Source organism: Pinus tabuliformis, chromosome 3_1 (genome assembly GCF_031772625.1).
Source record: "Pinus tabuliformis cultivar Carrire ecotype Pingquan chromosome 3_1, CPIR1, whole genome shotgun sequence".
NCBI classification, from domain to species: domain Eukaryota; kingdom Viridiplantae; phylum Streptophyta; class Pinopsida; order Pinales; family Pinaceae; genus Pinus; species Pinus tabuliformis.
This window is the reverse complement of record NC_142301.1, coordinates 973,724,172-973,796,260: the sequence shown is the minus strand read 5'-3', so window position 1 is coordinate 973,796,260 and position 72,089 is coordinate 973,724,172. Positions and strand designations below refer to the sequence as shown.

General features: G+C 36.1%; 1 pseudogene; it reads left to right on the top strand.

Annotated features, from left to right (window-relative positions):
* The first annotated feature begins 19,476 nt into the window (after positions 1 to 19,476).
* Positions 19,477 to 44,070, top strand: LOC149191083 (kinesin-like protein KIN-12G; annotated as a pseudogene).
* The last annotated feature ends 28,019 nt before the right edge of the window (positions 44,071 to 72,089 follow it).

Sequence of the window (72,089 nt, the reverse complement as noted above, 5' to 3'; positions counted from 1 at the left end):
CAAATAAGATGGTGGAAGAGGTTGCAGTGTAAAATATTATGAGCTTGATTACAAACTTTGGTTATTGCGTATTGTTAAGCAGCTGAACTAATGCTTATGCCCGACATTCTGATTACTATAGTCCCTGGCCATTGCCAGATGGCAAGGACTAATAACAAGAAATATAGATTCCTCCAAAATATGTATATCATTAATACTAACTATTAATTTTTGTTCTAAGATTTTGAGAGTAAATATATTGAAATGGGAATACAAATAATATCTTATGTTTTTTTTCCAAATTTTCTTGGTTTTCAAAAACATACTTTTTCCTGTCAACGTTTTATTGAAGTAATGAAAGTGGTTAAGAATATCCTAATAGGATTAGGGAAGGCACATTGGGCTGCTATAGGTCTTCTTGTTCTAGCGAATATATTGGAGAGATTTGAAACAGTGTATGCAAACCAACATGAGTGTTTGTCACTTTTAGAGGAAATGAGTAATTTGGCCCATCATGTTAAAGGTATTAAAGAATGAAATGGATTGAGAAAAGGATGGTGGATTCAACAAAGAAAAAAAACAAAAATGACCAGGAAGGAGTCCTCATATGTTGTAGTCAAATCAAGTCTTCAAGGTTTTGTAGGTGAGTATGTATGCAGAATGTTTGAAGTGATTTCTATATGTCTATATCCATGGAAGGCCCTTTTTCATTTTTTATGTTATGACCCTGATAAATACACATGTAAAAATGAAATGAATTTCTAAATGGAATTTCACAGGCAATTTTTTCTTAACATCTATGAATAAGGAAGAGCTCGCTAAATTTTAACAAAAGTTGCAAAAAATGTATAGGTACATAGAAAATAAAATGTTTATATGTATTTTGGATGCCATTGAGTGTGTGAATGTGCATCTGCCACTTAAAGAACGAGAGTAATCATACTCAGAGTACGCAGGTATATTGTGATAATCTTGGTATTTTTTTTTCTTGAAATAATAAAATATTAGTCATGCGTCAAGGTTTGTAAGAGTTTGTGGTATGCTCTATGTATCATTTGGAATTGAATATCAACTAGAAGCTTGTCATTGAACTTTTAGAGTGGGAAAGCCAAAAAAATGCACTAACAGTTTTGGGGTATGGCTTTGGGGGAATGGGAAAAACCACTCTGGTTGATATAATGTTTGCACAACTTTACATAGAAGGCTATAAATATTCCATGGTTTTATTGTTTGAAGAAATAAACTCTACTCCAAATATAATATAGTTGCAAAATTGTATATCAAAATATTTGATGTTGGGTAGTAGAGAGGAAGATCATAGCTGAGTCCTAGATAATATTCATACATTTAAAGTTGGGCAAGAAGAAGTTGGTCACATGTTAGAGAAATAAGTACCTTTCATTTACATTGACAATGTTTTGGGACAAGAGCACATAAATCTATATTTATTTTTTTGGTTTTAAATGTGATCGGCACAGTTAAATGAAGGGTTGATTAAGGAAGTCCAGGTTTGACGAAGCCTTCTATATTCTTGGTGACAACTTTTTGTAGATGGACAAATATTAAATATTTCTTTAAAAAATGGCCTTGATCTAGACACAACTGAAAAATAAAAAGGAAAAAAGGAAAATAATCGATAAAAATAACTACCTCATTGAATATTTTTGTAAATTTGAACTAGAACCTCATAGAATTAGATGGAGACAAGTCATAATTCTTAGATAGCTAGCACGTATATTATTGAGCTTCTAAACTATTAAGAACACTTTGAGTCTGAGGATATTGACCTCTACAAGTTGGCCCAAATGGAGTATAAAATAACGTGATGAAGAGAGGCACATTAATTATGCAAGTTTATATGATGGTCTCTCTTCTTCTACCCACATTGCAACAATCGACAACCATAGCCAAAATCACATGGCAAGACAACGAGATTGATGGGAGAAATGAGTAAGGCTAAGAGAACTGATCAAACCTTGAATTGGAACATTTTTCCAATAATTTTGATAGAGAAACATTTACAACTATTTCATACTCCCTCATTGAAGCCACCAAAAATAATCTTTGAATGGTTTAATACTATATATTTGAATGGAGGTTAGCATCTATGACCATGTCTTTTTAGTTTTTGACTAGTTATTTAAGGTAATTATTTTCTAAATACTGTTACTTGATAGTGATGGGATCTTAAGTTCAAAATTTATGCTATCTCTTTATGGGAGATATATTTATATGCAAAATTAAATTAACTATAATTGTCGATGGAAAGTGGGCAGGTATTTGAAGTTCCATTTATAGAGATAAAAAATTTAATGTTTTCGAGTGACAAAAGAAAGAAATTACTTAGAGTTTGAGACCTTGATATAAATTAGTGAGTATTTGAGACTTGGAAATTATTTATTACTTGGAGTATTGGTGAGTATAGAAATTATTTATTACTTGGAGTATTGGTGAGTATAGAAATTATTTATTATTCTTATGAAGTATTGTTTTTGTCTCTATTTTTTTATGACATCAATGAGTATGATGTAGGCAAAGCAATCTCCTATAACACGTTCATTCTATCTGTTGCCTTTTTTTCATGAAAGTTCTTTATCTCCTCGTCCAATAAGTCCGGTTCAAGTGGATTAAAGGGGAATAATTATGAGGATGGTACCTTGTACTCATTCATTTTCAAGCCTCATATAAAATTTGGCCGTTCTTCTTTCCTATCACCTATAGGAGGTCTAGTAGCACTCTTCTTCCTCCTTATTTAAGCATGTCCTTTTTTATGTTTTCTATTGAATGCACATATTGCGAAAAGCTACAAAATAAGATGCACTACTTACACTCTTTGATATTTGATGGAAAATAGTAACTAGAATTTTAAAGGTTATTTTTTTTGTAATTTTACAAACAATAGCACCTTGACAACATCTTTGCATTGATGTTTTATCTACTCGATGTTTTATGCTATAGGTTTTGGCCTTTTATCCTCCTAATTCATTATGCTATAAAATTTGGATTTTTATCTTTGCAATGATTTATGCTATAGGGTTTTCTCTTTTTATCAAAGGAAAACATTGTGGAGAAACCCACAAGATTCTTCTCCACATTCTTGAATGGTATCCCTAGCAAACTTGTTGGCTTAGACTAGTGTGCTTCACCTAAGGGGATTCAAACAAGGCACTTTTCATGAAACTAGACAAATTCTCAACATCAACAAGTTGAGCTAACCCCTTGTGGTAGGCTATGGAATTTTATCCTCTCCATGATTTTAAGACCATTTCTAGATGTGTTGACTTCTCTTACATAAAAAAAGATCAATTAGACACAATTTCTTACATGCTTTGACTTGTCGACTCTCCATGATCAAATCCTTTGGCTACCCTCTAGCATGGGCAGTTGACCAAAGTGAATTTATAGGCATCCCTTTGCTTAAGAAAAATATTTATGAAATTGTTAATGGCCACGTTGTAGAGGACTTGTTTCTCACAATTATGGACGATGAAGAATTATTCCAAAATATGCTAAAAAAATTGGATCTTTTTTGTGAGCTTTTGGATCCAAAATTCGATGGGTTAAAAGTTATTTCTATTGGAAAACCCATGTGAACTATTGAGTTGCTAGAGAACTCGTGCTAAGATTTGATAAAACCAAGGAAAATTTCAATTTTTTGGGTGTTATACTTACTCTTTCAATCTTGCATCATTGTGCTTTGGAAATAGATATTGTAAATTGATAGAAAAAAATGTAGGCGATTGAGCAAGAAAATGCCACTAGAAGTTTGACAAGGCTTACACCATAAAGCTATAAATCACATGCACATTGTTGTTAATGTTTTCCCCCACTAAAAATTGGTTTTGGAATTCTTATAAAAATACTCCCATCCTTCTAATAGGTGATGCTTGATGCGGAGAAGTGTGTTCATAGAGTTGTTTGGATCAACTATTTCTCCCCAAGAGAGGCCATTCTAGGAATTATTGATCCTAAAGCTCATAGAGGGAAGATAGATGGAGTTATAGAGGAAGATTTTAGCTCTTTGTGCTAAATAGATCATCATATATATAGAGAGGTCAAAGTGGTTGAGAAGATCCTCCTATGTAATTGTGTAATTGCAACAATACCATATAGCAAAAGGTGTTAGAGAGGCCTCTGTTTTTAGGAAGAGATGCTTGCATCAACATCGATTGAAGTGTGGACATTGGAATCATTTGTAGTGTAGAACATTTAGAAATATTGAGGAATTTTCAAGCCATACTTAAGCTTGGAGGGTCATTAATTCATTACATGGCTCTATTTCAATGAGCACACTCTTTGGTGGCCATTGATGCTTGTATGGAATTCTGAATTTTTTTGCATGCATCCTTTGGTTGTTACCACTCACCTTGTCAAAATGAGGATTATGATAGTCAAGGACTTATATACTACTTGCAGCAAAAGTATTTGGGTAGAGGTGTCTTGGAAATAACTTAAAGACCAATTCAATCAAGCAATGTGGATAAAATTGTTTTGATGGAAGGATTAGAAGTGGAATCATTCCAAACCCTTCTAGAAGTATAACCTTTCTAATGCTTACCAATGGTTGATGGGAACTTTGTAGATTTATGTCAAGATGAAAAATCATATGGAATTAAATATATTCTCTTGAATTGACACTACATATTTAAAGTTTTTCAGAGCCCCCCATTAAATTAAAAAAATCGTGTTTATATGATCTTTAGTTTATTGGTGTGGAATTAGTTATTTATCCCACCTTGGTGTCCCCACAATTAATTTATTTTTGGTGACATGGAAACAATTAAGAATATTATTTGGTATTATAAAAGGATAAATCTAGGTTGATATGAAGCCAAATCTCTATATGGCAACTTATGTTGGACCAAATCCATGGGCTCACCGAAATTGAAGAACCTTAAGTAAAAGTTCAAATTTTTCTAGGTTGTGCCTTATTACCTACCATTTCATTGGTTACTATAAAAGGGTAATCATGGTTTCAATGCTTGAGGATTAAGTTATTACCAAGTTCGAGGTTCGTCATTGCACAAAGCTCTTCTTTTGAGATTCAGTGTCCTCTGTGAATTATGCATTCTTGCATTCATTGAATGCACATAATTGCAAGTATTTATTATGAAAATACACCAAAAACCCTCATGTGAGTCATTGGAAACGAATATTATGCACTCATTACAGATTGATAATGGCAGACCTCATAATTTTGACTATATATGGAGGATTTTATGGATTTAGGAGAGGTGTACTATTCTAAGACCTGATCATGGCATGGTTTGATATTGCCTTATACCATTTTCATTGAAACAATTGGTTCAAGTAGCACTAGATGCACAACTTCATCCAATGACATGTGATTAAGTTGGATTAAATTGTCTCACACCATCCCTTTTATTAAAAGAAATTCTTGAAAGCTTATGGTCTTTTTGCATCTAGCATACCTAATCACCTTAGTACTTTCACCTTTTGAAGGCAACCTTATTATTCATTTTCCATCTAGATAATGGGAGACATAAGCTCCCTTTTTCTTTTGTAGCTTCACATTTATGAATTAATATAGAATTTATAACTTCTAATTTATGACTTTAGTATGTCATGTATCTGGTTTAGTTTCCTCACACTTTCATCATGATTCAAATCCAAATCCAGCTCCACAAACAACAACACAATCGTTGTCTTCACGTAGTAGTTTTATGACCACCCAAGGTTACCCCACAAGATTGGGGGTAACATCTGGCTCGAACTTGGAGACAAGTGTTTGTCTTAGGAGCACTTGAGAACCCCAAAATCTCATCCTTACCACAATATTTCTAAAGTGAAATTTGTGATCTAGTGTAGCCACCTCAAGCTATAAAGGAGGAAATTATGTCTTTTTACTATGTTATATTATCATACATAATAGGTTAAAGTCGAAGTTTACATGCTTTCAGGGTGTAACTTTGTTTAATATTGTATTAAAAAAACTAATTAAAGCACCTTTTCACCAAAAATATTTTCAAGTTTGTATTTTCCTAAGTTTCCACATATATTTTCTCCAACAAGCCTTACATACCCTTTTGATAGTAATGATTCTACATTATAGGTATACATATGGTTGCTTTCTTTTGATGAATCAAATAAAATGAAACCTACATATTCCCACAAAATAGTTTATCTTTCGCTGATTGTACAAGGCTTACGTGTACAATAGTATCTATCTTTCTTCATGTTTGGTTCATTGATATGAAATTCACACATAGATATAGATTAGGTTCATATTTTCTTTTGAGTAGAATCATCAACCTTGATAGTTATTCATGAGACCGTGCAAATAGGAACACCATTTATGCTTTTGTTAGTGTCACTAATGGCATGTTTGCTTAGCATGGTAGAAAATATTTCAATAATTGGTTGTCCTAACAGCTTAAATAAAAAAAAATTCTAACAGTCTACAACAACATTGTAATGTCTTTAGCAACAAAGGGGCCTACTTCAGCCCTTGATGCTCATTTCCCTTTTAGTTTTAAATTTTGGTTATGTTGGAGAATTCTAGGAGAAACAAAGAAGGCATCTCTATTTGGATGTTTAAAAATTGTGCAAATTCATATTCTAGGAAACCAGAGTTTTTTTTTCCAACTTTGGTTCATGGTTGCTAAGTGGACACTACATCCATGAGTAATAATCTATGCAGATCCACCCAAAGGGATCTACCCATCAGCGTATCTATTCGGGCCTAACCTGAAGGGCATCGAGGAGATTTGAACCTATGACCTCCTAATTGGAAAGGTACTTAGAAACGAAAACTCGACTAATTGATCTATCCCTTGGGGATGGAAACTAGAGATGTTATTATCAAATTCATAATCAATTTCAACATAACCATTTTCCATTTTGTGCCCAAAATAATGACCAAGGTCCTCCAAATTGAAGGCTTCTTCCTCATCCTTGTTGCTTGTTCATTTTGGGTGTTCTCCTACCATAGAAACCACTTTATGTTCTTAATATTTGTTGATGAAATTGCCAAGGCAATCTCTATTTTCATTGCAACAATATTTTTATGTTGAATTTTCAAATAACAACAATTTTCTCCATGTGGTTTTTGTTCTGAAAAAACACATTTCAGGTCACCATCCATTATAACCTCTTGGTCAATGGACTACTATGCTCCAATCAACTCTAAGTGCATATTGTGTGTCATCTAGGAGAGGGGATCTCACTGCATCTGGTTCTACATGTTTTTCATTGTCATTGTCAACCCCCATATTAATATTTCCACCATGACTTTAATCATCCATATCATAACAAGTGTCTTCATCATTGTCGTGGAATTCTTTTTTTCTTTACTTCTTAATTCATAGAAATTTCCCTCAAGTGTATTAATTTTGAGGCCCTTGGGCAATTCATCATTTGTCTCTTTGTTTGTTGCTTTCTTCTCTCTACCCACATCATTTTTCTTCCTCGTTGTCTAGCATGGAGATTTTTTATTGGAACTCTTGTTACCAATAGGAAGGGGGAGGATAGATTTATCCCCGGAGCGAAGAACATGCCTTGGTCCAAATTTTGGGGATGAGTTTTTCTTTAGGAACGGGAATTTTTGGGAATGCATTTATTTTCATTAAAATATGGAAGGGCTAAGCATACAACCAAACAAGAACACTAATGTTAAATGTGCATGTTGATTTGCCATCTTTTCAATAGGGCATGAGGAAATTTTTTTTTTATTCTAATTGGTTTTCATTATTTTTTGAATTTTCACTCCTTGAAGGAGTGAATTAAATCTAGCCACCAATTTGTAAAATCAAGCCAAAATAGAATCAAGTCGTTATTTCTTTGCATGTGGTTTTGACCAATACAAAAGGTACTGGTCCATGTACACAGGGGCACACCTGCTTATATTTTTTTTATTACAATATGCGTATGATATGATTAGTTTTTCCCAACATACTATGTTCATGTTTTTTGTTGGATTAAAATCCTTCAATTTTTTTTTGATTTCCTTAGAGAATTTTCATATCCCTTATCTACAGTTTCAAAATGTTAGGGTGGGATGAAAAATTATTGGTAAACACATTTTTTTGTTTGCCTCCATAAAAGTGAGTGGCTAGGATATATTTTCAATCATTTGGTTAGATTGCTATTAGAATCCACATGATATTCTAGTTTTGGTTGAACTGGTGTTCATTTTTAGTAGTCACATGTACAATCACTATCTATGGGATTTGTGTTCCAAAGTAAAATTATGCACCATTACTCAAAGGGTTGCAATACAATATACTTTTACAACACAAATTTAGATAGAAGTATGCCTGATGATGGGGATCCAACTTTTGACATGTGTATGATTCACAGCTTCCATTTGACATAATTGCTCTATCTTTCCATTACATGGAAGCTTGTATTATCTTTCTTGTAAATTTTGTATTGTCATTTTTGTTCATGCTCAAAAAAAGATCCATTTACTTGAAAGAATTAGAGAACTACAAATTTTACTCTATAAACCTTAAACATAGGTGAGAAGAGGAAAAATGTATGCATTGAGAGTGTCTAATTATTTTTTTAAAATTCCTTATTCTAGCATGATTTTGATCGGCTAAATCTCATCTATAAATCTACAAGTCTGTAAGGATAACATGGATCATTGCTAGGGATCACTTTTTCCACTCGAATGAAATGAGTGCTAGGCATATGGTTTCCCCATGTCTTCTTTATTACATGTAAAACTCATACATTTGTCCCTAAATATGGTCTTTAGTAACTCTAATACTAGTAATTAATTGGGACATCTCTACGTGGATGATAATTTTGATGGTAATCTATCATATATGAAGGTATAATTGGTGGATTTGTGTTTTTATTGTCAAAGCTACAATATTCTAATAATGAAATCCAGTATGTCACGCCAAGTCTTTGTTGGGAAAATTAACATAATTAATTGAACAATTTTCCAATTATGAATGTATTGTTAAGTTACATATCATCATATTGTAATATGGCACATTATTAGAAGATTCGATTGGATCTGATGATCTAGGGACAATTCTATGTATTTGGTGAATTAACTCTTCATATGATGCTCGCAAGGCTAAAGGACCATTGGTGAGTTAGTTTCTAGAAAGGAAAATAATGAATTGAGGAATACCTTTTCTAGATAATTGTCTGAAGTGACCTGTCAATCTAAGTGTTGCATGCATGGGTAACAAAAATGCACATGTTTGTCTGGCTTATGTTTTCCACTAAGAATTAAATGGAAGCAATTAGATCATCTCGAATGAATTTTCAAGAGCTATTAAGTTGTAATGTAGAAAAATATTATTGAGGAACTACATTTTAAAGTTTATTTTGATAATTTCATAAGCCTGATTAACAATCTATGAGGTTATGCATACCCTTCAAAGGTTATTTTCATTATCATAGATCTATCTTAACCCTAGATATATCAAGAACAGGGCCATTGATCCATGCCAAAATGTAAAAAAAAGTGGACAACGTTTCCATGCTTGCTTACTTCTTGAGATGATCTTTGTTCTTTGACTTCTCTTCTTCTCTTATGCTTCCTTGATCCACAATAGAAGATGAGATCTTATAGATTTTTATCTTGACTACTTTTTTATTTCCTTTTTCCTTTTTAGGGGTGTAAGTTCCTTCTTGATATTATATATTAATCCTGTGCATGATAAACAATACACGTCTCACTATTTTTCCTTTAATAGGGAAACCAGACAATTGTTTTGGTCCATGAGAAAATAGCTTCCACAATATTTTTGTAGTTGAAGTTTGATCTATTTAATTTTTTATGCTAAAGTAAACTAAATAACTTCTAGACTGTTGTCATAATCAGAGTGTATTCTATTTATCATTGCTATACTAGTCTATATATCATTTATACTGTGAAATAAAAGTATATCAAAAAAGAAAATACTGTGCATAACTCATCATATATTGTGACCTCATTGGCCTTCTTTGGTTTCTCTTCTTCTCTAGAATTTGTGAGCCTTATATTAGCAACTTATTTTGTGTGTTGAGTGACGTTGTTGTCCAACTTATGCACCTGTAGCTGTATGGCATCTATAGATAGAAAAATATCTTGTTGTGGTTTGCTTCTTTCAACTATGACCTTCCCCATGATTGTGTTTATTTTTCAATATATGTCAATTGCTTGCACATATCTGTTAAGAAATTCCTTTTCTACTTCCTATATATGTAATACATTTCCAATGACCTCATCATCCTATAAAAATATCTACTTTGGTCTCATTTGGATGTTTATCTCTAATCTAATTGAGCATGATTACCTAGACTTTGGTACAAATTATCATTATCAATCTATGCAGTGCATGCCCAAACTTGAACCTGCTCATTTTTGTGTCTCCTAACCACTTAATGTCATTTATTAAGGGATTACGGTCATGCATATTTAGTCTCAGGGTAGTCTAGATGGTACCCCATCTGGGGATAGCTTTATCTTGAATTTGAGATGGTATTTGTCTAGTGTTGCTTAGGTAGCATAGAGATTGTTGTTGGGTCAGGAAAAAGGTATGTTTTCTCTTTGTAAACAGCTTTATTTAGCATTTATCATCACACAATTATGTTTTTTTATGGATCAAAGTAAAGGAAATAATAGCTAAAGTTGGGTAAAAGAACTTGGTAACAAATTAGATAAATCTAGCATAGAAACTGACTTTTTGCTATCTTTATATGTAGAAGACGTGGATTGAACAATAGTTTTTCAATCGACAAAGTAGCATTGGGACGGAAAAGGAAAAAGATAGCATTTGAGGCAGGCAAGGCAACAAAATACTAGGCAGACTGATGTTATTTCATGACCGAATCAGATTACGTATAGTGAAATCGTCAGGATCCCCTGATCCCGAGGATTCACTTTTATCTATTTATTTTGTAAATGTAATATATAAGGCCGAAGGGCAAAACTGCACATAGTTCATTATTTCATAACTTGTAATTATTATTTTCAGACATATAATATTGTTACCTTTGTGATGCTGTAACCATGCTACTTATTTTAATGAAGAAGGATTGCGTTTGATCCATACCTATATTCTAAGTATTTCTTAGCAGAGACTTCTGGTGATTTTGGACCCAGTCAAGAGAAGTTCTACTACTTTCTTGTGTTACAATATTTTCTGTTTAGTCATTACTGATTGTTACTTTTTAGTTAGTATCATCTCACTTATTGTGAAGATTGACGATTCCAATTCATATTGATGTTCATTTAGATTCAGAATTAGCTGTGTGATATATCTGAGTAACGCTTTGATTGGATTGGTTATGTTAGTTTTAGTAGTAGATTGTTGTCCATTATGAGTTATGTTATCATAGATCTTAGAGATAGCATTGATCAATTTCCATAATTTTCTTACATAAGTCATTTGTTGTTTAGATATTATTTATCATTACATGCTCGTTCACTGTTCAATTATTATTTGTCATTCAATTGAGATTGCTGTTCAATTAGATTTGATGTTCAATTAAAAGTTGCTATAGATTATCATTTTTGTGCAGTTGTTATAGTTCTCTTTGTTGATTGAGTGAGTTAGTTTTAATTCTATTCGAAGATTGCCAAGCGTGATTCTTTGCATTTGCATTTAGATTCATTTGATTTCGGAACAAGTTAAATAGAGTTGCATAGTGTGTTAAGATTCCTTTCAAGAGTTATTTCTTCCATAGTTATTTCTTTTAGAATTGTTTGGAGTGAGTTGAAGAAATAGTTATTAGTGATTGCAACGATTTATCATTAGATAACCTCTCAATTCACTGCACATATAGTGTTGACACTCTTGAGATAAAAAGACTCACCTTGGGTTGAAAATTAATGTAGGAATTAAGATTTCCTGTAAAAAGACATATTAGTGCATCGATATTTTGGTGCCGTTGTCGGGGAAAGTGTTTCAAAGTGATTTCCTTTTTATGTTGCTGTGAAAGAATTGGGTTTTAAAAACGAAAAGTAAGAAACTGCGTACCTAGAAAATAAAGTCCTTTCTTACCAGCCCGTTTTTTAGCAAAAGCTTAGAGGTTATATAGGAATTGATTTTTATGAATGACTAGGAATAGAAAGATAGAAAAAGAGTAGAACCCCCCACCTAAATCCACAAAACCCAAAGGATTGGTGAACCTTGGGAGAACGACCTTTATAGACGAAATCGTGAGAAAAGCAGAGTCTCAAGCATCAGTAGGATTTCGGGCAGTAACTGGAAAAAGTCCTACTGTAATCCCTCAAGCAGTAGGCTCACCATCTGCAGCTTATGCTGAGATTCAAAGCCAAATTGGAGGATCTGAACAGAGTCTTCAAGCTATAGCAAGTTTACATTCTGATCCTCTCCAAGAGGGAAAATAATGTAACTTAAGAGAAGGAGAAGGAGAAACCAATGGAACTGCTAAGGCAGAACCACAGTTGTTTGAACAAGGGTCTCCTATGATCCCAGACCTAGGCAGTGCTGCAAAGCCAACTCAGGTTGCTAATCCCCCGCTTACTAAAAAAGAACCCCCTGAAATCCCTGATGTTTATTGGCACATCTTTGATCAAATGGAAAACCAACCACCTCAAGATCAAACCTCAACATTGGAATATCCCATAATTGATCAAGTGGCCAATGCCCCCATGAAGGCTATTCCTCTACAGAGCATCCCAACTTTTCATGGGATGATCACAGAGGATCTTGACGCCTTCTTGCTTGAGTTTGATGTCCTATATAGAGGATATGACTACACCACTGACCTCCAAAAGCTAAAACTGTTCCCTTCTACTCTGAAAGGAGAAGCCTTAAGATGGTTCATGGGTCTGGGTGGATGAACTATTAATTCTTGGGACGATATGAAAACCTCCTTCCTCACAAGATACCAGGACTTTTGCAAGACTAGGGAGCTAAAAGATGAAATATTTAAGATGACTGCAAAAGATAATGAAACTCTAGAAGAGTATGTCGAATGGTTTAATTATAATTTGTAGAGATCTCCACACACCACCTTACCTAAAGAAGTCCTAAGAGCTATCTTAATTAAAGGGATGAAAGAGGAATGGTTAGAAACTCTAAATTTAATGGGGAAAGGAGATATTTCTTAGGAAGATTATGATGAAATCATCCGCTTATGTATCAGGTGTTCGCGAGGAAGCACACGCATAGGAGCAGGAAGCTGAGATCCCATGAGCAGGGGAAGCAAACCACATAGTGGAGGCGTAACACAAATGGAGATCGGAAACCTCCTAGAAGATTTCAAAACAGACATCCTAGGCACCCTCATGACGCAACTGGACATCTTACAGGCTAAATAAAAGAAAGCCTTAGCATAAAAACTTGGCCATCTTCTGTCCATGTTGTCGAAAGAAGCATAGACAACAGGAGTGTACATTAGACATGGTCCAGACATGCACATTTTGTACCAAAGATCACACCATTGAACAATGTCCATCACTGTCGGGGCTAAAAGCATTATTCAAGGAAGCAGAAGAAGAAATAGAGTCAATGTATCTGATGAACCAACATCGACATTGGAAGGATAAACCTCATGGTATGTCATAAGACGCATCCCTGTTCTTTCCTTCTTCATAGTTTAATTAGCAATAGAACCTTGGGGCAGCATGGCAAGGCCAATCACCTTACCCAAATCAGCAAACCCCGCCATTCCATATGGTATCTTGGCCAACTCAATCCTTTCCAAGTAATGGCTGGCCAAATTCTCCTTTTACTCCTTTTTGGCAGGGAAATCCCTATTGATCCTAGTGGCATGCCTCCACCTCTCAAAATCTGAACTAGTCTCCAAATTGGCAGTGACCACTAGGGATATCCAATGCACCTATGGGGACAGTTCCTCAGCCTCAACCTGCATTATAAAATCCATATCAATTACAGCAAAATCCTCAACCTCTTCTATGCCCTCAATTCCCAGCTCAACCAAATCTGAATCCTAATAATTGACCAGTCCAATTGGTACAAATATCGAAAGCTTAGATTATGAGATTGAGAAAAAAGAATGTAATGAACTCAGATTGAGGTCAAGGCATATCATCATCCCTGGGGAAAACGGAGATCATCCATCAATTGAAATTGAAACCCCAGCTGTACATATACCACCACCTGTAATTAATATTGAATTAAACCAAGGGGAAGAGAGAGATCAGCGTGAATACACTGAAAAACTTACAGTCACTTCTCCCCCGTTCCCCAAAAGGTTAACGATACCCAAACCTACTGTTTACCCAGATTTTGATCTTGTAGGGGAACTAAAAAGTCTTTGTATTAAAATTCCTCTCCTCAAGGTCATTCAAGATATTCCCATCTATGCTAAAACAATCAAAGAGCTATGTGTAAAGAAGCCTGTGAGGAAAGAAAAAACTTCACCCACCATTCATGTTGTGATGCAGGAGCATTGAATCAAAACTATCATTGTATTTTAGTAGACATAGGGGGTCTTGTGTTTTCAAGGAAGTTGGATTCCTATACATGTAATTATTAATGTTTTGAGTAGTTAAAGTAGGAATTAATTAGATAAGTGAGAGGATATTTGTAAATGCTCTCAAGTGTAGGAGAACATGAGTGGTTAATGATGATGAGAGAGTTGGAAATCAATTGTAACTCTTATAGGTCTCATGATTCGAGGAACTAGAGAGGACTCTTAGGGATAAGTAGGAGTTAAAAGTGGATTTAGAGAATATTGAGGAGTTAGTTCAGTAGATTAAGGATCTAAAATAGAATTAGTTCAATAGAACCTTTTTGTATAAAGATAAGCCTAAAAGGCGAGAACAACCTAGTCAGTAGTTAGTCAGTAGCTAGAGGGTAGCTACTGAGTCAGTCAGTCAGATTGTAAGCCTACAGTCAAGAGGAGAAGAAAGGCCACTGATATAGAAGATCAGTGGAGAAGGAATTCTATATGTGAATACATGTTTATTAATACAAACAACTCAACTCTGAGTTATGTGTGTGTTGGAATGGGTTAGTTTTAATCTGTGTGTGAATTAGAGATTCTGTATCATATATATATGCAGGTGGAGTCCAGTAGAATTAGAGGTGAGATATAGAGAAAGAAGAACGATATGAAGAATCCTAATGGATCGTTTGAATCCATTCGAATGATCATAGTTAAGATTCTAGAGTTGCTGTGTTAAAAACTCGCAGAGTTAAGCTCAGGAGGGAGTCGCGTAGCAGAATAGTGGAAGGAATAGAAACCCTAAAGAAAACCAAAACCACAGAAGAACATTAAAGAATTGGTGTAAAAACCCAAGTGAAGAGAAGAGCGAAGAAGTGAAGTGTTGATGCACAGTAGACATTGGATCTAGAAGATCAATGGACGAGATTTGTTCGTGATGGATGGCCAGGATTAAGTCGCATAAGATAGAGTTAAGAAATGAATGATAAAGATTCAATCTAAGTACTAGCGGAAGGAGGAAGACGAGAACTGATCTGGATCATCAGATCTATAGATGGCATGATCGGATGGATATCAAGTTGGAAAAAGTGCGGAAGTTAATCCCGAAACTGGACCCGAACTTCTATAGATCGAGTGTTTATAATTCTCATCGGGTCTGAAAAAATGTTAAACATTGCATAAGTGTTCCACCCGATATCATTGTAGACCGTCGGATGAAGCGGGTATTGATCGATAGTTATAAAGTGTCGGCAAGTCTGTTGATTAGGAATACGTACAGCCGTCGGATCGAGAGTAAGATCGAGAGTGGAGATTGAAGCGATAAATAAATTGGGAAAGGCGGACCCAAAGAGGTTATAGGCGTAGTTTGATTTTATTTGAAGTTCGGTTATAATCACATATCGCATGTGAGAGGCGATGGAGGCACATGATGGTTTAATGCGATATTGCGATAACTGTTTATATGGTGAATGAAATCAACGGTGGGGAAGGCAGTCACATATCGCAAGTTAAGGGTTTTGAAGGCATGTTCTAACGGTGGAGAAAGATCGCGATTGTGATAAAGGGAAGCATTGGGTAATGTGCGAAGACCGAGGAAAAGGCAAAAAAGGTATGGTTTACATGTGTTGTGGAATATTTCTATTATATAAACATTATAATAGAAATAAAGTGCCGATAGGAAGTTATGGGTAAGTCCGTGAATAACCATAGTTATAGAGTGGGGTTGGTTATATATGTGCGGGCTTAAGGATTGATGAAAGTTTAATGAAGGGTTGAGTTATAAAGTCCCGATAGAAAGATTGATGAAAGGTTAGACTATAGAAAGTCTAATGTAATGTTTCCACATGTAACAAAGGAAAGGGACCTTAAACCTTAGCTGATGGAGCTTTGACGAGTCAAGTCATTGATATTCCTGGGACAAATGAGAATATGCATTTTATATGCATACTGTTGGTATAGCGGGGGGGTAGACCCTGCGTCAAAGTGGTATCAGAGCTAGTTAAAGCTCTTTTTAATTAAAGTAGGATTGTGCAGAATACAGGTGTGACTGCAAAAGAAAGAGGTGATTAGGTTATTTGAATATGATAAGAGAAGGCATGAGATAAGATGAGAGTAAGTGATACTCTTAAGAAGAGATTGCAGAAGCATAAAGAAAACACAATGATGTTTTTTTTCTTGAGGAGAATGGAGATTCACTCAAATGTGAAGAATGGATGGAAACTGCTTGTGAATCCATGTAGTGACAGTGAACCTGAAGAATCCAATTGAAGGTTGGACAGAGAGGATAAGAGTGTTATTAGAAAGAAGCTGAGAAGCCAGCTTTTGAAATCTTGGGAATGATCTTTGGTTTGAATAACATTGATACACAGATGACAAAAAAGGAAGGTGAGAAGATTGTAGCAACCTAGAACAAGGAGTGCTCAATTGGTTCAAGAGGAAAGAACCAGAGAAATGCTAAAAGACTGAGCTCAGAGGAGAGAAGCTTAGTGTAGCATATGTAGCAAGAAGGAGACTTGTTACTTCAGAGGTATGGTTGCAACTCACAAAGGAAATTCCACAAGGATGTGGGTAGAATTGCTAAGGGATGAAGAAAGCTGGTAAGAGTTTTTGAGTGAAAGAAGTGGTGGTCAGATCCTAGTATTTCATTTGTAATTGAAGTACAAGAGGATAGTTGTGTTCTTAAAAGGTGTAGATGAGTTGAAGCCTAAAAGGATCAGAGAGAAGTGCTCAAAGAGGTTCCAGAGAATATAGAACCAAGTGCTTGCCAAAAGACCAAGTACAAAGGAAAGCTTGGTGAGGTAAGTGGTAACAGGGAAGACTTGTTGTTACAGAGGCTTTAATGTAGCTCATAGTAAGTGAGTGAGGAACTCATGAAGATGGAGAAGAAGATGACTACTGATAGTCATAACAGAGATGACAAAGGTTCTAAGGAATACCACAACAAAAGAAAAGTGAGGAAACAAGATGCCAAGGCAAATGGAAAGAGGATGAGTCAAGAGGAACGTGACAAGGAGATTGCAAAGTTAAAATAACAACTTGATGCATTGAGAAGGATATTGGAGGAAAGCCAAAGACAAGGTTGGGCCTTGAGGAAAAAGGAAGTGAAGTGGTCTAAGTTACAGAGAAGACTACAATAGAGGAAAGTGAAGAGTCTGGTGGAAGAACTTAGAGAGGTTGAGTTGGAAATGCAAGAGTCAATTTGTAAACCAGAACAGGGTGAAATTCTGGGTGAAGATGAAGAATGGAGATCTGTGGAAGATCTTATGAATCATATGAAGGATTCAGAACAACATGGAGATATGATGACTAAAGCATCAAGTGATACCACAAGGTCTTATGTCTTTAAAACTGATAGTTTGTGCATGATTGCAGGTATTGCAGAAAAAGAGAAACCTTTTGAAGATATCTTCAAAATAGATGAAGATCTAGAAGTAAAAGGTGACAAAGAAAACTTCTTAGAAGAAGAAGAATTTGACTGGATACAGCAGGAAGAGTCTATGGATGAGTCTGTGGAAGCTGTCATAGAGATGGAAGATCAAGATCTTATTCTGATGAAGAATGAAGGAATATTGTCTCAAAGAGGTAATATAATGAATTTGATTAATGTTATTGATGAAGAACAAATGTAGGAGAATATAAATGCAGATGATGAGACAAGGATAGCTTTGGAAGAAGGGTTATAGAAGGACAACAAGACAAAATGTATTGAAGAAGAAGGACATCTACTGAAAGATGTTAATAAAGAAGAAGTCTATGCAAAAGATTTAGCAAAGGGAGAAAGGACATCTCATGAATTTTCAATAACAAAGGAAGGTATGGAAAGTTGTGTGAAATTTCCAAATTCGACTCCAATTGAAATTATTGAGTTATATGGAAAATTAGAATTTCAAAGAAGGGAGTTGGAAAAGCAGAGGATACATATTCAGGATAGATTTCTGAAAAAGGAAGACAAAGAAATTGTCATGAATGACAATCATAAGGAAAAGGAGATGAAAATGGAAGTTCAGCAAATTGACATTACAAAAGGAGGAGTTCATTACTGTGAACCAGAGCAGAGAGATATCATTGAAGAAGATAGTATGGAGGAGAGACTAGTTGACAGTCTCATGATTTCTTTTGAGAATTCAAATCATCATACTGATGTGCTGACAAAGGAGGAGAAATCAGAGCAGCATATTGATGTGTTACCAAAGGAAGAAGCAACACTGAGGCCTTTTGTTTTTTATTTTAATAATTGTTTTTTGAGTGCAGGTTTAGTTGCAGATGCTAGAGAAAATTTGGCATAGATGAGCAGCCAAATAAAAATGAAAGAGGAAGATTCTGTGGAAGTATTTAATCTATGGAACAGAGATGTCAGATTACTAGAGAGAATGCTGGAAAATTAGGATTCAATGTAGAAAGAGATAATCATGAAAGAGGGTAAGGATGAAAGGGTGGTAGTAATAATCTAAAAACTTCAAAGAGAAGATAATAAACAACAATTTGAGGAGTTAGTGGATAGCAGCAATAACCTGAAGTAGAGAGAAAGAGGTAGCAGTAAATGGCAGAATATGGACCAGCCCAAGGATATGCTAGAGATGGAGATTGAAGAGTTATGGCAGTTAATGATGAAGCAATCAATATGGAGGAGGTTGATATTAGCAGGAAGAATGATCAATCAGAACTTGAAACTGATTGACAAGGAGAAGAAGATGAAACAGAAGACAGGTGACATACAACAACAACAAAGGTGCAAATCATTCAGACAACTACAAACCAAAGTTTGGGACCCAGGAGGTTTCCTAACAACACATGAAGACACATGATCAGGAGATCATGAATGTTTTCTACTTTGGGAGTCTGATGTAGGAGCATTGACCCGAAACTATCATTGTATTTTAGTAGACATAGAGGGTCTTATTTTTTAAAGGAAGTTGGATTCCTGTGTGGGAGCTGCCTTTCCACATATCCATGGATGCATCAGATGTAGCTATAGGCACTGTCCTCAGCCAAGACGAGGACAGGAAACCTTATTCTATATATTATATTAGCAAAAATCTCACTTTTGCAGAACTTAATTATATAGTAACAAAAAAATAATTCTTAGCTGTTATTTATGCAATAAACAAGTTTAGACATTATATAATGGGCTACCAAGTCTTCTGTATAATGATCACTCTACCATTCGATATCTATAAACCTATCACAAATGGTCGAGTGACATGGTGGCTATTGCTTTTACGGGAGTTCGACATTAGTATTAAGTATCGTCCGGGGAAGGAAAAACCTGTTGCCAATTTTCTATCTCGAATCTCGAAGGTGAATGATCCACTGGCAGTAGACAACCAATTTCCAGATGAAAATATAATTGTCGTAGCAGTCAAGATGCCATGGTACGCAGATGTGGCAAATTATCTGACTCTAGGGAAGCTACCTAGGCATTTGACGACGAGAGAGAGGGAACAAATCATTCAACGCAGTGATCGATTCTCTTGGATAGGTGGATATCTTTTTCACACAGTGGACGACAGGTATATACGCAGATGCATTCAAGAGGATGAGATTTATGACATCCTGAAAGCTTGCCATGATGAGCCTTGTAGGGGACACTTCGCAGATCGTAGGACATGGCATAAGGTATTACAGATGGGCTATTATTGGCCCACTATTTTTAAGGATGCTAAGAAATATGCCCAGGCTTGTGATAGCTGCCAAAGGATGGGCAGGCCTAGCCAATCTGATGAATTCTTCTGCAACCCCAATTAGTCATAGAACCCTTTGAGAGATGGGCATTGGACTTTGTTGGCCCATTCCATCCGCCATCCAATCAGAAGGCCTACATACTGGTTGCCATGGATTATGTGACGAAATGGGTGGAAACAGTATATTTACCAAGAGCCATAGAGGAAGTTGTGATTAACTTCCTTTTTGTGCTATTTGTGTGGTATGGTTTACCGCGAGAAGTGATCATAGATGGGGGACAATAATTCGTAGGAATCAATATTAATGCCGCTCTCAAAAACCATCATATTATGCACAGGACCACTTTCCTGTATCACTCATCGAATGGGTAGGTACAAAGCACCAATAAGGTCATTGAAGCGATTCTAACCAAGACAGTCTCAACATACTAGCGAGACTGGGCCGCTAGACTGCTAGAGGCCTTGTGGGCCTATCGCACGACTTGGAGGAATACTACTGGATACTCTTCGTATCAACTCGTGTTCAGAAAAGAACCTATTTTTCTGATCAAATTCAAAATAAAGACTCTAAAAATAGCCAAGGAAGTGGGGCTGGATCTAATAGAAGCCCAAAATAAGCGACTTCAACAGATCAATGAAATAAATGACGCTCGACTACTCGCTTTGCAACAGATCACAATTATTCAACAACAAAGGGAAAAGTGGCACGACAACCTTATCAAGAGGAAGATGTTTCAAAAAGGGGATTGGGCACTCCTTTACGACTCCAGATTCCAGGATTTTCTGGGAAAATTGCAAACAAGATGGCTCAACCCTTATGAGGTTCAAGAAGTGCATAGAAATGGTACTCTTACCTTGACTACCATTGATGGATCTGGCCATTATTTTAAGGTGAACGGGCATCGATTGCATCTTTAGCACAAACTGATCACCAAGGAGTCTTTTTGCGAGCAAGTATATGATGACCCGTCCATGCAAATATTAGCTACAGGGAGTGATGACCGAGAAACTTTTCTTTCAAAAAATTGAGATTTATTTAAATAGTAAATAATGTATATATTCTCTTTGATTGATTGCAATTTAGATTAAGCATCACCATGTAAATATGAGGGGTTTTTGAGTGCTTGATAAGTGTTATTCAATTGATTGAACGGTTTTTTTTTCAATCGATTGAACAACACTTTTACATTTTTTTTACGATTCTTGCTGCTCAAACAATTGAACAACACTTTTACGTCTTTGGTTTTTGCTGTCCAAATGATTGAACAATTTTTGTTCAATTGATTGAAAATCACTTTTAAGTTTTTGCGATCTTTGTTATTCAAATGATTGAATAAATTGTTGTTCAATCGAGTGAACAACACTTCTACATTTTTTTGCGATTTTGTTGTTCAAACGATTGAACGATTGTTGTTCAATTGATTGAACAACACTTTTGCGTGTTTTTATTTTAATTTTTGCTGTTCAAATGATTGAACGATTTTTGTCTAATCGAGTGAACAATACTTTTACGTTTTTGTGATATTTGTTGTTCAAACGATTGAGCAAATTGTTGTTCAATCAATTGAACAACACTTTTACATTTTTGTGATTTTTGTTGTTCAAACAATTGAATGATTGTTGTTCAATCGATTGAACAACACTTTTGCTGTTTCTCTTTTAATTTTTGCTATTCGAATGATTGAACGATTGTTGTTAAATCGAGTGAACAAAACTTTTACGTTTTTTCTTTTTTGATGTTCAAACGATTGAACAAATTGTTGTTCAATTGATTGAACAACACTTTTACATTTTTTGTGATTTTTGTTGTTCAAACGATTGAATGATTGTTGTTCAATCGATTGAACAACACTTTTGCGTGTTTTTCTTTTAATTTTTGTTGTTCAATCGATTGAACAATTGTTATTCAATCCATTGAACCACACCTTTGGTCTTTTTAAATAGGACAAACTATGAATTCTTTAATTATTGATCATTGTGCCATCTTTCTTTTTTCTTTTATGTTTTGAATAAACACCATTTGAATGGATTTGTGCCTAATATAAGAAAAAACAGTAATGATAATATCATTATGACCTATGAAGCCTTTTGATGGTTATCTTCATTCAACAACTGATACAGTGTATCTTTATAATGATTGGTTGAACATCTCTTTTTTGGACACATCATAAAATGATTCACTATTTTCAAACCATGCTGGCTTATTTTTATACAGGCAAATGGATAAATCCAGTTGATACGATGATATGGGGATAAGATTATAAACCTTCATTAGCATCTTTTTACTTCTTACACCACCCCTGACTCTTAAGGAGCAAATGAGCCTCCCTCTTGTTACAATAAAAATTTCAAAAGAAAAAATGGAAATAATGAATTATGAAAATGCATCAAACATTCTCTTAAAGAGGATAGGGGGTCTTATCTTGAGCCAGCCTACCATGATCATAAGGATGTAATGGGGGACATTCCAATTTGGCCACCAAACCAAGGTAATGACCTTCTTGATGATTAAAATTGTCAGAAGGACAGGGGGTCTCATCACAAGCTAGCCTGATCACTTGTTATATCCTGGTGAATGGCACTATGGTCATCTGGTCACCATGCTAGCATAGTGGTCTCTTTATGACAAGAAAAGAAGAACCATATACATACTAAAAGGAGGACTCTGGCTCATTTGTGGGGTTAAAAAGTAACCCCGTCGAGGCTATGAATGCCTGTTGGCAGTGGAAGCTCTGCTTGTGGTATTGGAGTATCATCTTACACTGCCAAATGATTTCTATCTATTACCACCTATGGATTTGTTTCCAACGGGAATTTCCCATTTGAATAGCATTCTTACAAGCTGATATGCATTGTAACTTATGTTATATATTCATCATATTTTAATTGTCCAATCATTTTATGACAGTCATTAATACATACTGTCGATTATTCCTTTGTTATTAATACCACTTACAGTGAAAATATTTTGTCATAATGAATTAAAATCTCTGTTTTAATTTTTTCTTTTTTCTTGGCCATTTCACATCTAATGACGTGTATTGCTTTAATTGCCTTACCGATTAACACGCCATTTTTTTTGGATTGGTTTCCGACATTTATGAATTGTCAATGATTTCACTTTGTTTTCACATGCTTGAAGGACGTGGATGCCCTTTTCTCGTCAGAGGGGGGATGGCCTGCGTATGAATGGCATGAGTGGCAATTATGGATAATTGTGTGATAATCATTTGAATTAACTTCCAGGTAAGGACTGCATGATGATTATGAATGCATAATAATTAGAAAGTATTTCTGATTGGGGAAAGGATGACAACCATTATGGTTGGCATGCAGACTCATGATCCGGTGTTAAGTGTGGTTGACGGGACAAATGACTTAACTAAATATGACATTAATTCTCAAAACATCATCATTTCTCTGTTAATTTCTTTAACGTTCTCTGCTGCTGTTCTGAATTGCAGAAGTGTAAAACAATTGCATACAAGTGAACTAGTCACAGGTACAACAACCATGGGAGGAAGAGCTATCTAAAATGATCCCTTAATACTTAAGGTATTAGATGAGGCTCAGGAAATTCTCGAGTGCATAGGATGGCTGCAATATCTGAATAAATTGCAGGGATTTCACAAAGAAATGACACTCGAATTCTTGCAGAACTTGCAGAATGGTAGCACCATAGTCAAAGGCAGGGAGATAATAGTTTCTGAAGCAGTCATAGCTGAAGTCACTGGACTTCTGGCTGAGGGAACCAAATGGACAGAAAATCACGTCCTTCTGCACAATGCGGTTGTGGTGTTCCAGGACCTGATGAGCAGTTAGCCTGAACAGGGAAAGGGATTCACCCTTTAGCGTTAAGACAACCTTGGCATGAGTTGGCAGTCATTGTGCAATGGTATATCACATGCGATGGTCGCCAGGATGTGGTAAAGCCCCATCAACTCAAATTGTTAGCCATCCTAAAACATAAAATTTTAGTTAATTTGTTGTTTTATTTGAATTTTCTATTGCATGATGTCACTCGACGAGTTAGGAAAGCTAAGGACCCACGCGATATCATCTGTCATCATGGAATAATTAAATTTCTTATCATACATGGACTGGCCCAACAGTAGTTAACCTGGGACAATATTGTAAATCCTACTTTGGCCCCACCTCCAAAAAACACAGCAACAGAGTAGCAAGGGCCAAGAACCCCAGGTCCGAGAAGGACACTAAAAAGAAATAATTCCTCTGTGCCCTTGAATCCAACAAAACGTAGGCGCTCTATGCGGGTTAGAGCCCAACAACATATCCCAATTCAAACAAATGAGGCTGGACCATCCCGCACACCACCTCCAAGTCCACAAAATTCCCCTTTGCAAGACTATGAGGAGGAAGTAGCTAGGGTATTGGAGAACATGGGGATATTTGGCGAGGGTAGAGAACAATCCGAGAATGTTGAAGAACATAATTGTACCCCCAACTAGTCTGCCTCTATTGACAGCCCTGGTCATGAGAAAACCCTACCATTTACTGATATTGTGGAGGAACAGAGGGAACCAATCCCTTTTGTGGAAAAACCCCTTGAAGCCAAGGTGCATGAAGAGGAAGTCATTAGAGAAGAAAATCAGATAGCAGATACTGGTCCACTAGACCCCCAACTGAAGAAAATCCTATAGATGAAACCCTGGGAGATGTAAATCAACCAGGAAATACTATTCTTTCTAAGTCCCCTCAGGAAAAGTCCTACCCAGAAGAAAATCTGGAGAATGACAATTGTTCAGGAGACACCATTGTATTGGGATCTCCTAAAAGAGAAATCCATGACAAAGAGGAGCTAGAAGGTGAAGCTCCATCAGGAGATATAGTTCTAGTTGGAACCCTCCCTGATGATGACACAATACCACCTATATAGGAACCAGAGGACAATCAAGTCAACCCACCACCGGTTGGAAGTCCTAGAATAAAGAATTCCTACAAGGATAGGCTCAGAAAAATGCTTAAGAAGTATAGAAAACAAAAGCGAATAATTGGGAATCTAAGGTAGTGGTCAAAAGAAGCCATTAGAGCCAGGAATTTGAAAGTAGAAAAATAAACCAAAGGAACACAGACAAAACATTGCTCTGGAAAGGATGCTGAAACCCAAACTGATGATCTTTTGACCTGTCCAAAGGAAACTCAGACAAAGCCATGTCTTGTAGAAGACACTAAAATGCAGACTGAAGACCCTTGTGTTCTCCCACAGGAGACCCAAACAGACTACCCTACCGAGAATATTGATGTTCAAATAGATGTTGAGGAGGACATTCAAATTGGTCATTGCATGATTCAAGAGGCAGCTAAAGCTACTGTTTAGACCGATCCCATGGAGATCTAGGATGGAGAAACCCAAACAGAGGAGACACTTATATTCCCCTAGTAAGGGAGGAATTTATTAGCAGACTGCAATATGAACTACTAAGGTTCAATAGGAATTAGCCCAACAAAATGAGGAGGTAGTGCCCCTAAAGATACATCAAGAGTTAAAGAAAAAGTTTGAGGCACTTATAGTGACTGACGATGAGACCTTGCTTAGTACAAGGCTAAATAGAAAAAGGTTGAGAAAGCACGAGACAAATTACAAAAGGCTAAAGAGCAGTTGGAAACTGTCTGCTCTCTTTATTCAAACACCCTGTCATGCAGAGCCCCTGCTACAAATTATGCCTTATTCCTCCTGGAGAGATACCTCCTGCTGAAAGTCAAAGCTGTTAAGGCTGGGAAGTCTATGGAAATCAAGACTACCCTGGATTTTGTCAAGTGCTTCAGAGAGCAGAAAAAGCAGGTACATCGCCTCTCTGTGAACTTTATATGCACAATTTCTTTTTGGAAGATGACAGAGACAACAACCTTGGCCCCTTTATAGGGGATGTACAACTCTAGGCATTTCTCTCTTTTGCCACTAATCAACTCAAGTGGACCAAGGCTCACAACAATTTTAGGAATCATGAAGAAGGAATCGACCTATGGGTGAGAGGGGAACCAACCAAAATCTTGCATCTCTTGGTTAGACACAAGCAATTCATGAAGCGGGATGGTGTTGTGGGCCAACTGGGGCCATTTCACATGGATATTTTACAAGCTGGAAAGGAGTACTTCCAAGAGATTAATGAGGAAGCCTTGTCTGCAGCCAGACAAAGGTGGGAGGTCTCCAGCATTATTGTTATAAATTGAGAACCATTTGGATACAAGAACCTTAAAGTTGCCTCCTCTCATTTCTACAAGTACAGTAACATGGTCTTAACCACGGGGCCTGAATGGATAGGATGTTGGTATATGACTCCAATCATATGATATCCTCCATAGAAGTATCACTGTGACTACACCTTAAAGGATCAAGATGTTACCCAGGGTTTTGCTATACTAAAGAAGAAAAATGGCTTCAAAAATTATAAGGAGGAGGTATATCTTGCCTATTCCCTAACTCAACTACACATCAACTATTTAATTGCATGAGGACATGCAACAAGGTAAGCTGGGGAGTATGTTGGGTTAGGAAAAAGGTATGTTTTCTCTTCATAAATAGATTTATTCAACATTTATCATCACATGATTATCTTTGTTTATGGATCAAAGTAAAGGAAATAACAACTAAAGTTGGGTAAAAGCACTTGGTAACAAATTAGATAAATATAGCATGAGAAATTGACTTTTTGCTATCTTTATATGTAGAAGATGCGAATTGAACAATAGTTGTTCAATCGACAGAGCAGCATCAGGCTGTAAAAGGAAAAAGACAGCGTCTGAGGCAGGCAAGGCAGTGAAAGACCAAGAAGACTGATGTTATTTCATGATAGAATCAGATTATGTATAACGAAATCCTCAGGATCCCCTAATCCTAAGGATTCACTTTTATCTATTTATTTTCTAAATGTAATATATAAGGTTGAAAGGAAAAACTGCACAGAGTTCAGAATTTCATAACTTGTAATTGTTCTTTTGAGACATATAATACTGTTACCTCAGTGATGCTGTAACCCTGTTGCTTATTTTAATGAAGAAATACTACATTTGTTCATACCTATATTCTGAGTATTTCTTAGCAGAGACTTCTTGTGACTCTGGGCATAGTCAAGAGAAGTTCTATTTCTTTCTTGTGTTATAATCTTTTCTATTTAGTCTTTACTAATTATTATTGTTAAGTTAGTATCATTTTGCTTATTGTGAAGATTGATGATTCTGATTCATATTGTTGTTCATTTAGATTCAGAAATAGCTGTGTGATATATCTGAGTAATGCTTTGATTGGATTGGTTATGTTAGTTTCAGTAGTATATTGTTGTCCATTCTGAGTTATATTATCATAGATCTTAGAGATAGCATTGATCAATTTCCATAATTTTCTTACATAAGTAATTTTCTGTTTAGATATTAGTTATCATTATATGCTCATTCGCTATTCTATTATTATTTGTCATTCAATTGAGATTGTTGTTCAATTAGGATTTGTCGTTTAATTAGATTTATTGTTCAATTCAGATTTGCTATAGATTATCATTGTTGTGCAGTTGTTACAGTTCTCTTTGCTGATTGAGTGAGTTAGTTTTAATTCTATTTGAAGATTTTCAAGCATGATTCTTTGTAATTGCATTTAGTTTAATTTGATTTTGGAACAAGTTAAATAGAGTTGCATAGTGTGTTAAGAGTCCTTTCAAGAGTTATTTCTTCCATAGTTATTTCTTTCAGAATTGTTTGGAGTGAGTTGAAGAAATAGTTATTAGTGATTGCAATGATTTATCATTAGATAACCTTTGAATTCACTGCACATATAGTGCTAACACTCTTGAGATAAAAAGACTTACCTTGGGTTGACGATTAATGTAGGAATTAAGATTTCCTATAAAAAGACATCTTAGTGGTTTCTCAATTTGGTCCTTTTAGGACATCTTAGCTTTCGAATTACAACTGGAGCCATTGGGGCATCTCAATGTCTGACTCAATTTTGGAGCTAATATATTGAGGAATTGGAGGGTCCCTGTCATGGCCTTCGGAGGTCTTAGGTGCACCATTTTGATAACTAGGTTTTCACTAAACCATGGAGGCAAAGACAATGAAAGGACATCTAGATACACTATGTCTTTGTCCTTTCCCAATTTTTTTATAATGGCTCTCCATTACTATTTTTAGTTATGAAGGAGTTTGGATGATGTGATTAGATGGGCATATGCAATGAGCCTTAAGGATGAGAGATAAAACAAATCCAATCTTTACGTTGTTGCTGAAATAAGGGAATGAAATTTCCACTCTTTCCTTCTTAATGAAATGGTTGGTTTGAAATGTTCTTTTTTCAAGTGAGTTTCAATAAGATCCCAGGGATCCCTCTGGAACCCAAACTTGGCACCCAAACTTGCCTTGAAGATATACATGCTATTGTTATCATAAGAAGTTTTAGATAGTGTGTTCCTTTGTTATTTGAAGGTTTATCTATAATATTATTGTTGTTTGATGTGTCTTCTACCTCATTTATCTCCCCTTACAACAATTTATCGACTTGGAGCCTTATGGGTTGGAGTTTCAAAGGATCCATCTACCCATTAGGCATGAATTTAAAGTAATGTTATTACCTTCAGGACACAAGGATTTGAGCATTGAATATATTTACATTTTTGTACTTGAATTATTCGAAATGTACTAATTTCTTGTTGGTTCCACCTCATCTTTGAATATACCTACCAGCATGTCACCTGTAGAAATATGGATCTTCCTTTTCCAATCCTCTTTGTCTGATATAGTAGTTACTTTCAAATTGTAGGAGTCCTTTCCCTTAGTTTGAATATCCATATTTCTTAACCAATTTGCGGTTTAATTATTTGATCTACACAGGTGATGGAATATGAATTCCTCGAAATCTTGAAAACATGATTTTCCTTGGGGTATTACATTCTCCATCCTGTAGTTTCTAATATTAGCTTTCACGCAAAACAGATTGATTGGAATTTGAAAATGATGTTCTACAATTAAATTCTTGCTCCTTGAAAGGTGTTGTCCATTCACTAGTACATAACAAGGTGTTTTGACACATAAGTTTGAGTTGAAATTTTTATTTCATCTCAACTTTCCATTTTCTACTTTTCATTTATTTTAATTAATATTTTTTCTCTTGGGAAACATAATAGGGTTTTTTCTATAATAAATAGAATGAGCCAAATGATGGTTCCTTATTATTACATTTCACTACCCTCATTTTTCTTCGATAAATGAATTTGTCTCTCATAGATCAATCAACGGTAGAATATTGGGTCACCCTATATTTGGATTCCCATCTGGGGGCCATAATAAGCCCTTCTCTAGACAATACCATAAATAATTCGTCACGACACAATAATTTTAAGCTCATGCAAGAATGCAAGGTTGTGCTAGAAAATATTTCAGTCACACAACAGCTTGTCGATCAGTAAGAACAATAAATGGAAGCCACTTTCCGGGTAATGAGAACAATAGATAGTAATTCGTTTCATCACAATTGTAGTTGATGAGCTCATTTCCTTCAACATAAATAATACTGAAATCCTTAATTGTGGCTTGTGATTCAGGTTTCCTAAAAATGGTGGAACCTACCCTTGATTGCATAAAGAAATTCATAACATATTGTCACATCAGGGGTGAGGTTGATGCAGCTAGTAGCCTTGTGAGAAAGCTTTTGTTTCAACTCATGGAATCGGTCTACAAGTTCCACATTTTGGGAGATGTGGATATCAAATTCCTAGTTCTCAAAACCCCAATTTCCAGGGTTAAATCTACGAGCTTAAGAATTCATGGAGATTTTAGGTTGCATGTCATGTGAACTTGGTTAATCAATCCACCACTAAGGCCTCTCTTACAAAAAATCTCATCATATTTTTTTGCCGCATGGAGGTTGATTCGTCAATCATCTTCTTGCACCCCATTGTTGCAGCTGACCTCATGGATGCCACAGAGAAATCCAATTCTGATGTTAATAATACCCTCTTTTTATAGAATTTTATTTCTAAAGTCACGCAGGATAACAATGTGGTTTTGAATCATTCTCCGCTGAAATTAATTGGGGGCAATGAGGGTGAATTTGATCTCAAAATATGAAATTAGTAAGAAAATGATTGTTTCAATTATGTAGACTACGAGGAAATTAGGTTGGTATACAAATTAAGGGTGGTCCATTTAATTACCTTCTATAGAGGATGGGAACAATCCACGAGGGCTTCACTCAATGAACCTTTGACATCGCATGTGTGTTCATGGCATACTAAAAAATACCCTTAATGTGACAACATATTGGAAAATACCTCTAAAAATCACCTTATTTAACCCCCTAACAATACAAACCTAATACACCTCCTACTTTCACTATAGTAGGTATCCATTTTTTCATTAACATTTTTTATACCCCTTTATTTTTATATCCATAGTATAGTGACATGATGCCTCTCTTATGACCCCACATGCATGCTACAATGCACCCTTATTATTTTTATATACATTTTAGATGTATATTAGTTCTCCCACAATGCAATTACTCAAACCACACTCAAGCACATCTCGCTATGATTTGTGTCATTTAATGGTCTAAGGCACACAAAGATCAACCATGTTTTAGGAATATTGATTATGTGCATGTATATAAAATGACATATGATGAAAAATCAATTGATAAATATTTATGAATACATTTTCACCAAATAAGGTGTTCATGCACAAGTCTAGACCCTCTAGATGCAAGACCACTATCTACAACCAAGGTTGGGGCCCCAAATCTCAAATCCATATAAAGCGATGGGTTATACCCCCATCACTTAATTAATCATTCACTCACTGGGAACTTATTACAACCTATTTGGGTCTTTGGAGAGGAATAAAGAGAGAAACCTCCTTGTGTGTTATTGCAATGCATATCTAAGAATCTTGCTATACACATGCATTCATGGTGAATTATGATGGACATGAACAACCACCCTTATTTATAAGTAATGACCTTTCTTTTTGTAGTATTTACAAATAAAAGGTAATAGACAAGAGAAATTTTCTATTTTTTTTGGCAAATGTTATATATACAGACTATGGTATACGAACACTAAATTAGATGAAAGATTTTCTAGTCTCTATAATGATGTGATCTGCTCCTTTGTAAATTCTCAATAAGATAATTCTTTTCTTTTATTTACCAAACAAATTTTTTTTGATGAGGTCCAAGTTGCTATGTCAAATAATCGTGTTGTATTCATAAGCATGTGTGCTTGATTAAGTATTATATTTTATGTTGTGATTTTCCTAGTTCACATATAAACTAATGCAAAAGCTCTAACACGTATTGAATGTGCAGTCACACTCCAACAACATATGAAAATGAGAAATATAACAAACTCTGATGACAAATGGGATTCACATAGAGAATAATCTATTGGAAGTTACACTCAACCTTCAATTATTACACTCCCTTATTCAATCCTCTAGCATGGATTATTCTGTATTCAATGTGAAAGCTTGCTCTAATGTTGATTTGTAGATGATGTGACTATGTCCTATTCATCTCATAAACATGGAAACTTTCATGGAATTAATGAAAAATAAGTGTTCTCTGTCAAGTTAATTTCAAGGCTTCTTTTATGACAAGGATGAATGAGTGGCTCTATTTGGTCAAGACTAGTTGCGAGAACATATAAAGGAATATACAGAACAAGTCAACACTATGTTTCACAACAAGTCAATAAAGGGAATATACTTGTTGTGAATAATGGGTATCCCTCTCCCTCTCCGCCTCTCTCCCTCTCCCCCTCTCTCCCTCTCTCTCTCTCTCTATCCACTCTCTCTCTCCCCATTGTCTCTCTCCCTCCCCCCTCTCTCTAATATTTCTCTCTCTCACTCCCTCCCCCCTCTCTCTAATATCTCTCTCTCTCACTTCCTCCCCCCCTCTTTCTCCCTTTACTCTATCTCTCCCTCTCCCCCTCCCACCATCTCTTTTTCCATCTCTTTGCATCTATATATTTTTGTATTTTTCTCTTTCTCTCCTCTTAATCTCTCACCCCCCCCCCTTATCCCTCCTTCACAAAAACTCACTCCCCCAAGGCTTTGTCCCTCCCTTCCCCCTCAATCTCTTTATCCATGTTCCGTCCCCCCTCTCTACCCCCTCACTCTCTCTTCTCTTTTTCTTTCTCTCTCCCCCCCCCATAAATCTTCCCCCCTCTCATTTTATCTCATGCACATTCTCCCTCACCCACTGTCCCTCTCCCTCCTCCACTCTCTCTCCCCCACTCCCTGCCTCTCTTTCCCGACTCTCCCCCTCTCATTCACTCTCCTTCTCTCCCTTTTCCAAATATCCTCCCTCACACCCAACTCTTTACCTCTCTTTATTTCTACCTCTCTTTCTATCCCCTCCTCGCTCTCTCTATCTCCTTCTCCCCAAATCTCTCTTTCACTCCCCCACCTCTCTCCATCTATTCTCCTCTATACCCTCCTCTCTCTCTCTCTCTCTCTACTTTCCACCTCTCTCTCTTCCTAATATCACCCTTCTCGCCTCCCCCCTAGTCATCTTTCACACTGAACCCCTCAATATCCCTCTCTCCCCCTTATCTCTCTCTCTCTCCCTCCTCTCCTCTTATATAATCCTCCCACCCCACTCCAAATAAAACCAAAATAAAATTCAATTGTCATTATCATCTCATGTAACAAATAAAAATATCTCATCACTCAAAAATACACACAGACACACACACACATATTTATATATGAACAAAACTACACATTAAGAACATATAAATATCAACACCATATGCTTTAAGAAACTTATTGATTTCATTTAACATGCAAAATAAATCATCATTATCATCATAATATCATCTAACAAACACAATTCATATAATCTAATAAACAAAAATACAATAATATTATCTAATTAAAAAAACATATTATCATGTCCTAGGGGGCAACTCAATTGGTGATCTAAGTAATGTGAAATTTGTGAAAATTGAGAGATCCAAGGTTCAAATCCCCCATGACCTAGTTTACGGAGAGGTTCCTTATTGTCATATCATCTAATAAATACAAAATAAAAATCATTATTATCATTTAACAAACCCAACATGTTAAAAAAAAAATCATTATATTATTTATCAAACAACATTTTATCATTTAAAAATACATCATATTATCATCTTCATTATTAATCAAACAAACACAATCATGATATCATGTCACAAATGATTAAAAACACATTACATTATAATATTATTTTTATTAATATCTATTTATATATAAAGAAAATTATATATATAAGAAAGTAATGAGTAAACCAATAATATGCCCATATATTTTATAACAGTATTTTTAAAAATATAGGTTGTATTTCATAACATTACTTTTAAAAATGTTGAGGTTTACATATCTAATTCCGCTTTTAAACTAATATAAAAATATAAAAATTTATATTATAATCATGTATTATATAAATTATAATATTATATTATTGTTGTTAAAAAAAATTCGTTATTTTTATATAACATTTTTATTATTTTCCAATCAAATAAGCAGATAGAAATAAGTGCAAAATATATATATATATATATATATATATATATATATATATATATATATATATATCAATTCTCATTCATTTCCTTAAAATTACAACATTATATCTTATATATTGTGATATTTACATTAATAATATTTTCAAAATTTAAAATTTATATAATAAAAAAGTTATTAAAAAATTTAAAACTATATTTCCTTCCCATTCTAACATTACATTTCATACTTTATTATTTGGGCATTGATCAATATTTTAAATATATATATATATATATATATATATATATATATATATATATATATAAAAGCACATTCCATGAGATTTTAATCACACTCCATGATATATCATGTCAAGGCAGGGAAATAGAGGAAGAGCTAGAGCATTGGCAAGAATATGATATCAAGGCAAGGAAACAGAGGAAGAGTTACAACATTGGCCAAGAATATAATATTGATATCATATCATGTGGAAAATCACAAGAAGCTAGTGATATGCAGCTCATTCGAGATAAAATTGGAGGATTCAAAGAATTCAAGCTTCATTTTGTTGAACTTAAACTCTGCGAGTTTTGTTTTCAGTTTTTTCTTTTTTAGAAGTCCTAAATTTTGGGGAAATTCAAGGGACTGGTATTTTCTCATATTCTACTACGATTATTCTGTAATCATCTCTTGTAAAAGAATATTTTGAATCTTATCTCTTTGGGATTGAGTTATATGGGTCTGAATAATATGAGTCCAACAATTTCTGACCTAAAACAGGGATAATCGAACTTGTACAGTCCTATTTGAACATCGAACTATAAGGTTTGAATCTATCAGAAGAGATGAACATAAGGTAGTTTAGATACTCTAACCGTTGCAGAATTTATTTGAGCATCGAACTATAGGGTTTGATGTTAAGCTCCATTAATTTAACACAAAAGCTACCTTGATTTATGGAGTTGCAGCTTTTCTTAACTTATGGAAACCAACTGCAGTAGTTTCCTTAAGTTAAGAAAATCAACTGCAATTACTAAATTAATAATTGGGAGCTACTAAAGTGGTCCATTACTTTGATCTCATCTCTACCTTGATTTGTGGCTTTTCTAACACATAGCATTTAGAAGCTTGATGGAAGCTTAGCTATAGGTTCATCTGTTTGGTCCCCAAGCTCCTATCTCAACCCCCTTCAGTTCTACACCATCTAGCTGAGATAGCAGAGCTCGGAAGTGCCTTCAGAAGTTTGTGTTCTTTTGCTTGGACAGAAGCTGGAGTGCTGAAAGAGAAGCTTGTGGACTGTGGCCTGCATCAATACATCACCAATGGCTGGAGGTAACTCGTATCCCTGGGCAACAAGGTTTAATGATTCTTTGAGTTTATTCCGCATGCAGAATCATTGTTAAAATTGTAGAATGTCTAACAGTTGGTATCGGAGCAAAATTTTACCTCTGTCTTGGTGTGAGATTTACTTATAAATAATGGCTTCAAGAGTACCCTGTTTTGCTTCACATTTTTCGGTTCGTAATTTCGTTTCTAGATCGAAATTTTGACAAGGCTTGCTATATTTTCATTTTCTCGATTTTATTGGCGGCGACCATTAGTGTATTATATGGATGGGTTTTTCATATAATTTTGATTTTGTCCCCTTCTCTGGATAATCAATGTCGGAATTTATTGGTGGCTTTCGTATCGTTATTGTCCATGGGGTTATAAGGGTTGTTTTCCGAGTCTGTTTGTTCGTGGCCATGGAGATTGTAGAGAATTCTGCTTCATCCACGGAAGAAGATACCCCAAGTCTGTTAGACCGTCTGGACTCGGGCTTGGCAGGCTGAATATTCAGTTACCTGGATGAGCCTATGGATCTTGCTCGCCTTACTGCAGTTTCCCATTCCTGCCACCGATTTGGTTAGTAATCTAGATTTATCTCCACTTCTATTGGTTTCCAGCCAATATCACATGGTCGTCTCCATGCTGGGCTAGCTTTCATTCGAACCCTCTGGGGTTTTCTGAGGGTTAGCAAAGGAGATAGGGTTTTGGCCTGGATTTCCAATCGCTTATCCCATGGGATGGATTCGGGCCGTGGATTTCCAGACGGTTAAGCTAGGAGGAAGGGTTTTAGCTGCGGATTTCCGAAGCTTTTCAGCATGCTAGAAAGAGTTTGGGCGTTGTTATGCCCTTTGGGGATTCAAGTCGCGGATTTTCAAGGCGTATGAGATAAAATTTCCCAGATCCCTTATAAAAGCTGTTATTAAATTCGTTTAAAGCTTTTCCATCTAGGGAGTGTTGTGTCTACACCATTTCTCATCGCTGTTCTCGCTGTCATCGCTGTGCTATCCCAGGTGGCATGTGAACGTTAGGCCCTTGATAATCATGAAAGCCATTGATTTTTTATGTGGAAATTCCTATGTTTTTTGCTGCAACCAAGATCGGAGTTAGGGCATAAAGTTTTTTAATTTGCATTTGGTAAACCCGCTTCTGAATGGACGTTTTGGAAAAGTATCGGTTGGGCTTCAGAAAATAAACTTTTCTTTTGTTAGTCCTGAAGCCTCGGTGCATTTGTATATATTAAGTTTCATGGGTGAACATAAATGTAAAGTAGATTGAGAGGTTTCTGCTGGGCCATTGCATCCATGGCCTCTCGCCTGGTAAACCCATCAACCATGAACATTCTTTATGCCCATCCTTCACCCCTTGTTCCGCATCTCTGCGGCAGCTGTGGTTGCCATTTCGCAACTATGTCTTCGTCAGGCCTTCATTCCATACCAATCTCTTACTGTCAAGTCCTTCGAAACGGACAATGAATTTGGCAAACATTTTGAGAATGATTCAGAACCTCAAGCTGCTAGAGCCCTCAAAAGAGAAGGCGATGGAAGAGATAATTCAGTACCCCTACTGTTAGTGGATAGCTTCGTTGTATTTCAGCTTATCTTTTTTAGGAGAGCGAAGTGTTTAATAAATTGCATTGTATGGTGTGTTTAATAAGCCTTGTGTTCATTAATGTGTCCGCAGTTGCATTTGTCATTGCAATCATCTCACTAATCCGGAGTCTTGTAATTTGTCTGCTGCATTTAGTGTCAAACATTTGCTTTCTCTGAAGTATCATATTCACGTCTACTATGTGTCGGCCAACTACATTCAAACAATTCGGCACTTAATGTAACTTTTGAAGGGTCGGTCATGGCCATAGCAATCGGCTACATACAAATAACCATAACTCGTGTGATAAAATATGGTTGGTATTGCCTCAATGAAAATTTCTACACTTTTGTATCTATTGCCATCATAAATTTGCAGTTGGGTGGGGATTCCTTCGACTGCTTGGTGTAAGGTGTATTGAATATGCAGATTTATCCAAACCCATCTAAACCTGGGTTTAATATGACATGCACCTCGAGGGCAAAAGGTTACATGATGTGTATTGTTTTCTAGTGGGAGCTATGAACCCCAAGGCGCTTTAATATGGTATATATTTTGATTATGTTTTATGGTTTGGTTATAATTTATATAGTTAATTTGGATAACTATATAAAATCAACAATGCAAAATGCAAAGTAAGTTTTATAATTGATTACATATTTACATTAAACTTACGTTTATGAACATTAAAGAGAAATAAGAAATGGTTTATTTCTCATTTGGGCATTCAGTTTATGAACATTGAAGAGAAATAAGAAATGGTTTATTTCTCATTTGGGCATTCAGTTTATGAACATTGAAGAGAAATAAGAAATGGTTTATTTCTCATTTGGGCATTCAGTTTTGATTCTATGTTGATTTCGCATGAAGTTCAGATTTAGCGTTGTTGAAAATTAATTTTGTGAGTCAATCTCCGGGTTAAGTTTATAAATTGAACAATCAATTTTTAATCATACTGACTGCTTTAACCTGCTTTTGAATTGCTGGAGAATTATTACAGTTATATGGAGTTTATTAAAATGTCATTTTGACTTACTCCTTTCAGTAAACATTAATTTTCTCTCTGGTTAAGTTAATGTCTAGTGATCCATGTAATTTTAATTAATTAAAGAGTAGCCACAGCATCTTTAATTAAATAAAATTATATATTGATTGGCAAGATCACATAAAGATTATTTAGACATTAAATTGTAATTAATTACACTGAATATAATAAATTTTATCCCACAGGAATTTTTATTATATTTATGTGATTAATTAGGATAAAATTTCATAACCTACCCACAGGAGTTATGAATTAATAAGTTTTATCATAAAGTTGTATTGAATCTGTTTGAATTGAAAATTTAGCCCACAGGCAATTTTCATGTCATTTGATTCAATTCTTTTTTTTTAGCATGTTTTACATTGGTAAAACATGAAAGTTCATAAAGTTTTATTGAATCTGCTTGAATTGAAAATTTAGCCCACAGGCAATTTTCATGTCATTTGATTCAATTCTTTTTAGCATGTTTTACATTGGTAAAACATGAAAGTTCATAAAGTTTTATTGAATCTATTTGAATTGAAAATTTAGCCCACAGGCAATTTTCATGTCATTTGATTCAATTCTTTTAAGCATGTTTTACATTGGTAAAACATGAAAGTTCATAAAGTTTTATTGAATCTATTTGAATTGAAAATTTAGCCCACAGGCAATTTTCATGTCATTTGATTCAATTCTTTTTAGCATGTTTTACATTGGTAAAACATGAAAGTTCATAAAAGTTTTATTGAATCTGCTTGAATTGAAAATTTAGCCCACAGGCAATTTTCATGTCATTTGATTCAATTCTTTTTAGCATGTTTTACATTGGTAAAACATGAAAGTTTATAAAAGTTTTATTGAATCTGCTTGAATTGAAAATTTAGCCCACAGGCAATTTTCATGTCATCTGATTCAATTCTTTTTACCATGTTTTACATTGGTAAAACATGAAAGTTTATTAAGCCTCAACATAAGCATGTGATTCTTTATTTTGATGCAGTAGTACAACCTGCAAATTGCTCTGAAATTCGTTCTGACATTCCCGAACTTGAGGAAGTAATCTCGTTTGGTTGTTGTGAATCTGATATGGTTAATGTTAATATTAACACATGGTGGATTGATTCTGGATCAACAATTCACATTTCGAATTCCTTGCAAAGGTTTGCAAAACCAAAGGAAGCCAGTGGGAAGTGAGCAAAGCATCTTATCAGGAAACAAGATGGGCTCGCATGTGGAAGCTATAGGAACATGTTATTTAACTTTAAATGGTGGTTTTGTTTTGGAGTTAGAAAAGACCTGTTATGTTCCAAGTTTTTCTAGAAACTTGATTTCAGTTTCAAGGCTTGTACCTTTTGGATATTCCTTAAACTTTTCAGAAAAATCTTTCAGTCTATTCTATAAATCTGATTATGTTGGGAATGGTATTTGGTCTAATGGTCTTTACTGCATTAATCTACAAAACAATGTCACATATGATTCAATGCATGTTCACACTGGTACTAAAAGATGATGATTAATAACACTTCTTCATTAATGATTGATAACACTTCTTCATGAGCAATTGGTTTGCAAGCTCAAGGAGTCATTGTATGGTTTAAAACAAGCATCCCACCAATGGTATTTGAAATTCCATAGTGTAATTTCTTCTTTTGGTTTTGTAGAAAACATTATGGATCAATGTATATACCTGAAGGTTAGTGGGAGTAAAATTTGTTTTCTTGTTTTATATGTGGATGACCTTTTGCTAGCAACCAATGATAAGGGTTTGCTACATGAGGTGAGACAATTCCTCTCTAAAAGTTTTGATATGAATGATATGGGTGAGGCATCTTATGTCATTGGCATTAAGATCCATAGAGACAGATTTCGAGGCAACTTGGGTCTGTCACAGGGAACCTATATTAATAAAATTTTAGAGAGATTCAGGATGAAGGATTGTTCACCAAGTGTAGCTCCCATTGGGAATGTTGGGACGATGTCAGAATGATCCAGGTTTAGACCACTGGAGAGCTGCAAAGAAAGTAATGAGGTACCTTTAAGGAACCAAAGACTACATGCTTATGTATATCCTGTTTGAGGCTGCTTTACATGGTGTATGGCTTAAGAATTTCATTTCTGGGCTTAGAATTATGGATTCTATATCTAAGCCATTGAGAATATATTGTGATAATTCAGCTGCTGGTTTTATGGCTAAAAAAGTGGGAGTCGAAATAAACACATCGACATTAAGTATTTAGCTATAAGGGAACATGTTAAAGAAAATAAAGTGGTCATTGAGCACGTCAGCACTGAGTTAATGATCGCTGATCCTTTGACTAAGGGCATGCCACCATTTAAATTCAAGGATCATGTATTGAATATGGGACTTGGTTCCATTATGCAGTTTATCATTGTATGGACAATGTTAATGAAATTCTTAATTATTGTGATGCTTTTTCTCATATTTATGTGCACCTTAAGTTGATTTGAGAAAATTCATTTAAGAAGGACCAAGAATAAACATAGGGTTTATTCATTAAGATATTGTTGCCACATAAATTATAATAAGAATAAATACATAGTAATACATGGAAGATAATACTCGTCATTAGAGGACTTATCGCCATGATTCATGTATCTATTACTTAATACAGATTATCAATGGTTTTTAAGTTGAGACATTAAGTTTGGAAGTATGGACCAAGTGGGAGAATGTTAAGCTCCATTAATTTAACACAAAAGCTACCTTGATTTATGGAGTTGCAGCTTTTCTTAACTTATGGAAACCAACTGCAGTAGTTTCCTTAAGTTAAGAAAATCAACTGCAATTACTAAATTAATAATTGGGAGCTACTAAAGTGGTCCATTACTTTGATCTCATCTCTACCTTGATTTGTGGTTTTTCTAACACATAGCATTTAGAAGCTTGATGGAAGCTTAGCTATAGGTTCATCTGTTTGGTCCCCAAGCTCCTATCTCAACCCCCTTCAGTTCTACACCATCTAGCTGAGATAGCAGAGCTTGGAAGTGCCTTCAGAAGTTTGTGTTCTTTTTCTTGGACAGAAGCTGGAGTGCTGAAAGAGAAGCTTGTGGACTGTGGCCTGCATCAATACATCACCAATGGCTGGAGGTAACTCGTATCCCTGGGCAATAAGGTTTAATGATTCTTTGAGTTTATTCCGCATGCAGAATCATTGTTAAAATTGTAGAATGTCTAACATTTGAATCTGTCAGAAGAGATGAACATAGGGTAGTTTGGATACTGTAACCATTGCAAAATCAATATTTACAAGAGGGGAAATTTTTTGAAACTATGTCAGTGGAAGTGGTGGTAGTGGGTTGAACCATTCGTCCTAGGGTTTTGCTGATATCACTTCAGGGGAAATCTTGTTTTACTTCTTGATTAATGAATCAGAATGAGGAAAGTTGCTTCTCCTCTGCGTATACCTTTAAGGAACTCAATGAAAAAATATTTCCAAAGTGCAATAATAAAAATAACAATGTTGATGCTAATCTTTCCAAGAATTAAGTGCCAACGATCACTCTTTGTCTACTTTGCGGCCTCCATTATGTCCCATTCGAGATCATCCTATACAAAACCAGAGCAAGATCTGTGTACTCCTAAAACAAGTTTTTTGGCAAAGATTTTCGTGTCTGGACAAGTCCAAGTTTCAAATTAGTTTTCCAAAAATACTTGCAAAGAATCTAATTTTGGCACGTTTAAGAATAATCTACAGAATATCTCAATTGGATTTTCAAATAACAAAAAAAGGTTTTGGATGGCACGAGTCAAGAACTCAATTTTCAACTACCACAGTTGTGGATTTTTCCCAATTTTCTTCTACAGGCTTGGTGAAATATCCGTCCCAAGGAAAAATTCAAGAGATGAGCCATTTCTCTAACCCTCCACTTTCTAGAGCTGGAAATCTTGAAAACGTCTCTGGTTGTACCCCAAATGGTGTAACTAAATCTCTAAAAACCAACCAGTGTGTCAATGCAAGCACTGGGAATCTCCCGATGGTGCCTTTTACAGAAACCCAGAATGTTTCTCATGTAAAAGGTTTGGAATTAGACTCAAAGAAAAATTTTGTGCAACATCATTTTGAGCTTCAAGAGGATCCATATTTCTGGGATGACCATAATTTTCAGGTTGTTATTTGTATTCAAAGTCTTATTAGCATTGAAGTTGTTTCTCAAGGTCATTCTAGATGTGTGAAACAAGACAATGGCCACACTATTACATGGTTGGGGCACCCAGAGTCTCATTTTACATTTGACCTTGTAGCTAGGGAAAATATATCATAGGAAAAACTTTTGAAACTAGATATATTTCTCATGGTTGAGAGCTACATGGGAGGATACAACAACAATATCTTTGCATATGGTCAGGTTGGGAGTGGGAAAACACATACCATGCTTGGTGATATTGAGGACGCAAAGAAAAAAGTGAGTGCAAACCGTGGAATGATGCCTCATGCTTTTCTGCATATGTTTGTAAGGATCCATATGGAAGAAGAAGCTCTAAAAGAAGAAAAATTGAAATTTATTTACAAGTCTTCATTTCTATAAATATACAATGAGAAAGTTGCAAATCTCCTAGAACCATCATCAACAAATTTGCAGATGAGGGAAGCTACCAAGAAAGGAGTGTATGTTGAAAATATTTCAGAAGTTGAGGTGAATGGTGTTATTCGACTACTCCTGCAGGGAGTGACCAAAATGAAAGTCATAGCAACAAATTGGAACCGTGCTAGTAGCTTCTCGCATAGTGTATTTACTTGTATAATTGAAAGTAAGTGGGAGAGTCAGTCAGTGACTCATCATAGATTTGGACACCTAAATCTAGTTGATTTGGTAGGTTCAGAGAGATAAAAGAGTTTAGGTGCTAAGGGTGAGCACTTGAAAGAGGCCTCAAACATCAACAAATCACTCTCATCTCTCAGGCTCTTAATCATGAATCTTGTAAATATTGCCAATGGGGAACTACAACATGTACCATATCGTGACTCCAAACTTACATTTCTTCTCTCTTGGTGGAAACTCTAAAATTACTATCATTGCCAATGTCAACCCTTCTAATTGTTGTGCAATAGAGACACTTAGAACTTTGAAATTTTCACAACGAGCAAAGTTTATTTGGAATAATGCATCTATAAATGAAGATGCTACAAGAGATGTTATAACTTTGATGATGCAAATTCAATAGTTGAAGGAATAAGTTAGTCATGTGTGTGGCCAACTCAAAGAAGTGTCGCCCACTCAAGAAGAGGACTATGGAAGAATGTCCCTACTGAGCTCTTTAGGACCATATGCATGGGATATGAAAGCTCTAGTAGGCCCACTACTCGTTCATAAGAAGGCTCTTCACAAAATGGATTTGGAATATGCACTTGCAAAAGCCCTAAAAATAGAGGAATATTTAGAAACAACAATGAAAGCAATGCCTACTAAAAATGAAAAACTAAAACTTTTGGTTAAACAACGTGAGGAAGATGCACAATGTGGAAAGATGATGCTTTGTTTTCGAGAAGAAAAAATTAAGAGACTAGAGGTAGTTGCTTCTGACAAGATGTCTGTAGAAGCACACCTTTTAGAAGAGAAGAATGTGTTAATGGAGGAGCTACAAATTCTAAAGAACAGTCTCGATCACAATCTTGAGGTGATGAGGTTTGCAATGGAAAATATAAGGTTGATGGAATAGTTGAGAAGGTACCAAGAATCTTATGAGGGTGTAGAGCTAGATAAAATTTTGAAACAAATAGTTGTATAACATGATCATTTGCTCGAAGTTTTGGACTGGAAGCTCATGCATGAGCAGGACCTGAACCTTGTGAACCAAAAGGAATCATCAGAAGCATAGTTTTCTTCCATTAGTGAGGAGAATGAATTGTTTTGCAGAAAAGTTGATTTATACTGAAGGGAAGTAGAAGCTCTTCATAATAACTTGTGCTTCTACCTAGAAGCCAAAGAAAATTTGGAAAGGCACATTGATGATTTGATGATTCATTTTGATAAGATGAAGCTTTCAGATGTTGATGGAGCATTCCAATTGAAATATGCAATGCATGCTCCAGAGTTGAAAGAGAAGACATCCTTGAGAGATGGTTTATCAATGGAAAGGGAGCTTAAAGATTTAGTTGAAGAAATTAGTGAAACCAATCAACATGAAGCAGAAGCTTGGGGAACTTCCATTTCTTTGGCTAAGGATGTTGATGATTTATGCAAAAAAATAAAGGATCCAATTAAAGATAATGAAATATTGATTATAATGTATGAGAAATCCATGTAATAAATGATGAAATAAGGAAACTTAAGGAAGATGCACATGAAATGAATGAAAAGTCTCAAGAATTGGTTCATTTTTTTAGGAATCAAGTTGAGGAACTTGAGAAGGAAATTAAAGAAAGGAATCATAATTTTTTAAGAAAGGGAGACATGTCTGCAAAGGATTATTGCCCAAATATTTGACCAAATGGAACAAGCGCTATGAATGTTGAAGTAGAACATATAGTTTTTCATCTTATAAAAGAGATTTCAAAACTTCTAGTAAAATTGCAAGACACATAAGAAGAGAATGAAAGGTTGCTTAAGCTATATGAAAGAGGAATGCGATAAAGAGATGACAAAGAAGAATGTGGTTGAATTTTTGAGGTAAGAGAATTTGTAGAGAGCATGTGCCGGAAATGTAAGATGGAACGGGGGGAAATGCAAGAGATCAGGAAATCTTAATTCAATGGCATGAAGAATATATTCAAGGCAGTGTTGACGCTACATTATTACATGAACATGCTACTAGTATCAATGGGGATGGAAAAGAAGAAGCGGAGGTGTTCTATATGAGAATGGGGGTTGACGAGTGTCAAATGAAATTAAAGGAGATAATTGAAGAGAATGAAACATTACTTGACATCTATTAGTAGGAAATGCAAGAAAAGGATGGCATTAGGAAACTATGGCAAGACATTGTATAAAATAAGGCTTGCATTGAATTGAATGCAACTATTAGGGGCATTATAGAATCTCAAGAATTGAGAAATGAGATTGAAAAACTATAAATGAGGATTGTTCCTGAAAAGGATTCCGATGAACTGGGGATAGAGTTGGAAGATGGTAAAAGATATCTAAAATTTGGCATGAAAGATGATGGGCATCAGGAGGAGACAAGGGGAACACTAGGAGCATCGAATAATGGAAATATGCCACAAACAAAATTTGTGTTTGCCTCCTATAATGTTAAGTTACAGCATCCATAGCAGGCCTTAGAACTTTGGTAACAATAAATGATTAATGAGATTCAAAATCTTCAAACAGATCTCACAAGGATGTCTCAAGTGAATGGAAAATTAGTTAAGATGCATGAGAAATCTATAATTGAGAGAAATGTATTAGTGACGTTGTGGATATAGATCTTTTGAAAGGAGATATATGCCTTAACATTTCCAGAACTCTTCGTATTGTATCAGGGATCCCCCTTTGTTCTTTTATCACAAAATAAACTAAAGGTCTTGAGGAAATGAAACAACAAGGAGGAAAAAAGACATTCATATTTCTGAAAGTCATCATGGTATATTTTTTACCCACAAGGGAAGTGTAGTGGGTGTTTATGAATAGTTTGACTTTTGGAAAAATGTGGATGAAAATTTAGACTTCAATAGAATCTTTAGCTTGTTGACAAAGTAGGCGTTGTACTACACTTGAAATGAAGGAAATGGAAGGTGAATATGAGAAACTACTAGTAATGTATGAGGAAACTGCAAATGATGATGATAAAATTAGGAAAATATTGTAGAAAACTAATCAAGAATTAGAAAATTCCATACAAGAGAGGACACTTTTCTCCAGGGAGATAGAGGATCTCAAGTCCAAGCTAAAGAACCTGATAGACAATAGTGAAGATATGGTCCAGGGGAATGAGAAAGTTGTTCAACAAGTGGATGCATTAAACATAAGCAAGGACTCATCAAATAATGTTGATGCTCATTTTGCAATAAACCAATTTGATGAACTTCAGTCATTGACAAATGAAAATGAGTTAGGCACAAATGTAAGGAAATCAAGGGAAATAATCATAATGGAACTTTTTGTAGGAAATATAGGGATGTTTGATGCACTTCTTCCTAACTTTCATGCATGGATTAGAGAGAAGCTTAAAGCCTTGAAATAATATGAACAACATATGAAAAATTTATTTGAAGAGATGGATGTCAATCTTGGCAAATATGGATTATCAATGGATAGCCTTGACATTATTAGAAAGAAGTTTGAAATTTATCTGGATTTAATTCAAGGATAGGTTATGGAGCTTCTCTTTAGCATTGCAGTAAATGAGAAAAATCTCCAGGATATGCAGTTAGAGCTTCAACGTCTAGAAATGAGACTTCAAGGATCTGACGATAGTAAAGAAGACTTAGTCCATCTCTCAAGTGATGAAAGATACAAATGGGATGAAAATGGTTCTAAACTGTTGAGGGACAAAGATCTAATTTTCAATCAGGAGAAAATGCTTTAACTTGAAATAAATTTAGTAAGATCCAAGCTAGTTTTTTCACAAGAGGATAAAAAAGATTGCTTGAGTAGTTTACAACTTGGGATTGATAGAGATATCCCACCATGAGATGGAGTATTTTAGAAAGGAATCAAACTCTCTAAAACAATAAATTTCTCATAAAAAATAGGAGATTGACACAATAGAAAAGTGTGCCAATCAAATGCAGTCAAAGAAAGTTTGGGTCTATTACAAATTCAATGCTCTTGAGACATTGTTGCTTGATTTTTCTGCATCTGAAGAGTACTGGAAATATCGGGAATTAGGGGAAAATGAAAAAGTAGAAACATTTGGTCCTCTTGTGAGGGAAAATATGGAGGAAATGTCTCTTCTGTAAACTGATAAGAAGGCACTAGAAACGGTGTTAAAGAAAACTATGGAGATTGAGACAATTACACAAGATGAGGTATTTGATTACCAAGAATTGAGATTTCCATGGAAGAAAGGATCATATCCAAATTGGAGATTACAAGATTTAAGATTAAATTTATAAATTACTAGTCAAGCCATGTTAGGCTAGTGCAAGCTCAAATATGAACATCCTAATTTAGAAACACAGACTATAGTTTAACATTTCAGGGACATCAAAATGAAATAGTAAGGACAATAAGGGAGCACTGCCAATTTTTTACTTTGACTTTTTAAAGCCAAAATATTGGGTCGTGAGAGCATTATTTTGGATTTTTCAGATTGACCATTACTAGGTCTCATGTTGTCATGATTTGTGGCATTATTGGTGTAAGACAGAGAATAATGCTAAGCATGGGATTAGTAAAATGAGCTTAACTATTATTGGCTCATAGTAAAGGATGTGACCTAATTACTTAATGTCTAATTTGGAAATATGACATCAATACATTTTAGTGGATTTTAGATAAAACCTTGAGGTTGGAGGATTCACAGTACAACTTCAAAATTAAATCTCAGATATGTTTCAGTACAACTTCAAAATTAAATATCAGATATGTTTACTAATTGTAATTCCTAGAATATTCCCCAATGAGGTACTATGGCTGATTGAATAAATTTTTTTGGAATACATTCAGGATGACTAGGAATATCTAATAGTCAAATATAGGTTGAAGGAGTCAGAGGAATAAACATGAGTGATTATTTCTATAGACTCATCAGATCTATTGGGAGGTTTTCTACTAATAAAGATGCATTTAATCAACAAAATGTGAATGAATTGTTTAAGTGGAGGGAGCAAAAAACTGATTGTTCATAGATAGTTGGAGCAATGGGATGGATGTAAATGTGAGGAGGATAGTCTATAGCCCAACCTTTCCTGGAAATCTAATTTATGGAGACTTATATGGAAAAATAAAGAAATTCCATTAGGCGCTGACGAATCTATGATGAGTGGGAAATGTTATGTATTTGCCTTTAATGTTTATTGAAAATTTGATTTAGGAAGACAACTCTAGAAAGAGATCTCAGGAATGTTGGAATAATTGAGAAAAATTCCTAGAGTCAGTTACAAGCAGATATGGTCACAAAACTAAAGTCAATTTGTAGTTTAATATTAATTTTGAAAGGTGTTAATCTAAAAGATTTATGGAGACCTTCACCTAGTTTCAAGGTAATTGAAGTTTCTTCAAATTTATTCGAATGGAAAATAATAAACACCATGTAGTAAGCCAATGATTGGTTCATTGTCTTTACATCTAGCTCATTGGATGAGACTAAAGTGATACTAAATTAACATAATATAAAGCAGTAAGTCAATGACTTACTTACTACAGTGTCCTTTTTGAGTTACTCTCTTATCAAATTATCCTTTTCTAGAGGGTAGATAATGGAATTTTATAAAATAAAAAATGGACAAAGATATGCAAATTTTATCTATGCATATTGTTGATGTCATATATGTTATCCTATTAGTGATTTGCGCTTTTTTGCGTGGGTATTTCCTTTTACATAACATCCAACAAAGGTTTTTCCAAGTGAGGCTATGTAGTTTAAATCCTTTTGTTCACCTCAGAATTCCACCATTGGTGTATGACCTCAAACAAATAGAGAGGAGAGGTGGTTGATGGAGGGTTGTGTAATTCTTCCTACTTTCTTTTGTACTTGTGACAACTGATTAACTGGGTAGAGCAATCAATACTGATAAGGGGTTTTTTAATTCTTCCTACTTTCTTTTGAACTTGGGACAAGTGGTTAATTGGGCAAAGCTATAAATACTAATACCAGTGAATATCTCTCATTATGCTCAAGATAATAGTGAAACAAATATGTTTCCATGAGTTATTAATAAGCATTTCACATAGAAATGGAGCCTAAGTCCCCATGTGTAAGGATGAACATAAATTATCATGGTGACTATCAAATCATGCATGTCCATGAACCTTATGAACTGTCCATTATGTTGTCCCCTGTTATGAACTTGATTAACCATCCATTATTGAATCAAACATGATAAATCAACACAGAAGGAACATCTATATCATATAACACAAACAACCATAAAGAATGGATTATATCAACGAGACAATAAACTAAGACTACATGCCAATTAAAATAAATAGAAATTTCACTGATGGCATGGAAAAACTACAGTTAATAAACTTGTGCTTCCACATGAAAGTGATGATGTCAAGCAAACACAATAACTATTGGACACCCACTGCTTAGAACGAGTTAATAATGGGAATATACAACAACATATAATTATGAAAATGAAAACCTTAGCCTCTTTTAAGTTCACTATTCATAGTGATTCAGTTGAGGACCCATACGTAGATTTGTATGATGGCATCCTAAGTAGTATGGTTAGGTCTTCTTTAGGACCGATCACTGGAAACGTGTAAAAGTGAAAGTAGCACCTTTTGTTGGGTTGTGTTATATTCTTTCCACGACTAACCTACATAGTGAACCAGGGGGTTAGAGGGGGGGTAGAGCCCCCCCTTCATTGCGTCGATTGCGCAGTGGGGGGGCAGCAGCCCCCCCTGTCTGGGGGGTTTGAGGGGGGCGGGGGCAGTGCCCTGGGAAAATTTTTTTTGGACCCTATATTAGGTTGGACAAACCTACCTATGGTTTTCGGTCCATGGTTTTGGACGTGATGGTTTTCGGTCCATGGTATTGGATGCTTCGGCATGTATAAATATGTATTGTAACATTGAAAGGAACATAATCAAAAACCAAGCTGGTAGTCTCGGTTCTGGGATCCAGGGGAAAATCTTTGTGTATATGTGTTTTATGTGTTGTTCTCTCGCATTGTTTATTTTTTGTGTTTTAGAATTCGTATGCAGGTAATTTCTGTACGAGGATCAAACCTACATTTGGTATCAGAGTTGTTTTAGCTTCAAGGGGACGCCTTTGTTGCTGAGGGGTTTCGCTCGGGCCTGTGGTAGACCCTATTCAGTGAGAGATCTACGGGATCGGTTCTGGTGGTGAAAGAAGATGGCGAGCAGTGGAAAGATAGAGATCGAGAAATTTAATGGTCAGAGTTTTGAGTTGTGGAAACTAAAGATGGAGGATCTGTTGGTGGATAAAGATTAGTGGATCACAGTAGATCCAGGTACTAAACCAATGGGAGTGTCTGATGAAGAATGGAAGAAGTTGGATCGGAAGGCTAAGAGCACAATACAATTGTGTGTCTCAGATTCAATATTTTTGAATGTATCAGGGGAAGCTATGGCGAAGGCTTTGTGGGAGAAGTTAGGGACTTTGTACCAATCTAAGTCTCTGGTGAATAAAATGTTCCTATAGAAAAAGCTGTATAACCTGAGGATGAAAGATGGAGACTCAGTGACAGAGCATCTGAACGTATTTAATATAGTGGTAAGTCAGTTATTATCTGTTGATATGAAAATTTCAGATGAAGATAAGTGCATCAGTTTGTTGTGTTCTCTACCAGATTCATGGGATAGTCTGGTTATTGCAATAGGTAGCAATGCAAATGCCTTGCAGTTTGATGAAATAGTCTCATCCTTGCTAACGGAGGAGATGAGACAGAAAAATTTGGAGAGCCAAAATGGTGATTCCTTGTCTGTACGAGGACGGTCCTAGAACAGAAACAAAAGTAAGTCATTGAGTGGGAGATCTAAATCTAGAGGGAGATCAAAATCTCCATGAAAACCTGTAAAGGTGGTGTGCTGGAAATGCGGAAAGGAAGGGCACTACAAAAGGGACTATAAATCTAAAGCTCCTGACAAAGGAAAGGGATCTGATGATGCTTCTTCTGCAGAGGCAAAAACCACCTCAGATGGAGGTGGGGATGTGTACTTGGCTTCTTCAAGTACACATGTAGATCATGAGGCATGGTTGATTGAATTAGGGGCATCATTTCACTTCACTCCCCATAGAGAGTGGTTCTGCGAGTATGATAGATATGATGGTGGTGATGTCTTCTTAGGGGATGATAGGAAGGCTAGAATCGTTGGTTGCGGAAAAGTAAAGTTGAGGTTGCAAGGTGGAAGGGTTAGAACACTTCTGGGTGTTCAGCGTATTCCTGCATTAGCCAAAAATCTGATTTCTGTAACAAGCTGGATGATGCAGGTTTAAAAACAGTGTTCGAGAAGGATACCTACAAGATGGTTCGAGGAGCACTCGTATTGATGCGGGGAGTTTGGAGTGGAACTCTGTACAAGCTACAAGGTAGCACTGCTGTTGATGGGTGCAACAATTCTGTGGTTCCTGAAAGTGGAGCAGAAAATTTAGTGGTCTTTGGAGAAAAGACCATGTTGTGGCATCAAAGGCTTGGACATATTGGAGAGAAGGGCCTTTGAATACTTCATGGTAAAGGTATGGTAGAAGGTATGAGTAATAGCTCTCTAGATTTTGATTTTTCTGAAAATTGTGTATATGGAAAGTAGAATCGGGTTAGTTTCCCCTCTAGTGGTAAGAGGGCAAAACAGATATTAGAGCTTGTGCATAGTGATGTGTTTGGACCTGTGAAGGTTCCATCACTGGGTAACTCTGTGTACTATGTATCATTTATAGATGACTTCTCAAGGAATACATGGATATATTTCCTTAGGAAGAAATATGAAGTCTTTGATAATTTTAAAGAATTTAAGGCTCTGGTGGAAAACCAGACAGAGAAGAAGATAAAGGTGCTGAGGACAGATAACGGTGGAGAGTTTTGCAGTAAGGAATTTGAAGAATTTTGTAAGAAGTGTGGTATAGCACGGTAGAAGACTACTCCATATACACCTCAGCAAAATATAGTTGCAGAAAGAATGAATAAGACGTTGATGGAAAGGGCAAGAAGCATGCTCAGTGGTGCCGAGTTAGGACATGAATTCTAGGCAGAGGTAGTGGAGACAGCATGTTACCTAGTCAACAGATCACCTTCATCAGCGTTGGAGGATAAGAATCCACAAGAGGTATGGACTGGTAAGAAACCCTCTCTTTCACATCTGAGGGTATTTGGATGTGATGCGTATGTACATGTTCCAAAGGAGAAACGACCAAGTCGGATAGTAAATCTGAAAAGTGCATCTTTATTGGGTATAAGGATGGTTTAAAGGGTTATAAGCTTTGTAACCCAGCAACAAGGAAGGTTGTGTAAAGCCGAGATGTGGTGTTCAGAGAAATGAAAGATGTTATTAAACATGAAGTCCAACCAAAGGAACCTGAGAAGATAGAGTTTGAGCTAAAGGAGGAAGAATCAGACTCTACAGTAGAGGAGGAATCAAAATATGAAGAGCCACAAACTCTGGGTGTAAGAAGATCAGTTCGAGAAAGAAGGCAGCCAGAAAGGTATAGTCCATATTCTTTTTGTTCTAATTTTGCTGTATATATTATTGATGATGATCCCAGAATTGTGAAGGAAGCAGTAGATTCAGAGGATGGAAAACTCTGGAAAGAGGCCATGGTTGATGAAATGACACCTTTGCACAAAAATGAGGCTTGGGATATGGTGGAGTTGTTGGCTGGAAGGAAACCCACTGGCAACAAATGGGTGTTCAAGAAGAAGACAAATGCAGAAGGAAAGGTGGAGAAATACAAAGCTCGGCTGGTAGCAAAAGGTTATTCCCAGGTGCTAGGAATTGATTTTAGTGATATTTTTTCTCCTGTGCCAAGGTAACTTATATTAGATTACTTTTATCTATTGTTGCTGCTTTTGATTTTGAGGTAGAACAAATGGATGTGAAGACAACATTTCTTCACGGGGATCTGGAAGAGGAGATCTTCATGAAGCAACCTGAAGGCTTTGCAGTGAAGGGTAAGAAATAACTGGTATGCAAGTTAAAGAAGTCTCTGTATGGGTTAAAAAAGTCACCAAGGATGTGGTATTAGAAATTTGATACATTTATACGAGGACTTGGCTTCATCAGAAGCAAAGTAGATCACTGTGTGTATTTTAAATTAATTGGTGACCATGTTATTTACCTAGTCTTGTATCTGGATGATATGTTGCTGGTTGGAGATGACAAAAAACTTATCCAGGACTTGAAGACCCAATTGTCCTCCAAATTCAACATGAAAGATCTTGGTGCTGCCAACTACATTTTGGGCATGGAAATTAAAATAGATCGGGCAAAGAGGAAGCTCTGGTTAAACTAGAGGAAGTATGTCGAGACAATACTGCAGAGGTTTAATATGCAGGATAGTAAACTGGTGAAGGTTGCTATTCTTGTAGGTGTAAAGTTATCTGCTGAACAGTGTCCCAAGACACAAGAAGAGGAAGAGGATATGTCCTGTGTTCCATATGCAAGTGTAGTTGGTAGCCTGATGTATGCAATGGTATGTACTAGACCAGACATTGCACATGTAGTGGGATTATTGAGTAGGTTTATGTCAAAACCACGGAAGGAGCATTGGACAACAGTGAAACAGGTTTTCAGGTATTTGCATGGAATTAGTGATTATGGTTTGTGCTATCAAGGAAGACAAGGATTGGACAAAGTTTTGGATATCTGTGGCTTTGTTGATGTAGACTGGGTTGGAGATTTGGATCAGAGAAGATCTACAAGTGAGTATATGTTTAACCTATTTGGAGGTGCAGTCAGTTGGATGAGTAAGAAACAATCTGTAGTGGCACTATCAACTACAGAAGCAGAATACATGGCAGCCACTCATGCAAGCAAGGAAGCAGTTTGGTTGCAGAGATTGTGTTCAGGTATGGGGTTAGTACAGGGAGCTATAAGGATAGATTGTGACAGCCAAAGTGCAATTTTCTTAGCAAAGAACCCTGCTTATCATTCAAAGGCAAAGCACATTGATGTTCAGTATCACTTTGTGAGGGATATAATAGAAGACAAAAAGGTGTTGTTGGTAAAGGTGGACACTTTGAAGAATACTGCAGATGCATTGACAAAATCTGTGAGCTCTAAGAAGTTCTCCTAGTGTAGAGAAACAATGGGCGTTTCAAGGCTGAAAAAATGACTAAGCTCTCCTGTGGCCCCCTGTGGAATGAAAACAACAAGTGGGAGAATGTTGGGTTGTGTTATATTATTTCCACGACTAACCTATGTAGTGAACCAGTGGGTTAGAGGGAGGGAGGAGCCCCCCCTTCATTGCATCGATTGTGCAGCGGGGGGGTCATAGGGGGGGCGGAAGCTTGCCTTGTCCGGGGAGTTTGAGGGGGGTGGGTAGCCCCCCTTTAGGGGGTTTGGGATAGCGCCCCGAGAAATTTTTTTTTGGACCCTATATTATGTTGGACGAACCTACCTATGGTTTTCGGTCCATGGTTTTGGATGCGATGGTTTTTGGTCCATGGTTTTGGACGCGATGGTGTTTGTTCCATGGTATTTGATGCTTCGACATGTGTAAATATGTATTGTAACATTGAAAGGAACATAATGAAAAATCAAGCTGGTAGTCTCGGATTTGGGATCAAGGGGAAAACCTCTGTGTATATGTGTTATGCTCTCGCATTGTTTATTTTTTGTGTTTTAGAATTTGTATGCAAGTAATTTCTGTACGAGGTTCAAACCTACACCTTTTCCAAAAGAAAATTTTCCTCATCTAGCATCTTATGGCAGTTATTTTAGGTAATTGGCTAAATCCATGGTTGCCTATTAGTAGAAGAATAGGCACTTATACTGCATATTTGAAGTAATATCTGAAACTAATCAATCCTAATCCGTCAGTCTCGAGAAAAGGAGGGAAAATATGAGAACTTGGATCAGATTAGAGACAAGCTATTTTCCTTCCCCTACGAGAATAAAGGTGACAATGAAGGGTAAGCACATACAATCAAAAAGGGATTTTTCCTGCACTAGTCTCCTTAAGGAGATTTTCAAAACTCAGAGCCAGATGATTATAAATGAAGGATAAGTTATTACTTCTAGACTCATATGCATGTAAATGGTAAAATTCTAGATGACTTCTAACTTCTCAACTCTCGTACAAACTATGACATAAATAACCAGTTGACTCGATTAAACAATTTATTACAAAATGTGGGAAAGTGGTATTCATTACAGTGGAATTATGAACCAGGAATCGCTCCTAACTGTGCAATGAAAGAGATGGCCATATAATGGAAAGTCCACCCCATTATTCCTGCATATAATGGGAAAGTGTAGGTTTTAGCTCTTAAACTAGAACCGCCTCATAATTTGTCTCCATGCAATCCTTTCCCATTCATAGAAAGGCTTAACTAGAAGGTAGCGGAAGGATAATTACCCACATAGCTCTAGCTCCCTCCTCTCATTTATACTCATAAAATCTTGTTCTTTCTTATGTGGGTCAGATTTGAACTTTGGGCACACTAGAACAACGAAATAAATTTCTGGAGTTGCAAAGAAAAATATTGTGGTTTATCATAATGAATATAACATAGTCGAGATTCCAATTTTGGGCACAACCACAAAACAAATTAAATTTTTCGGAGTCGCAGAGAAAAAGAATGTGGTTGCTCATAATGTATATAACATATTAGAAACTATTACAGTATAAACTGCATTGAAACTCAACAATGAAGCCCTTATCGCCACACCACAAATTGGTGAATGTCGCCTCACTAATAGTCTCAGTAAGTAATTTGAAGTTCAATGCGCACTTGACACTCTAGAGGAAAAGTTCACTGCACTCTCCCACGATACTGTGCCTATTTTTTTCCTCAACCCAAAGTTCACTGCACTCTTGATACTCCAGATGAACGGTTTGCATACTGCGCCTATAATTTTCCCTCTACTTGGCAAGAGTATGGAATAAACAATACCCTATAGTATATATATTATATTATAATATAAAAAAACTGTTTGTCCCTTATTATATTGTCAGTATATTATTTTAGGTTTTTCTCATTTTTAATACCCCAATATGAACACACCTGATATAATATTGCTTTGTCAGTGACACCCTTGTGGGAAAATCCCACTATTGTATTTCCATTTTCTTACCAATAATCACCTTATATGACCATTTTTCAACTTTCTTGCTTCATTTTTAGGAGCTTGGTATACAGATTCAGGACATGATTGAAATCTAAGATAGAAGTGTTTTTTACAATGATTGCTCTTCAAGTTCTGGAAAATCTTTACCAGCCAAATTTTTTGCAGAATGTGATTGTTGTGGTAATGACCCTAGTCATTTTCATTTATATAAGTGATTTTTTGGTCATTTCACACCCATGTGGTTACTACAAATGGTTCATGGTTCTATTATGATATAATAAATTATGTGCCTTGTTGGAATTTCATGTTGAAAATAGCAACAAGAAATGCTAAAAATAGAAGTGCTAAAATTAGCATTTCGCGATACCTTCCTATTTTAGTTAGTCCCTAAACTAAAATAGAGAAGTAAAATTCGAATTTGATCTTAGCAGCTATTTGTAAAATAATTAATTAATTCATCTTGAGTTAATTAGTTGTATAAAATCAAACATGAAGTCTATGTTAGGACATGCAACAGTTATCCCATTAATTAAGGAATTTATCCCTTAGTTAAAGAGATAAGGATGAGTTGTAATTGTTTAGCTCAGTTAACTGAGTTAAGTCCAGTTAGATTAGTTCAAATAGTTTATTGAACTAATTGTGAGTTCAGTTAGTTAATGCATGAATGCATGTAACTACTGCACTTCAGATAACTAAATATTCTCTCATAAATAATTCATGCATGTCAGTTCAGAAAGAATCTCTACAAGCTAGAGGTAGATGACTGTGCTGCATTGAGTTCCAAAGCTGAGATGGTGCAGAGCCAAGATGTTGGCGAGCTATGGCATAGAAGATTGGTCCACTTGCAACATGGAGCCCTGAAGATCATGCAACAGATTTCTACCGGACTTCCCAAGGGAAAATTGGAGCAGATGAATACATGCAAAGGTTGTACCTTGGGTAAGTATGCGAAATCTTCCTTTCCAGATCGAGACAGTAGAGCTCGAGCAATCCTACAGCAAGTTCACATAGATGTTTGTGGACCATTCTCTACAACCTCCACTGCTAAACAAAGATACTATGTTATTTTTATTGATGATTTTTCTCGTAGATGTTGGATCTACTTTATGCAAAAGAAGGATCAGACCTTCTTGAGGTTTTGTGAGTTTAAAGCCTTGGCAGAGAAAGAATTTGGAAAGAAAATAAAATCCTTGCATAGAGACAATGGTGGAGAGTATGTCTCCCAACAGTTTAAGGAATTTCACGCTGCAGAAGGAATTAAACGGGAGTTGACGGAACCCCATAACCCACAGCAGAATGGGCTGGCCAAAAGGAAGAACAGATTGATTATGGGAGCACCTCGAGTGATGTTGCATGACCAAAGCCTACCACTGCATTTGTGGGCTGAGTCATGCAATATAGTAGTATACTTGTAGAACAAAAGCCAGCACTGTATACTGGGAATGAAGACACCTATGGAGGCCTTTTCCAGGAAGCGACCTGATGTGAGTCACTTCCAAATCTTTGGATCATCGGTTTACTGCCATGTGACCAAAGATGCCCAGAAGAAGCTAGATCCAACAACTAAGTTGGGAATACTTGTGGGGTACATGGATACACCCCACAACTATTGGGTGTACCTACCTACTAGTCAAAGGACAGTGTTATGCAAAGATCTGAAATTCGACAGGCAGAAAGCCATGTGAGTATCACTTGAGAGGGAGCTCAAGTTGTATGCAGAGGAGGAACTTTCAGTTGCTAAGGAGGAGGAGCTTCAGATTGATGCGAAGCAGCTGCATGCAGAGGATCTGAGAGTGGAGACATCCACTCATGCTGAGTCCTCCAGAGATGGGCGGAAACGATTAAGGGAAGATTATAGGTTGATGTTGGATGTGCAAGAGAATGTGGGATAGCCATCTTCTCAACACAGATAGAGGAGGTCGCCCAAGTGTTACATTGGTTACATGGCCCTAGTTGGGGAGTGTGTAGAGTCTGAGCCTTCTTCATTTGAGGAGGCGATGCAGCAACCAGTCTGGGTTGATGCAATGGTAGAGGAGTACGACTCTATCATTCGGAACAATGTGTGGGATGTTGTCCCAAGACCTCAGGACAAGTCAGTGGTGAGTTCCAGATGGCTTTACAAGGTAAAGTAGGTAGCTGATGGTAGTGTTGAGAAACATAAGGCAAAGTTTATTTCCCGTGGTTTCTCACAGGTCAAGGGGATCGACTACGATGAGACCCTTGCTCCTGTAGCAAGGTACTCATCTATTAGATCAATGTTGGCACTATCAGCTCAGATGGTTTGGAAGATCCTTCAAATGGATGTGAAGACAACATTCCTCAATGGGAATATTGAGGAGGAGGTGTACATTGAGCAACCAGAAGGTTTCGATACCTTCGATCATGAGTCGCATGTGTGCCAACTCAAGAGGGATTTGTATGGGTTGAAGCAAGCACCTCGTGTTTGGTACACTAGGATCGACAACCATTTTACTGGGTTGGGCTTCACCAAGAGTGAAGCAGATGTGAACCTTTACCACATCATGGTAGAAGGTAAGCCATTGATCATTTTTTTTTATGTCGATGATCTGATTTTGACAGGTGATGATCAGCTGATCCAGTCTTGCAAGGAGGACCTTGCAAGAGAGTTCGAAATGAAAGACATGGGTCTTATGCACTACTTTCTAGGCATGGAAGTGTGGCAGAGAGATGGAGAAGTTTTTGTGTCTCAAGGCAAGTATGCCAATGAGATCCTCAGGCGGTTCCATATGGAGAAGTGCAAACCCATGCAAACTCCTCTAGTTGGGAATTGGAGGAAGGAGGATGCTACTTCAGGTGAGGTAGTTGCTACTGTTTATTGGCAGCTTGTGGGTTCACTTATGTATCTTGTGAACACACGACCATACTTATGCTTTGCAGTGAACCAGCTGCGTCAAGATATGGTTCACCCTACCAAGCTGTTTTGGAAGGCAGCAAAGCATGTGCTGAGATACCTCAGAGGCATATCATAGTTTGGATTGTGGTACAGACGGACAAAGGGAGTGAAGCTTTAGGGCTTCACAGATGCGGATTGGGCAGGGAGTCCATCAGACTGGAAGAGCACTTCTGGAGGAATCTTCAACCTTGGTTCAACTGCAGTTTCTTTGTACAGCAGGAAGCAGAGATTAGTTGCACTTAGCTTAGTAGAGGCTGAATACATGGCTACTAATCAGGCTACATGTGAGGCCATTTGGATGCGGAAGATTCTAGTGGGATTGTTTGGTCAGAGGATGGATCCAACAATGATCTACTGTGATAATCAGAGTTGTATCAAACTCTCTGAGAATCCAATTTTTCATGACAGGTCCACGCACATTGATATTCGGTATCACCATCTTCGTGACTGTGTGGTTAAGAGGATCATGTTGTTGCTGTATGTTTTGACCGAGGAACAAGATGCAGATATTTTGACTAAGGCATTGTCAAAATGCAAGTTCGAGTTCCATAGAGATAGGATTGGGGTCACTGATAATCCCTTTCTTGTTGAGAGGGAGTGTTGAAAATAGCAACAAGAAATGCTAAAAATAGAAGTGTTAAAATTAGCACTACTATAAATAGCATTTCAGGATACCTTCCTATTTTTAGTCCCTAAACTAAAATAGAGAAGTAAAATTTGAATTTGATCTTAGTAGATGTTTGTAAAATAATTAATTAATTAATCTTGAGTTAATTAGTTGTAGAAAATCAAACATGAAGTTTGTGTGAGGACATGTAAAAGTTATCCCATTAATTGAGGAATTTATCCCTTAGTTAAAAAGATAAGGATGAGTTGTAATTAGTTAGCTTAGTTAACTGAGTTAAGTCCAGCTAGATTAGTTCAAATAGTTTTTTGAACTAATTGTGAGTTCAGTTAGTTAATGCATGCATGCATGTAACTGTTGAACTTGGGATAACTAAATATTCTCTCATAAATAACTCATGCATGTCAGTTCAGACAGAGACCTAGTTGAGATCAGATGATGGGACAGTGTACTATCAGTTCCAGGAGTATTCCTTGGAGGATATCTCTTGCATGCAGAGGGAATTCATCTCCTTCAGGATTGCGTAGTTACTTCTGAGTTTAGTGAGCAGTGTGTGAGGTGAGAATCACAGAGGTTGCATCTGGAGGACCTAGGAGAAACTGCGCAAGGAAATAGGAGGATTGGAGGGTTGAGGGAAGGCATATCTTGTGTATATTCAGTTTGTGAGTTGTATTGTTCGATTGTGCAGAGAGAAGGATAGCTTGTGAGCTGATTCTTTGTGTAATCTAAACATATTTCCACTTGTATGATAATACAAAGATCGGGGTTTTTAGCTGAGGCTTTCCCCAGAGTATTCTTTTGTGTTCATGTGTGATTGATTTCTATTCATCTGTTATATGTGTTCTATTTGATCTTGCTCAATTCGATTAAGCTTCCACAAAGTTTGTTGTAGAAGTAGATCTTGTATTTTGCTTTAGTATATTGCATAATCTATTGATCTACAGTGCGAATTTCTACATTTCATATAGTGGTGTTGCGATTAATTTCGTAAGTGTAATTATTTATGTGAATTCACAATTATTATTACATGTGTGAGTACCATTAATACTATTATAAACATAAATGACAAATACAGTTATGAAAATTATTATAAACATATTTACAATTATATATGTGTGTGACTATCAATGTTATTATGAAAGTGATGCATGCATAAAGGGCGTTATAAACACGTTACAAAAGAATGTGCCTGTAAATGAAATGAAATTTATTTTGGAGGCAAGACTCTATCTGATTACAAGATCCCTAACTAATTAGAAACTGAAATCAAACAATAGAAGAATAAAAAAATGAAGAGTATTGGGGAGTAGCACAAGGAAGGGAAGAGACCATAGTGCAAAAACAAGAGTAGGGCAGAATTGCATTCCCAAAAGGAACTGGGGATTTAAATTAACACATTAAGAAGAAACTAAGGACTTATATCATTGATTTTCTCTTGGTGAGTTATTGCATCCAATCTTTGTTCTATACATAATTTCTTAAAGCTATCTTTAGTGGTTTGTACATTAAATAGTAGTAGTTTTTTTCTTCCTTACTTTGAGTGAATATGTTTACTATGTAAATGAGATTAGGGTGAAAATTCGATCTTTGATGCATGAATTCAGAAGAGGGTGGTGGTGTCTTACCTCTAGAATCCCTTGTTGTTGGTGGGTGAATGTGTATCTTACCTTTGGGATCCCTGGACTAGCCTGAATTAGGAAGAGGGTGGAGGCTCACTCCTATGGAATCCCTCTTGGTTGGTGGGTGGGTGTATTTTACCTATGTAACCCTAGACAATCCTGTAAATGGATGTTCATCAAGCCATAAGGTTGGAGGTAATTTTGTACCTCTGGGTTCCCTACTATTCTCTAGTTATGTGATCATCTGAACTGCCATGCTTGGGGGTGACAAGTGTATGTAAAGTATGTAGACAATCTGTCTATGGTTGGGATGAAGGGAAAAAAGGAAAAACATAATTTTTGTCCATGTACTCACCTTTTGGAAAACATTTTGGCACTTCACAGTGATGTAAATGCCTAAGAAATTATAGACATAGTGATGCAAATTATAGACTTGGTATATTTTCCATATATGTTACTACTCGAAGTGAAAATTATCACATGCCATGCTCTATGTTGAGTATATAATTTAGAGTATAGTAATAAAGAACCTAGTAAATTAATTATTCTTTTGCAAACTCATTTAATATTATATGGGACAATGTTTGGTGTTAGTAATTTCTTATTGAGTTTCTTATCCAAATAGATTTACATGTAACAAGCTTCTAACAAGAACTAAAATATACTTTGTTTTTGGATGACATCGATTGCTTTCATCCCTTTGAAACTATGCTTCCGTAGTGATATCCAAAATTCATTAATACATATGATTCATTTCAGGGAAATAGAGTATAAATAGGCCCATATGCTAATCACAAGAAAATTCTAAAATGACTAGGGTAAAATTCAAATTTTGTCTTTTTATATATATATATATGAAGTTTTGGACTTACCCATATATTAAGTTGGGCCACAAGACATTGTTAAGGAATTGTAAAGTCTTTTACAATGAAATTCACAATTCGACTCAACAATGGACACAAAACCTTATACAAGGTTCCAAATTATTAAAGATGGCATAGAATCATGTACCAGAGAAAGGTATGTGAAGTGTAGGAGCACAAAATCCCTATAATGAGCTACACAAAATTGCATACAAGTCTGACATACCACGTTGAACTCCTTTGTGAACCCTAAAAAAAAAAATTCCAACTCATTTCATGATGATAGTGTAACAAAAGTTTCGTTTACTCATGTCTCCTTTTTAAAATTTTTGTAGGGATTTGAATTGTTAAACTATGATTAACTGAGGACCATATTTGATTGATGCATGGAATATGTAAATTATTGAGCAAAAAAAGGGAGACCCTAGTTGAAAAATTTGGAACCCTTATAATTATTGATAGGTATGAATAGTATGTAATAGGTCTTTGATTCCTCTAGAAATTATGTTTATATTTCATGTTTGATTCACTTTGTGTGATTTTATTTTAGTTACTCATAAAATTGTATCTAAGAAATTATGTACATACATATTGTTACAAATTGACTAATAAAGGATTGAACTGTTCCTTGTAATTGGTTGTTCCTAGTTGTTTTAAGTTTCAAAGAGGCACATGTTCCTCTAAATGTTTGTAGAAACCTTAGAAACTTGAATTGTGAGTCACCTAAAAAAGGAGCACACTAAAATATGTGAAAGGAACATTCTAATATTAGACTGTAGCTTGTTTTAAAATCAATTTAAAAATAGATGAACATGATTACTTAAAGTATGTTTTCTAGTGATTGTTGAATTGATTTTTCCTTCTTTTGGTGTACAAACCTAACTATAATCACCTCATTATTGGCAGAGAAACAGGTGTGTTACAAGTGGGTTTGTCTCTAATGTGATGATAGTGATTTTCGTTGTGAAGACACACAAGAGGAACTATTGTTCCTTCTTAATAACAATTATATATGGCCATATTACAAACCATGGTGATAACCTTTGATCCTTGTTAGTGTCTAGGTAGAGTTATGGTGTTAGAAATTCATAACAAAACAACAAACCTCTTTTAAACAAAATATTACGAATCAAAACCTTTCCCTTGGAGCATACTCGATTTATTAAAGAAAAAGAAAAGGCAACATTGGTGGCACTTGCATCCCATAATAGAGCTTGTAGCGTAAAAACCTTAATTGCATTCATCAATAAAAAAATTGGTGAAGGCTAGAATGACAACCAAATCAAAACATATAATAAGAGTAGAAATTTAAGGTGAATGATATTACCAAAGGTCTCTTCCCTTAAATTGTTAGTTAGTCCTACTATATGATGTAATGATTTATTAAACTTTCTCCTCTCGAGTCTTGATTATTACAAAACATATATACAAATATTTAGGCTAGTATGTGACCTTACATATAGTTGAAATTTTACACTCATCCTATGTAACATTGTAAACCTATTATTATTTTCATCTCCTCAATTTTAGGAGGAGTTCGATGACAGTTCTTCACTTGTTAGGCAAAATTTGTATAGATTCCCAAATTTTGGTCAACATATTTATCAATTATGACTGTGATGTTGAGTCATCTAACATATTTGAGTAGTACTTTTCTTTTCTTTTACACACATCATGTATGGGATATTTCATTCAATTAAACATTATGCTAAGGTTATTATTTGCAACTCAATTTCTATTGCCTAACCATCACTATGGAAATATTTTAATGTTTGGTTACCTAAGTGAGGATTATGTTAATGTTCGAAACATCATTGTTAAAGATTAGGTTAGTAATGTATCCCAATTTTCATAAATTTCTTAGACATTTATAACACCTTTCTTTATGAATCATTCTTTCATGGACACTCAAAGTTTTATTGTTTTATAGGATTTTACCGAGGCTACTTATGAATTGGGCATAACATCCTTAGCTTCAAATTTTAATGGTATATTGGTCTTGGGATTTAAGAAAATTGTTGTTTAGAATGTCGTATTGGTCTGGTAAGATCTCATTTATATCTATTCTATGGCATGAATGATGTCCCTCAATGTATTGCTATATTTAAGAGATCCATTTATTTGATATTCAAGTATTTTCATATTATTTGCATTTGTTAGTGTTGTCTTAACTGTCTTGGATTCCAGGGAAAGTAATTGGTCTTATAAATCGTTAGCTTCCTCCTTGTTTGAGTTGATTATCTCAAATATTATAGCTAGAACCTTATGCTCATTCCTTTTAGCTTCCACTATGCTTTCCAAAAATTTGCATTATTGGCTGACATGTTTTACTTTCCTTTTGAATATGTATAACGTGGTCAATGAATTCCTTGTGAAAAATCTAGTTTTCTCTCTCTGAATGAACCATAATGCAGATGATAGTGAAGGGGGAGAGTTTGTTTTTGGAGGTGTTGATCCAAATCACTTTACTGGAGAAGACGTGTATGCTCTAGCTACAAGTGAAAATTATTGGGGGGTAGGTATCGAAACTTGAAAAAGTATGATATATCCTTCGACATGAACATTTTCTATTGCTAATTTGGTTATGATTTAGACTTTTAATGCTCACACTTTTCTCGATTATGACATCAGTACTAGAACCTACTATGAGGAGATTGTATACATGCTTCTGATCTGTTAGATATATTACAGTATAACATGAACTTATGATTTTTATTGTTATATAGTACTCTAGTTATCAATACTAAAACACTTTTAGATTTTCTATGCAAAAAGCTATTCATAAGGCTACTTCACAGAGGGTACAATGTTATGGGTTGAGGGAATAAATGATTGGATGCCACTATCTTCCATTTAAGAATTATATTCATTGGTTATTTCTAATTAAAATAGTTAAATTCATATGATGATGATGTTAGTTACTCAAAAAATTAGTTTGATAGTCAACCCTAAGTTAATGGGTATAAGAATACATCCCACACCTCTGGTGCTTACTTGAAGGCTTTGGATAATGATGATGATTTCCTTAGATGGAAAGAGGAGGTGAGGAAAGTAGAGGATTTGATCTCTAGAAAAATAAAGAGGTCATAGGTATATGTACATAGTGTAAGAGAAGAGGTTGAGAGACAATTAGATGATGCAAATGAAAGGGCTCACACCCCTACTAATGGAAAGAAGGAATTCATAGATTTTGATGGAACTGTGTATAGATGGGACCATAATCTTTGACCCTAGGTTCAACAAGTATGATATGTAATTTTAAAATGTTGATATGTTTACATGAATCAATGTTATGTCTGAGGTTTATGCTGGACACTAGTAGTTCGAGTTACTTGCATGCAACAAATAATATCACAAGGTTCTCCATTTATACATTAGAATCTTTAATGAAAGCTGATAAAAATATGTATAATGGGAAATAGGTAGATTATACACCTAGGTTGTATTTGATATGCCTCTTCTTCAGGAATTACCAAGAAAACAATAAACATTTGGACTTGGCATGTCTATCATTCCTAGATATGTCCATATTCGAGGAATTCTTGAGTTCATATGATGAATGTGAGTGTGTACTTTTCTTATCTTTCTCCAAAAGGAAAACAAAATGATAGTATTTTTCAATTGGAATATTTTTTATGAGTAACTTATGAAGTGTAATATACAAATATATGCTACATCACGAGCTCTTCTATGGAGGATAGTCTTAGCTATAAATCTTGTATACAAATATTCCCTTTTTGGATTGGAAATACTTCATTATTATCCATTTGAGAATAATGAAGTCAAAATCATTATTTTTCTACAAGAAGCAAACAGATACATGCATACTTCATACACAAGTAAAGAGTTCATTAAACCTCTGTTTGTTAATTTTTCATAGTGCTACATTTTTCTTTGCTTTGACAATTGCATTTCTTCATTAACACATTAAGTTGACCTAATAAAATTATAACATTATTCAAATTTACATCATTATTCATCAACATATGAAACTATGTAGAAACAAAAATATCATCATCATCAATGCATAAGAACATAAAGGAACAATAGAAGAAAATCATGCACACATAGAGACACTGCAGTTGGTTGGGGACCAGGGCAAAACCTACTTCGAGGAAAATCCTTGCAAATTATTCTCCTTCTTAGATCGTCATCAAATAGCTTAGAAAAAGAGAGTACAATGATTCATATCTTCATCTATGAAACAAAATAACTTTAAAACCATGACATGACCTAGGACATACTTGTACTCGAAAACCATGATTCTAAGGAAGGTAATGCATTATCACTGATAGTAGTCAATTGTTGAATACTGTTGTCACTGAGAGAAAACTTTAGAGTACTAATAATTCATCTTTTGGTCCTGAACTCTCCCTAAGACACTCTATGTGAGCATATGAGACAGACCTAGACACTCCCATGTGAACTACATGCAAGCGTTTGGGGCCAAACTAGACTACCGAAAACCTAGCCTCTTAGATGCTCCCTTAAGCACTGCGTGTGAGCGTTTGATACTTCCCAGATGATCCCTTTACCATATTGTTCAAGTTTCTAGGGATGAAAATCCTTAGTTACATGTCCAAGCTTCTTCCTGTAGTTTCAAACCCTTGGCGTGAGCTTTCCTCCAATAGACCCATGCGAACCAAAAAATAGAAGAGAGAAGAAAGTGCTTGATTATTGTGTTCAAATGAGCTTGCGTATCTTCTATATATAGGCTTCCATGAGGGACAACTTGATGATTAGGTTGACCTGTCCAACTGTACATGTGCTTAGGGCCGACCTAATCCAATATACATGAGTGCATAAATAAATTCAAAAACCAACTTTTGATCGTCCTAATAAGATGATCTTTACGTTTATTTTGGTCCTCTCAATAAGAGGAATTTCATGCAATAATTATCTCCATCGTGTGATCTATCCAAAGTGGAATTTGACCATAGTTTCCTAATTTTAGCACTCCCTCTCAACTCGGGAGAATTTCATATGCCAATATTTGTCCATTGATTAATATGCCATCCTAGTATCTCAAGCATCTTCGTGTATCATCACTAATCATCTTTATCATGCAGTCATCATGACATGATCATCATCACAAATCATTAATTTACATCTCAATCGAACCCTTTCTTATCTCTTTATCGTCCTTACTCATATGCTGAATATTCTTGAATTTAGAAGAAGAATAATTTTTCATCGAAGGGGAGCTTAAGATACCACCCTATATTTGTTTGGCTACTATAAGATATCTCTACCAATAGGCTACTACTTGGAATCTTTGTCGGCAAGCTACTACCTAGAATATCTTTTAGTGGGCTACTACCCAGAATGTTGATCAGTGGGCTACTACGTAGAATGTCGGTCAGCGGGCTACTACCTGAAGTATCAGTCATCAGGCTATTACCCAGATATCTCATATAATATTATCATTGGAAAACATATCGTTAGTGAGCACACCTCAACCTAGAGCCATATTAGGGAGCTACTACTCAACCCATCCTATTGCCTATTGATCTTCCAAAAAATGATCCTCCATAGTGATGTGGTAGAAAACCTACATCATAATCTTGGCTTGGGTGAGATACTCAACTTACAAGAGGTAAGGATCTCATGCCCCCAAGCCTCCTCACCCATTGGCTGGACAAAGGTAGATAATCCCAACAAGCCCAACTTGTGGGTATGATGCCAAATGGGGTATACTCTGCAAAGACCAAGAGCTACTACTCCAACACTATGGGTAACAGATAGGGGTGATACCCTATTATCTATAGTTCCCTCAACCCCAGGAGCCCTCTATCTCAATTCCATACCCTGGGAGCTCAGACATGGGAGGAAGAGCTTGGCTTAGTGTCGTCAATCAGCGTTGGTCTCATCATACTCATATCATCATAATTTTATCAGGTAATCATCATGTATCAGTAGAATTTGTCTCTTGTTCATACATGACATCAAATCAAATATCATGTTAGAACAGAAATAATCATATAAATATCAAAAGGATACCATAATCATCCTCCCTCTCAAGGAGGTGTCAGACACAAGCCTAAGCTTGTCTCATACAACTGAATTGTCTCAATATATGAGAGTATCTCGGTCCCAACTATATGTATGGGACTTTATGCCTCTATATGTCATCGTAATGTATCGATGTCATATTCAAAACTTTCTCAAACATCTCTTCAAACATTTATTTATTCTGCTCCATAGCTAGCCATGCTAGCAACATTGTACTCAACCTCGGTCATGCTACGGACCTCTCACCATGACATATATCATACTAGGAAAGCACTCATATGTGCTAATATCATCAATAACAATCCCAATCAACATCAACATATCCATACAGTCATATATCATAGGAAGAATATCTCAGACCAAGAATAGATCACCTCATGCAAATATCTAGAAAGATGCTTGGAAGAAACGCAACGTGTATGAAGCGGCTCAATCATGAATCAAATTAGGTTCTATGCATATAATGTAGATACACAAATGAATGTTAAAAATCCTTCAATCAACTATTAGTTTCCAATTTAATGTTGGAAATAATACTGAGAGGGGGGGGTGAATCAGTATTATCTAGCAATTTAATAAATCTTCCTTTTTTTGATCCTTGAATTATTTTAGCATGTCAGTACCATAAAATAATGAGCATGAAAAACAGATAGTCACACCAAAGAACACAAGATGTAAGGTGGAAACCCAATGTGGGTGAAAACCACCTGCTGCAATATGTCTCTATCTTCTTTCAATTTAGAAACTTCTTTTACAATGATTTTGTACTGGTGCAGTCCTTTACCAGTACGCAGGCTGCAACCTGCAGAGAGCTACAACTCTCTCTCTCTCTCTCGTTTTCAAGTCTACTCTTGGAAGGGAGCTACAACCCCCTACTTCTTTTCATGAAGCATCAGATGATCAACAAATACATAACAGTTACAGATCACTACAGATATCAGATCAGCAATAACAGAACTAACCCAGAACACCTTATCAACAGAGAAATTCAATCAACAGAACATCTTAAGACATAGACGCAGTTTTTCTTTCTGTGACCTGCGACCAGACGCCTCTTTTCTTTCTGTGGCCTGCGACCAGACGCAGTTCACCTTCTGCTACTCTGCGTCCACACGCAGATATCCTTCTGCTGCGCTGCGTACCCACACACTGTTCCTTCAACTGCTCAGCGTTCTGTTGCTTCAGGGACGCACCCAAAAACACAATAGCGCCGCGTCCTTCTGCTCAGAGACGCACCTGAAAACACTATCGCGCCGCGTCCTTCTGCTTCTGAGACGCACCTGAACCTTGATCGCTCTGCGTCCCCACGCAGATCTATTGTCACTGAGCTGCGTCCCAGACGCACCTGAACTTCAACTGCCCTGCGTCTCGGCGCAGATCTCCGGACTCTGTACTGCGTCCCGGCGCGCTTTCCTTTCACTGTACCTGCGTCCCTTTGGGTATGAATGAATTCAAGACCTTAAGTGTAACCCAAACAGTCAGATCTACAGATCTGATCTTGCGCCAAAGAGATCTCAGTCCTTCAGTAGATTCGCCTTTTAGATCTAGACCAGATCTCACCCAATAAGATATTCCACAAGATAAGATACACTTAGCCAAATGATCTCCTTGCTTTATATAGGCAAGCTCCTCCTCAAAACATGGAACAATACCGCGGGCCGACACCATAGAAACACAAAACCGTCGGCTAGAAACCACACAAGAAACCCCCACGTGCTTTTTCTCTGCCTTGAAATGTGTGCACTGGGTGGACGCACCCCCTGAACGGCTGCCCTGCGTCTTCGGACGCGGATCCGGCATGGTGTACCTGCGGGTACGCACCTTCTGAACTGGTTTCCTGCGTCTTTCTTAATTTTCAACAAACTGAGAGCCTTGCCACTGGAGTTGCCATCAAGTACAACATCTGTAACATACAATCATACCAGAAAACATAATGCCAACAATCTCCCCCTTTGGACTTGATGGCAACCTTTCAAACTTCAGCTTCATTCTCCCCCTTTGACATCAAGGGCAAAGGGTATGCTCCCCCTAAGATCATGCTCCCCCTGAACCAGATCCAAAGAACCATAATCCTCCTTGAAAGAGATAGAGACATATTGCAGCTATTTCCAAGATCTCCTTCTGACCATCCTCCATAATGCCAACAATGCATTATATGCTCCCCCTGAACCTGTACCATCAATCAGAAAAGGTTCAACAATAAGATGATGCATCAACAACCCCCAGCTTTTGCCTGAGGTACTCAAAAGTGTCCCTGGGCAATGGTTTGGTGAGAATATCAGCCACTTGTTCCTTAGAAGGAACATACTCCAACTTGACCTTCTGTTCAAGCACTTGTTCCCGGAGAAAATGATACTTGATTGGTATGTGCTTGGTTTTTGAATGCATAACCGGATTCTTTGAGATGCTGATTGCACTTGTGTTATCACATAAGATGGGGATAGGTGGTGTACAAGTGATTTGAAAATCCTGCAAAGTCTGCATCATCCAAAGAAGTTGGGTGCAACAAGATGTAGCAGCAACATATTCTGCTTCAGCTGTAGACAAGGCAATCGAACTCTGTTTCTTGCTGAACCAAGATACCAGTCTGGAACCCATAAAGAACGCACCACCACTTGTGCTTTTCCTGTCATCCACGCTTCCGGCCCAATCTGCATCTGTATAAGCATGAAGAGTAAGATCTGTATCTCTAGGGTACCATAAGCCATAATTTTGAGTCCCTTGAAGATATTTGAAAATTCTCTTTACTGCCTGAAGATGAGTCTCCTTTGGATTTGCCTGAAATCTTCCAACTATTCCAACTGCATGCATGATGTCCGGTCGGGTACCTGTCAAATATAGTAAACTTCCAATCATAGATCTGTAGGTTGGTTGATGTACTGCAGCAGATTCATCATTTGCACTGAGACTACATCCTGTGACCATGGGTGTACATACAGGTTTTGCATCTTCCATGCCATATTTCTTCAAAATCTGTTTGAGATACTTGGTTTGAGATAAAAAGATTCCTCCTTCCTTTTGTTGGATTTGCAAACCAAGAAAATATGTCAGTTCTCCTAGCAAGGACATTTCAAATTCTTTCTGCATGACCGAGGCAAAGCTTTGACTCATAGCTTCTTCATTTCTGCCAAAAATAATGTCATCTACATACACAACAAGTATTAGCAATTTGTCATTTTCAACTTTTATATACAGATTGCTATCTGTTGAACCTTTTGAAAAACCTTGTTGATGAAGATATTTGTCCAACCGGTAGTACCAAGCCCTTGGAGCTTGTTTGAGACCATAGAGAGCCTTTTTCAATCTGCATACAAGATTTGGATCATTTCCAAGAATGAACCCATCTGGCTGTTCAATGTACACTTCTTCTTCCAAGTCTCCATTTAGAAAGGCTGATTTCACGTCCATTTGAAATACTTTGAAGTTTTGAAAACTTGAGAGAGCAAGGAACATTCAGATGGCCTCAAGTCTTGCAACAGGAGCAAAAGTTTCTTCAAAGTCTATTCCTTCTTGTTGCGCATACCCTTTACAAACAAGTCTGGCTTTGTTTCTAATTACTTCTCCATTTTCATTCAATTTATTTTTGAAGACCCACTTTGTTCCGATAACATTCTTATCCTTTGGTCTAGGAACCAGCTCCCAAGTGTTGTTCTTTTCGATTTGCTCAAGTTCTTCATCCATTGCTTTCACCCAACATTCATCTTTGCATGCTTCTTTCATATTTTGTGGTTCAGTAGAGGAGAGTAATGCCAAATAGCTTGAGGCTTCTGCAACTGTTCTTCTTGTTTGTACACCTGCTTCTTTCTGCCCCACAATCTGAGATTCTGGATGATTCTTCTGAACATATCTGGATGGAGTTTTCTCTTCTATTCTTGTTTGCTCCTCTGGTTCTTCTTGAGGTTCTCCTTGGGGTTCTTCTTCTTCATTATTCTGTCTTTGAGAGTAGCCTTCATCTTCTTCTATATCTTCATGATGTACTTGCCTAGGCATGTATCCCTTCTCATCAACCACTACATCAATGCTGTCAACAATTCTGCCAAGTCTTTTATTGTAGCATTTGTATGCTTTGCTATGTGGAGAATAGCCAAGAAGAATGCCTTCATCTGCTCTAGGTTCAAGTTTGCCAAGCTGTTCATCAGTATTCTTGATATAGCATTTGCTTCCAAAGATTTTGAAGTGTTTTACCGAAGGAGTTCTGCCACTCCAAAGCTCATGAGGAGTTTGAGTGCTGTTCACCCGAACATTTGTTTTGTTGAGAATAACAACCGCAGCATGTGCAGCTTCACCCCAGAAAGTTGCGGGAGTTCCTGATTCATCAAGCATAGCACGAGCCATTTGTTGGATTGTTCTGTTCATTCTTTCAACAACTCCATTTTCCTGAGGAGTTCTAGCTGTAGAAAATTCTCTCCTTATCCCATGTTCATCACAGAAATCAAAAAATTCATTTGAAGTAAATTCCCCACCTCTGTCGGATCTGAGGCACTTAATTTTGTGACCTGATTCATTTTCAACCAAGGCTTTGAAGGATTTGAATTTTTCGAATGCTTCATCTTTGTGCTTCATAAGTCCTAACCAGACAAACCTGGAGAAATCGTCAATAAATAATATCAAGTATTCCTCTCCTCTAGGTGTTCTTTTCCTAAATGGACCACATGTATTTGTATGTACTAGCTCAAGAGGCATGCTAGCTGATCCTTCTTTCTCTGGAAAGTTAGTTCTGGTTTGTTTTCCAAACTGACATGATCTGCATATGGTGTTGTCAGGAATTTTGATATCTGGAAGATCAC